The sequence below is a fragment of the Salmo salar genome, chromosome 03 (assembly GCF_965601325.2).
Source record: "Salmo salar chromosome 03, fSalSal1, whole genome shotgun sequence".
Lineage (NCBI taxonomy): Eukaryota > Metazoa > Chordata > Actinopteri > Salmoniformes > Salmonidae > Salmo > Salmo salar.
The window spans coordinates 36793003-36864956 of record NC_138293.1 but is presented as its reverse complement, the minus strand read 5'-3'; the positions used below and the strand labels follow the sequence as shown (position 1 = coordinate 36864956).

The 71954-nt window shown below is 42.2% G+C and overlaps 3 protein-coding genes and 3 pseudogenes across 6 annotated transcripts in view; 3 read left to right on the top strand and 3 right to left on the bottom strand.

Annotated features, from left to right (window-relative positions):
* The first annotated feature begins 13418 nt into the window (after positions 1–13418).
* Positions 13419–28964, top strand: LOC145850336 (uncharacterized; annotated as a pseudogene).
* Positions 28965–29022: 58 nt separating this feature from the next.
* On the top strand, positions 29023–31615 carry LOC106599947 (nuclear autoantigenic sperm protein-like; annotated as a pseudogene).
* A 1034-nt stretch (positions 31616–32649) lies between these two features.
* Positions 32650–52136, bottom strand: LOC106600403 (vasculin-like protein 1). Of its 3 annotated transcripts, none has more exons than XM_014191716.3 (11): positions 51891–52136; positions 48752–50256; positions 48554–48668; positions 47488–47617; positions 47002–47345; positions 42037–42112; positions 41554–41912; positions 36403–36564; positions 36091–36221; positions 35890–35992; positions 32650–33177 (listed from the first exon to the last, which is right to left on the bottom strand). In XM_014191716.3, the coding sequence occupies exons 3-11, from the start codon at positions 48611–48613 to the stop codon at positions 33004–33006; spliced, it is 1539 nt and encodes a 512-aa protein (XP_014047191.1). In that variant the 5' UTR covers positions 48614–48668; positions 48752–50256; positions 51891–52136; the 3' UTR covers positions 32650–33003. The 3 variants fall into 3 exon arrangements, with proteins under 3 accessions (XP_014047191.1, XP_014047193.1, XP_014047192.1); XM_014191718.3 differs by having other exon boundaries at positions 36403–36561; XM_014191717.3 differs by lacking the exon at positions 51891–52136 and adding an exon at positions 51784–51811.
* A 142-nt stretch (positions 52137–52278) lies between these two features.
* Positions 52279–53796, top strand: LOC106600404 (transmembrane protein 69). Its single transcript, XM_014191719.3, has 3 exons — positions 52279–52396; positions 52654–52702; positions 52873–53796. The coding sequence occupies exons 2-3, from the start codon at positions 52661–52663 to the stop codon at positions 53608–53610; spliced, it is 780 nt and encodes a 259-aa protein (XP_014047194.1). The 5' UTR covers positions 52279–52396; positions 52654–52660; the 3' UTR covers positions 53611–53796.
* Positions 53797–54319: 523 nt separating this feature from the next.
* Positions 54320–57558, bottom strand: LOC106599949 (actin-binding protein IPP-like; annotated as a pseudogene). Its single transcript, XR_014391799.1, has 5 exons — positions 57204–57558; positions 56876–57087; positions 56463–56703; positions 55704–56009; positions 54320–55488 (listed from the first exon to the last, which is right to left on the bottom strand). The product of XR_014391799.1 is annotated as an actin-binding protein IPP-like (transcript).
* Positions 57559–71139: 13581 nt separating this feature from the next.
* The window catches only part of LOC106600405 (phosphatidylinositol 3-kinase regulatory subunit gamma), a 5935-nt gene continuing 5120 nt past the window's right edge, over positions 71140–71954 (bottom strand). The window contains exon 7 of the mRNA XM_014191720.3: positions 71140–71954. This exon is cut by the window's right edge and continues 1023 nt beyond it. The gene's annotated coding sequence lies outside the window, so the exon portion shown is untranslated.

Below are 71954 nucleotides of genomic sequence, written 5' to 3'. Positions count from 1 at the left end.
CCAAAAGTATAATGAAATGAATTACATGAAATTGTTTCAATTTATTTCTATTGTAGGTAAAATATCCAAGCAGTACATCTCTCCACAATAGTGTAAAATCTTCATAAATGTGTTAAATTAAATCTACTGATGTCTTGCCACAGTTTCCTTACATGAATACAATGCCAAAAAAGATGTAACACCGTTTCTGGGTGGTCATTACAAAAGGTACAATTTGAGTTTTTGTTTTTCTTAAACTTCTTCATATAGTGGTTGGCAAGATAATATTTATGAATAATTTTAAAGGAAACTTACTTAATTTTGTGAACAAGTAGGTATGTGTGTGGCAACATCCAAACATTTTCCCAACAAATATTATCAATAAAACCGTTCCAATAAGGCATTGCATAAGGTATAGATACAACATTTTGCTGAAACAAGGTTCGTATCGCTCTGTTGTTGAATGGACCAAAAGAGAAACAAATCTTTCCTACTGTTGAGTCAACATTTACATTTTTTACATTTAGCAGATGCTCTTATCCAGAGCAACTTACAGTAGTGAATGCATACATTTCATGCATTTGTTTTGTACTGGCCCCCCGTGGGAATCGAACCCACAACCCTGGCGTTGCACACCATGCTGGCATTGCAAACACCATGCTCTTCCAACTGAGCCACAGGGAAGACTAATGGAAGGTAGCCTCTGAGGGTCAGGTCTTGACACGTTCCTGAGGGAATGGCATCTAAAACTATTGCAAACTCTTTAGGTGTTACAGGGACTTGTAAAGTGATAAGAATTCCTTATAACTAAGTAAAAAAAACTCTGCATTTACAGTTGAAGTCAGATGTTTACATACACCTTAGCCAAATAGATTTAAATTCAGTATTTCACAATTCCTGACATTTAATCCTAGTAAAAAATCCCTGTTTTAGGTCAGTTAGGATCACCACTTTATTTTAAGAATGTGAAATGTTAGAATAATAGTAGAGCGAATGATTTATTTCAGCTTTTGTTTCTTTCATCACATTCCCAGTGGGTCAGAAGTTTACATACACTCAATTAATATTTGGTAGCATTGCCTTTAAATTGTTTAATTTGGGTCAAATGTTTTGGGTAGCCTTCCACAAGCTTCCCACAATAAATTGGGTGAATTTTGGCCCTTTCCTCCTGACAGAGCTGGTGTAACTGAGTCAGGTTTGTAGGCCTCCTTGCTCGCACAAGCTTTTTCAGTTCTGCCCACAACTTTTCTATAGGATTGAGGTCAGGGCTTTGTGATGGCCACTACAATACCTTGACTTTGATGTCCTTAAGCCATTTTGCCACAACTTTGGAAGTATGCTTGGGGGTCATTTGCGACCAAGCTTTAACTTCCTGACTGATGTCTTGAGATGTTGCGTTAATATATCCACATAATTATCCTGCCTCATGATGCCATCTATTTTGTGAAGTACACCAGTCCCTCCTGCAGCAAAGCACCCCCACAACATGATGCTGCCACCCCCAAGCTTCACGGTTGGGATGGTGTTCTTCGGCTTGCAAGCATCCCCCTTTTTCCTCCAAACATAACGATGGTCATTATGGCCAAACAGTTTTATTTTTGTTTCATCAGACCAGAGGACATTTCTCCAAAAAGTACGATCTTTGTCCCCATGTGCAGTTGCAAACCGTAGTCTGGCTTTTTTTATGGCGGTTTTGGAGCAGTGGCTTCTTCCTTGCTGAGCGGCCTTTCAGGTTATGTCGATATAGGACTCGTTTTACTGTGGATATACAGTAGATACTTTTGTACCCGTTTCCTCCAGCATCTTCACAAGGTCCTTTGCGGTAGTTCTGGGATTGATTTGCATTTTTTTGCACCAAAGTACGTTCATCTCTAGGAGACAGAACGCATCTCCTTCCTGAGCGGTATGACGGCTGCGTCGTCCCATGGTGTTTATACTTGCGTACTATTGTTTGTACAGATGAATGTGGTACCTTCAGGCGTTTGGAAAATGCTCCCAAGGATGAACCAGACTTGTGGAGGTCTACAATTTTTTTCTGAGGTCTTGGCTGATTTCTTTTGATTTTCCCATGATGTCAAGCGAAGAGGCACTGAGTTTGAAGGTAGGCCTTGAAATACATCCACAGGTACACCTCCAATTGACTTAAATGATGTCAATTAGCCTATCAGAAGCTTCTAAAGCCATGACATCATTTTCTGGAATTTTCCAAGCTGTTTAAAGGCACAGTCAACTTAGTGTATGTAAACTTCTGACCCACTGGAATTGTGATACAGTGAACTATAAGGGAAATAATCTGTCTGTAAACAATTGTTGGAACAATTACTTGTGTCATGCACAAAGTAGATGTCCTAACCGACTTATCAAAACTATAGTTTGTTAACAAGAAATTTGTGGAGTGGTTGAAAAACTAGTTTTAATGGTTCCAACCTAAGTGTATGTAAACTTTCGACTTCAACTGTACAAGTTGTATTTTTATACAATATATCCCGATTATTCCATATATAATATCTGTGTGGAGAAAAATTATGCTTATAAATTAAATTCCATTACAAGAAAACCTGCCAATGAAAATCAGAGAGTTTCACTGGAACTTTGTCAATATTATAATTGCAAACCAACATGAAGTTAAGGCCACCAAAAGTAGAGAAGACATGATGAGGAATAAGATTTCACATGGAAATGGGGTCTTCTTAGGAATTGTTTTATCCAATTGATCTTAAAAGTATTATTTAAGGCCGCAAAGTCCAGAAAATTCAGCCTACCATACTCATAAGTGTTCATTACATCAGTTTTCCTAATGTTTCTCCACAGAAAGTTGAAAAGCGTCTCGTCTATCTCCTTTTACCATCAAGATATAAAGATAGAGCACCATATGTTAGCCTAGAGATACCTTCAGCCTTGGTTATTAGGATTCTTCCTTTTAAAGATAAGACCCTCTGTAGCCATTGATTTAGCTTGCCACAGCCCATTAATTTAATCGACATGAGTTCTTTGACTATAGTCTGTGCTATCCGGAATCCTATCCGTCCATACCGCTGAAGTTAACATTTAAAATGGTTAATAAGGTAAGGGTTAAGATTATGGTTTAGGGTAGGGACGTCCCAAAGATCCAGGATAGCATTGACCACATTTGACTGCCTCACAGCACCATGACTATGCATATTTCATCCTCATTCCATCTCAAATAACTTGTGGTGGAAAACTCATATGCGTAAAGATGAGTAAGGAAAAGACAGTAGTCATGTCCCCCACCCTTGTCTTCTCTTATCATCTAATCATTCTCTTCTCAACATGCAAAACTATAGATGTAAGCCTAGATAACATTTGTGACAGTTATTGCATAAAATATCGACATTCTTATAACCCTACAATCAAAACACTTAATTTTGTCATCTTTAAAGAGATGTTTCTCAGTGACTTTCAGGTAAAGCAGCAAAAGCCCACAGCAGCCCCCTCCTATGAGCCCCCCTCTTCTAATCCAAGTCAACAGCCATGCTGGGGTCACACAATCATGAAGCTCCCATCATGTAACACAGACACCATATAATCTACATTTTACAGCAGAGGATTTCCAACTATTACCCAACTTTATTACCCATTGTTGAAATTACATTTTACGATATCCACTTTATCCACTCCTTTCCCCATCTCTGATTGTTTAGTCTATTGACCTACTACTACTATTACTACTACTACTACTACTACTACTACTACTACTGCTACTCTTGTGGATCACACTAACAAAGCATTAAATGTAAGACCATTGACCACCTTAGCATACTTAATCTGAGAATGCCTGCAATATTTACTCTGAGAATTCCAGTGATAACTAGAATATAACTCTATTTGCTCTGGAGAATCTGGTTTATATAATATTATCAACTGGGTGGTTCGAGCCCTGAATGCTGATTGGCTGACAGCCATGGTATATCAGACTGTATACCACGGGTATGACAAAACATGTATTTTTACTGCTCTAATTACATTGGTAACCAGTTTATATAGTAATAAGGCACCTCGGGGGTTTGTGGTATATGGCCAAGATACCACAGCTAAGGGCTGTATCCAGGCACTCCGCATTGGGTCGCACATAAGAACAGCCCTTAGCCGTGGTATATTGGCCATATATCACACCCCCTGCTTAAATATACATTGCATTCGGAAAGTATTCAGAACCCTTAAGTTTTCCACATTTTGTTACGTAACAGTCTTATTCTAAAATTGATTAAATTGTTTTTTTCCCTGATCAATCTACACACAATAACCCATAATGTCAAAGCAAAAACCTTTAAAATATTTTTTTTGCAAATGTATAAAAGAAAAAAAAATCACATTTACATTAGTATTCAGACCCTTTACTCAGTACTTTCTTGAAGCACCTTTGGCAGTGATTACAGTCTTCTTGGGTATGAGGCTACACTCTTGACACACCTGTATTTGGGAAGTTTCTCCCATTCTTCTCTGCAGATCCTCTCAAGCTCTGTCAGGTTAGATGGGGAGCGTCGCTGCACAGCTATTTTCAGGTCTCTCCAGAGATGTTCGATCGGTTTCAAGTCCGGGATCTGGCTGGGCCACTCAAGGACATTCAGAGACTTGTCCCGAAGTCACTCCTCCGTTGTCTTGGCTGTTTGCTAAGGGTCATTGTCCTGTTGGTAGGTGAACCTTCGCCCCAGTCTGAGGTTCTGAGCGCTCTGGAGCAGGTTTTCATCAAGGATCTCTCTGTACTTAGCTCAGTTAATCTTTCCCTCGATTCTGACTAGTCTCCCAGTCCCTGCCGCTGAAAAACATCCCCACAGCATGATGATGCCACCACCATGCATCACCATATGGATGGTGCCAGGTTTCCTCCAGACGTGATGCTTGCCATTCAGGCCAAGGAGATCAATCTTGGTTTCATCAGACAAGATAATCTGGTTTTTCATGGTCTGAGAGTCTTTAGGTGCCTTTTGGCAAACTCCAAGCGGGCTGTCATGTGCCTTTTACTAAGCAGTGGTTTCCGTCTGGCCACTCTACCATAAAAGCCTGATTGGTGGAGTGCGGCAGAGATGGTTGTCCTTCTGGAAGGTTCTCCCATTTCCATAGAAGACCTCTAGAGCTCTGTCAGAGTGACCATCAGGTTCTTGGTCACCTCCCTGACCAAGACCCTTCTCCCCCGATTGCTCAGTTTGGCCACGCAGCCAGCTCTAGGAAGAGTCTTGGTGGTTTCAAACATCTTACATTTAAGAATGATGGAGGGCACTGTTCTTGGGGACCGCCAATGCTTCAGAAAGTTTTTGGCACCCTTCCCCAGATCTGTGCCTTGAAACAATCCTGTTTTGGAGCTCTACGGACAATTCCTTCGACCTCATGGCTTGGTTTTTGCTCTGACATGCACTGTCAACTGTGGGAAGTTGTATAGACAGGTGTGTGCCTTTCCAAATAATGTCCAATCAATTGAATTTACCACAGGTGGACTCCAAGTTGTAGAAAAATTTCAAGGATGATCAATGGAAACAGGATGCACCTGAGCTCAATGTTGAGTCTCATAGCAAAGGTCTGAAGACTTATGTAAATAAGGTATTTCTGTTTTTTATTTGTAATAAAAAAAAATTATATTCTAAAAACCAGTTTTTGCTTTGTCATTATAGGGTGTTATGTGTAGAATGCTAAGGATTTAAAAAAATTAAGTCCATCTTAGAATAAGGCTGTAACACAACAAAATGTGGAGAAAGGCAAGGGGTCTGAATACTTTCCGAAATACTGTATGTCATGTATTGTCATAAAGAATGTAATTATAATGATAACATTCACCTGGTGTCACGTCCTGACCAGCAGAGGGCGTTTTGCTTAGTCTTGGTCAGGATGTGGCAGGGGGTTTGTGTTTGTTAAATGTTGGGTTGATGATTGGGACTTCCAATTGAAGGCAGGTGTGTATAGTTGCCTTTGATTGGAAGTCCTACATAGGTGTGTGTGTTTGTCTTTGGGGTTGTGGGGAATTGGTTTTGCACTGCGTTTGAGATAGCCTGCAAAACTGTTGTAAATCGTGAGTACCGTTCATTGTTTTGTTTTCCCTGTGGATGCTTTTTTTCATTTACCAATTAAAAGAATGAATGTCCACACTTCCGCTGCGCCTTGGTCCTTCTCTCTCCTGTCTGACATTTTCGCCGAAGAGTACGACTTATTTTGTGACAGAATTCCCCACCAAACCAGGACCAAGCAGCGGAAGAAGGCTGGCGAGGACTGGGAGACACGACGGGTAAGGGAGACCGAGAGGCACCCCCAAGATTTTTTTAGGGGGGGGGGCACAAGGGCTGGTTGACGGGGCAAGACTGGAGTGTCAGTCAACAGTCACCAGAGCTGCCCGCCAGTCAACAGTCACCAGAGCTGCCCGCCAGTCAACAGTCACCAGAGCTGACCGCCAGTCAACAGTCACCAGAGCTGCCCGCCAGTCAAAAGTCACCAGAGCTGCCCGCCAGTCAACAGTCACCAGAGCTGCCCGCTAGTCAGGAGCCGCCAGAGCCGCCCGCTAGTCAGAAGCCGCCAGAGTGGCCAGACTGCCCGGAACTGCCAGAGTGGCCAGACTGCCCGGAACTGCCAGAGTGGCCAGACTGCCCGGAACAGCCAGAGTGGCCAGACTGCCCGGAACTGCCAGAGTGGCCAGACTGCCCGGGGCTGCCAGAGTGGCCAGACTGCCCGGGGCTGTCAGAGTGGCCAGACTGCCCGGGGCTGCCAGAGTGGCCAGACTGCCCGGGGCTGCCAGAGTGGCCAGACTGCCCGGGGCTGCCAGAGTGGCCAGACTGCCCGGGGCTTCCAGAGTGGCCAGACTGCCCAGATCAGCCAGAGAGGCCCGCCTGTTCGGGGCTGCCAGAGTGCCCTGCCTGTCAGGAGCTGCCAGAGTGGCCCGTCAGTCAGGATCAGCCCGAGGGGCCCTCCTGTCCTCCGGCCCAGCCCGAGGGGCCCTCCTGTCCTCCGGCCCAGCCCAAGTGGCCCTCCTGTCCTCCGGCCCAGCCCGAGTGGTCCGTCTGCCAGGGTCAGCCCGAGTGGCACGTCTGCCCGGCGCAGCTAGCGGCGCCACCAAAGTGGGCGACGCCAAAGGGGGAACGAGGTCCACGTCCTGCACCTGAGCCACCTCCAGGATAGGTGGGTTGGGGAGGGAGGGTGTAGCACAGTGCTGTCGGTGACGGCAGCCACCCTCCCTTCCCTCCCTTATGGTTTAAGGGTTATTGTTTGTTGGTTTTGTTGGGGTATTGGGGATTTTCTTGTGTTTTTCTTTTTTAAGGTGCATCCCGGAGTCTGCACCTTGAGGGGGGGGGGGTACTGTCACGTCCTGACCAGCAGAGGGCGTTTTGCTTAGTCTTGGTCAGGATGTGGCAGGGGGTTTGTGTTTGTTAAATGTTGGGTTGATGATTGGGACTTCCAATTGAAGGCAGGTGTGTATAGTTGCCTTTGATTGGAAGTCCTATATAGGTGTATGTGTTTGTCTTTGGGGTTGTGGGGAATTGGTTTTGCACTGCGTTTGAGATAGCCTGCAAAACTGTTGTAAATCGTGAGTACCGTTCATTGTTTTGTTTTCCCTGTGGATGCTTTTTTTCATTTACCAATTAAAAGAATGAGTGTCCACACTTCCGCTGCGCCTTGGTCCTTCTCTCTCCTGTCTGACATTTTCGCCGAAGAGTACGACTTATTTTGTGACACCTGGTGAAAGCCAATGTACTGGAAATTAACGAATTCGACAACCATGTTTCTGCCAATAACAAAAACAGTCATGTGTGGTAACTCTACAATTCACTCGAAAAGACAAGGCACATTGGGAAATTATATTGGAGGCATAGTGGAGAAGTCACTTAAAATGTTGAAGATGATACTAATCAAACAGGGTCACAGTGACTATCTGTTTGAGTAATGACTACGAAATCACTTTAAGTAACGGTGCTCAGACATCTGAAGTGCATCGGATTTCCTCAAAAGTTTTGAGTAATGACAGCACATTGGGGTTTACAGTGCACAGTGGTCATGAAGCCTGGTCTCAGATATGCTTATGCTGCCAGCTCCTAAGGCCATTGTCATGCCAATGGGACCAGGCTAGTCATTTTCTGCCCTCAGATGAAAAGATGCTACAGAGATTGTTGGGTGCACACTGAAGGGCCCAGTGCCTCTCCTCATCGCTCCTCCACCTCATCCTGCTGCTGCTGTAACTGGGGTGATGTCTTTGCATGTTGTTGCCATGGACACCACATGAAGGGCCAGATAAGAGGGGACCAACACAATAAACCCTTATTAAACTCGCAGGCAGCGTGCGGTGGGACACAGATCAAACAGAGGCCTACAGCCCAATGTTCAGCTTTCAAAACCACATTAATATGGACATAAATAATACCTAAATAATCACAAAAAAACTAATTACATAGTAATTTGCTGTTTGAAGAGCACTAGACCTTCCTCTCTGTTTTCATATACCGACTGGAAATGCAAATGTGTTCCTTCTCCTGTTTCTAAGGACCTACAGTGCATTCGGAAAGTATTCAGATCCCTTGACTTTTTCCACATTTTGTTACGTTACAGCATTATTCTAAAAATGATTAAATCATTTCCCCCCCCTCATCAATCTACACACAATACTCCATAATGACAAAGCAAAAACAGGTTCTTAGAAATGTTAGCAAATATTTCTATAAAAATAAATGAATGAAATATCACATTTACATACTATTGAAGTCGGAAGATTACATACACTTAGGTTGGAGTCATTAAAACTAGTTTTTCAACCACTCCACAAATGTCTTGTTAACAAACTAGTTTTGGCAAGTCGGTTAGGACATCTACTTTGTGCATGACACAAGTAATTTTTCCAACAATTGTTTACAGACAGATTATTTCACTTATAGTTCACTGTATCATAATTACAGTGGGTCAGAACTTACACAGAACTTACACTAAGTTGACTGTGCCTTTAAACAGCTTGGAAAATTCCAGAAAATGATGTCATGGCTTTAGAAGCTTCTTTTAGGCTAATTGACATCATTTGAGTGAATTGGAGGTGTTCCTGCAGATGTATTTCAAGGCCTACCTTCAAACTCAGTGCCTCTTTGCTTGACATCATGGGAAAATCAAAAGAAATCAGCCAAGACCTCAGAAAAAAATTGTAGACATCCGCAAGTCTGGTTCATCCTTGGGAGCAAATTCCAAACGCCTGAAGGTACCACATTCATCTGTACAAACAATAGTACACAAGTATAAACACCATGGGACCACACGGTCATCATACCGCTCAGGAAGGAGACGCGTTCTGTCTCCTAGAGATGAACGTACTTTGGTGCGAAAAGTGCAAATCAATCCCAGAACCACAGCAAAGGACCTTGTGAAGACGCTGGAGGAAACAGGTACAAAAGTATCTATATCCACAGTAAAACGAGTCCTATATCGACATAACCGGAAAGGCCACCCAGCATGAAGCCACTGCTCCAAAACCGCCATAAAAAAGCCAGACTACGGTTTGCAACTGCACATGGGGACAAAGGTCGTACGTTTTGGAGAAATGTCCTCTGGTCTGATGAAACAAAAAGAAACTGTTTGGCCATAATGACCATCGTTATGTTTGGAGGAAAAAGGGGGATGCTTGCAAGCCGTGAAGAACGGGGGTGGCAGCATCATGTTGTGGGGGTGCTTTGCTGCAGGAGGGACTGGTGCACTTCACAAAATAGATGGCATCATGAGAAAGGAAAATTATGTGGATATATTGAAGCAACATCTCAAGACATCAGTCAGGAAGTTAAAGCTTGGTCGCAAATGGGTCTTCCAAATGGACATTGACCCCAAGCATCCTTCCAAAGTTGTGGCAAAATGGCTTAAGGACAACAAAGTCAAGGTATTGGAGTGGCCATCACTAAGCCCTGACCTCAAACCTATAGAAAATGTGTGGGCAGAACTGAAAAAGCGTGTGCGAGCAAGGAGGCCTAAAAACCTGACTCAGTTACACCAGCTCTGTCAGGAGGAATGGGTCAAAATTCACCCAACTTATTGTGGGAAGCTTGTGGAAGGCTACCCGAAATGTTTGACCCAAGTTAAACAATTTAAAGGCAATGCTACCAAATACTAATTGAGTGGATGTAAACTTCTGACCCACTGGGAATGTGATGGAAGAAATAAAAGCTGACATAAATCATTCTCTCTAATATTATTCGGACATTTCACATTCTTAAAATAAAGTGGTGATCCTAACTGACAGGTAATTTTTACTAGGATTAAATGTTAGGAATTGTGAAAAACTGAGTTTAATGCATTTGGCTAAGGTGTATGTAAACTTCCGACTTCAACTGTAAGTATTCAGACCCTTTACTCTTCTTGGGTATGACGCTACAATCTTGACACACCTGTATTTGGGAAGTTTCTCCCATTCTTCTCTGCAGATCTTCTCAAGCTCTGTCAAGTTGGATGGGGAACGTCGCTGCACAGCTATTTTCAGGTCTCTCCAGAGATTTTCGATTGGGTCCAAGTCCGGGATCTGGCTGGGCCACTCAAGGACATTCAGAGACTTGTCCCGAAGCCACTCCTGCATTGTCTTGGTGGTGTGCTTAGGGTCGTTGTCCTGTTGGAAGGTGAACCTTCGCCCCAGTCTGAGGTCCTGAGTGCTCTGGAGCAGTTTTCATTAAGGATCTCTCTGTACTTTGCTCCATTCATCTTTCCCTCGATCCTGACTAGTCTCTCAGTCCCTGCCGCTGAAAAACAGCATGATGCTGCCACCACCATGCTTCACCATAGGAATGGTGCCAGGTTTCCTCCAGACGTGATGCTTGGCATTCAGGCCAAAGAGTTCAATCTTGGTTTCATCAGACAATATAATCTTATTTCTCATGGTCTGAGAGTCTTTGGGTGACTTTTGGCAAACTCCAAGCGGGCTGTCGTGTGCCTTTTACTGAGGAGTGGCTTCCGTCTGGCAACTCAACCATAAAGGCCTGATTGGTGGAGTGTGGCAGAGATGGTTGTCCTTCTGGAAGGTTCTCCCATCTCCACAGAGGACCTCTGTCAGAGTGACCATCAGGTTCTTGGTCACCTCTTTGACCAAGGCCCTACTCCAACGATTGCTCTGGTTGGCCCAGCCAGCTCTAGGAAGAGTCTTGGTGGTTCCAAACTTCTTCCCTTTAAGAATGATGGAGGCCTCTGTTTTTTTGGGGACCTTCAGTGCTGCAGAAATGTTTTGGTAACCTTCCCCAGATCTGTGCTTCACACAATCCTGTCTCGGACATCTACAGACAATTCCTTCGACTTCATGGCTTGGTTTTTGCTCTGACATGCACTGTCAACTGTGGGACCTTGTATAGACAAGTGTGTGCCTTTCCAAATCATGTCCAATCAATTGAATTTACCACAGGTGGACTACAATCAAGTTGTAGAAACATCTCAAGGATGATCAATGGAAACAGGAGACACCTGAGCTCAATTTCGAGTCTCATAGCAAAGGGACTGAATACTTATGTAAATAAGGTTTTTCAGGTTGTTTTTTTTTATATATACATTTGCGAACATTTTCTAAAAAACAGTTTTCGCTTTATCATTATGGGGTATTGTGTGTAGATTGACGAGGGAAAAATGATTTAATACATTTTAGAATAAGGCTGTAACATAACAAAATGTGGAAAAAGGGAAGGGGTCTGAATACTTTCTGAATGCACTGTATGTTATATTATGGAAAGTACAAAGCTCCTTATAAACTGACTGTGTACATGTATACAGGATATTACGCACTATGCCATCCAGACCTATATAATTGAGGCCATCAGCTTACCATTTTCCTCACGACAGCCCCTCTAGTGAATGAAGATGGTTATGATGCTTTTTTTACCATTCACCATAATAGAGCAAAATTGTCAGCATTCTAAGACCTATTTTACATATTACACACACAATTCACATTTAAATTACCTTTACAATTCACAATACACATTGACATTATACAATTCATAGGACACAGGGTGTTAGAATAGAAGTATTATGTTGGAGAAGACATATCGACCAAATTGGTATGAAGGTTCTCAGTGTGAGCCTGATTGGGTCTGTCATGTCCAGGCCTGCCATGTGATTGGTTGTCAGGTCCAGGCCTGCCCTGACAGGGCTGTAAACAGGGGAGCCAGCAGGGGTTCTTCAGGGGGGGGTTGGTGCTTAGAGCCCCCCTCACAGAAGGCACTGACAGCAGGGCTGCTCGCTCTCTCAGCTCCCTGGACAGAGCAAGAGCAACAGGTTCCTCCTTTGCACCTGTCTTTCTGTTCTCTCTGGATGGATCTTGGCTAGCAGCATACAGGCCCAACAGAGCTAATGTCTCTGATTTAATGTTATTGGTTCCCTTAGGGCTTAGGCAAATTAGTATTAACGGCAGGCCTGACAAAAATCCTCGAGAGAAATGTGTGGTGTGTGGTAACAGAACCCCTCTGAGTTGTTTTCAACTCTCATCCTCTCTGATGTCTCCTTCCCGATAGATAGCTTACCTGTAGACTAAAGGCTTGCATCTCATGCATACTGGAGTTCAATCAAATGAATGCATGGCAGGTGCCATAGTGAAGGGCTCAAAGAGCTCAGTCTCAATGAGTGTTCTTTTGATAGGGACTGATGTGAGCTGGATAGATTTCTAAAGCCCCACCTGTAGGCAAAGTAGTGCAGATTTCCTTATTACACTAATGTTATATTTATCTAGGCAAGTCAGTTAAGAACAAATTATTATTTACAATGACAGCCTACCGGGGAACAGTGGGTTAACTGCCTTGTTCAGAGCAACAGATTTTGACCATGTCAGCTCAGGGATTCAATCCAGCAACCTTTTGGTTAGTGGCTCAACACTCTAACCACTAGGCTACCTGCCACCCTAACTATTTTCCTGTGCTACTACTCTTGTTGCCACACTTTCTCCCAAGTAAGTTTTAAAATAAGTGCTATTTTACATGTTGCTAATCATCTGACCATCATCTTTTTTGAGCTATTTCTCCATTATTTGTTGTGATATTGTCAAGAAAATATGAATATGGCATCATTATTTGTCATCATTCGACAGATGTAAAAATGTGTCACAGCACCTTTCATTTTTCTCCTGCGGTTTCCCCAAGCTGAAGTTGACCGGAAATTATCTGCAAGATTGGCAGAGTGATGTGCCTGTCTCTGATCAACTATTACACGCGCATTCACTGTATGTAAATGTTTACCATTCATTTAGTTTAATTTGTGATGGTCAAGATCACTGAACAGCGCTCACGAAAATGCACTACTGAGATTGAGAAGCTAGCAGTGTTTCACCGCATAGTGAATAAACTATTGTCAATGGATTTCATGTTACCTTTGACAGCTGAATATTGTTTGCCAATGTTTAACGTAAACTAGCGAGCAAACGTTAGTTAGCTAACTAGACACCTTGTTAGTGGCAATAAACAGACAGCAAACATGGTTTGTTTATCAATGTTTTTTCTCAGTTCTACACAATGCTCATGGAGGAGGCAAATAAACTCATTGGCACAGAGAAAAGACATCTCATCATGGGGGATGTGGTGTCAGCAGTCAAGGTCCTCCAAGAAGCCTGCGGGATGCTGTGAGTAGGGCTGGAAGACACACACACACACACACACACACACACACACAGTTCAAGCAATCTGTCTGTAAAATCATTTCCAATTTGTAATTAATGTCCTAATCAATAACTTTGCCCTATTTATCTTTCCAAAGCCAAAAAGTATGGTGACAGCAGCAGATGAGTGAGGAGAGGCTTTCTTCATGTGTGGTAAACCTCTCCTGGAGCTGGCCAGGTAGGCTTTCATTGTGAAGCAGGATGGAGAACGGTGTCTTGGGGAATGCTCTGATGAGGGTTCCTGAAGAAGATGAGGAAGAGAAGCCCAATGACGGTAAGCATTCTGAATTGTTAAACCTCACAAGTAGTTAACGCTTGCCTAATTATACAATTTGGCCTAGTGGTTGTGCTGATCTCTCTGATAGTGAAGATAATGCTGTAGATCAGATAATGCCGTAGATCAGATTAATGCTATTTATAGGGCAGCAGGTCGCCTAGCGGTTAAAAGCTTTGTGCCAGTAACTGAAAGGTCGCTGGTTCAAATCCCTGAGCAGACTATGTGAAAAATCTGTTGATGTGCCCTTGATCAAGGCACTGAACCCTACTTGCTCTGGATAAGAGCATCTGCAAAATAACTTCAATGTATAATGTAGTAGTCACATTTTACCATCTTTTGATTCTTACACGCATCTCAATTTATCACAGAGAAGACCAGGGATGAGCTCAGAGTTCAGGTCTATAACGCCATGACAAAAGAGAAGAACGGTGAGAAAGGCAGATTCAGATAAGATCACAGTGGAGGAGACAATGAGGGACAGACTGAGAACGGCCATGTTAATGGTTCTGACACCACTAATGGCCATGTTAATGGTTCTGACACCACTAACGACCATGTTAATGGTTCTGACACCACTAACGGCCATGTTAATGGTTGTGACACCACTAACGGCCATGTTAATGGTTCTGACACCACTAACGACCATGTTAATGGATCTGACACCACTAACGGCCATGTTAATGGTTCTGACACTACTAACGGCCATGTTAATGGTTACGACACCACTAACGGCCATGTTAATGGTTCTGACACCACTAACGGCCATGTTAATGGTTCTGACACCACTAACGGCCATGTTAACTTCCTGACTGATGTCTTGAGATGTTGCTTCAATATATCCACATAATATTCCTTCCTCGTGATGCCATCTACTTTGTGAAGTGCACCAGTCCCTCCTGCAGCAAAGCACCCCCACAACATGATGCTGCCACCCCCGTGCTTCACGGTTGGGATGGTGTTCTTTGGCTTGCAAGCCTCCCCCTTTTTTATCCAAACATAACAATGGTCATTATGGCCAAACAGTTCTATTTTTGTTTCATCAGACCAGAGGACATTTCTCCAAAAAGTACGATCTTTGTCCCCATGTGCAGTTGCAAACCGTAGTCTGTCTTTTTTATGGCGGTTTTGGAGCAGTGGCTTCTTCATGCTGAGCAGCCTTTCAGGTTATATCAATATAGGACTCGTTTTACTGTGGATATAGATACTTTTGTACCTGTTTCCTCCAGCATCTTCACAAGGTCCTTTGCTGTTGTTCTGGGATTGATTTGCACTTTTCGCACCAAAGTACGTTCATCTCTAGGAGACAGAACGCGTCTCCTTCCAGAGTGGTATGACGGCTGTGTGGTCCCATGGTGTTTATACTTGTGTACTATTGTTGGTAGAGATGAACGTGGTACCTTCAGGGGGTTGGAATTTGTTCCCATGAATGAACCAGACTTGTGGAGGTCTACAATTTTTTTCTGAGGTCTTAGCTGATTTCTTTTGATTTTCCCATGATGTCAAGCAAAGAATGAAGTATGAGTATGAAGTTAGGCCTTGAAATACATCCACAGGTATACCTCCAATTGACTCAAATGATGTCAATTAGCCTATCAGAAGCTTCTAAAGTCATGACATAATTTTCTGGAATTTTCCAAGCTGTTTAAAGGCACAGTCAACTTAGTGTAGGTAAACTTCTGACCCACTGGAATTGTGACAGTGAATTATAAGTGAAATAATCTGTCTGTAAACAATTGTTGGAAAAAGTACTTGTGTCATGCACAAAGTAGATGTCCTAACCGACTTGCCAAAATGATAGTTTGTTAACAAGAAAGTTGTAGAGAGGTTGAAAGACGAGTTTTAATGACTCCAACTTAAGTGTAAGTAAATGTCTGACTTGATCTGTATGTGTTGCATAGTTTTTGGGGATGTCACTTCTTGCCACTGGGGCAGTAATGCATAAGGTGATAGGTCAAGTCATAGGTTAGGTTAGGTTTACAGGTAGACTCAGCGAGATGCACGAAGTAAACAGTAGTAGTGAGATATTTTCCGCAACAACCAGGGGCTTCATTTATCAATATTGCTTAGTAACTATTCTAAAATACTACTTACGGACAGAATTTAGAATGTTTGTACACATAGAATAAGTGTGATTTATTAAACAACCCTGTGAGTGTCATAAGCACACTGGTAGGAGATAACATTGATAAATACCAATTGTTATCAGTGCTTGTGCATGACCTTGGCTTTTTGCATTTCGAAACAACCCTAATTAACCATATTGTTAAAATCATTACTTTAAATCCTGTGAGGAATGTATAATGCTGTACTATGAAATCAGTGGAGGCTGCTGGAACAGCGCGGGATGGAGTGGCATCAAACCACTGATTCAGCCCCAGCCATTACCACGAGCCCGTCCTCCCCAATTAAGGTGTCGCCGACCTCCTGTGCATGAAATACAACAGCGCAACCCAAAAAAGGTAACAAAAAAAATCGCTTCAGAGGCGCTATTGTCAGATATTGATTTACAACCAAAATGTGTTATTTGGCTTGCTCAGTTGTGGCTTGACCAGTAAAAATAAAAGCATAGTTACAAAGAGAGGACCATTAGGACAATGCAAGTTTCTTAAGCAATGGAAAATATACTTCAAATAAGTAGGCAACACTCACCAATAAGCCATCCATCCTCATCAGCGCCCTTCTGTAGGAGTATAGGCCAACATTGCTGTTCTGCAGAAGGAACAAGTCGTGCGTTCCACTTGGCCAATACATTAAGTAGCGTCTTTGGAGCATTTACAACCTATTACCTGCGCATTAAGAGTGGAAGTCTTTTCTGTTCACATAGTTGAACTCGTTTTGGGATGGTGCTTTTATGGCAGTGTGGGAAACCCATTAATGGCAAAGAAACCCCTCTTGACTTCAACCTGCTGTGTGATGGTGTATGGAAATCGTATGTTACTGTTCCTTTTGCTGATTGCAACCAAAACACTTGCTCATCGAGGGCTGTGAGATGCCAATCCTCAAGCTCCCGCTGAAAAGCGCCGTTGCCAAAAACCTGACGGTGCATGGATAGCACTTGGATGTGCACCGGAATGGCATGTTTGCCTTTCCAAAGTAGGTTCTAAAACCTCGCAAAAATCCTACAAGATTGGCTCATCAGATATCGTTTCCCAAAACAAATCTGTACTTTCTGCAAAAAAAGTCCCACCTGTCTCTAAAAACGCGCCCTGCAAAATGCAGCGTGTGCCAAATCTTCCAACAGAGCAAGGTCAGCCATCTCTTATTCAATTTCCCACTATCTGTCTTTTATAGTGTTTCAGCAATGGTTTCCCTTTCACATGTGCCTCTAATTTAACAAATTACCATACGTTATATGGATTATTATCGTAATAAATGCACTGATGTGGTCAAATTACATGACATAGCCTGTCAAGATATGCTGCATGAATTCTCAATGGAAATGCAATGAAATCGAACAATTATTACACTATTACTCTCTCAATTTCACACATTTGAAACATTGTGTATATTTTCCACATTCTATGCTTGACAAGCAGTTTCCATATTCCACCCCTTGGCATTGTGCGTATGCAAAGCCAGTAGAGGTGTCCGTGGGCATTCTCTCTCAGCAAAAAAGTAAATAATTTTAACAGTTAAATGCATGAATTTGGTGCACTTTGAGATTAACATTGAGAGATTATAACATTGAGAGATTATATATTTTTCAGGTAATTTTTCACCTTCCCACCTGTCACAGCAGACACTGCCAGTACTGAATTACAGTTGCTACTGTGGGTCTCTCTACTCTGGAACACCCTATACTCTCTGGAACACTTGAGGGGCGGCGTTATGGACGCGCCCGGCCTGCTCGCCTTACCGTACTTCTTTACCCATCCAAATAAAATATTGAAATATGTATAATTTATTTGACCTAGACGCGCGCCGATAGAAATACACATCAACCTCAGTTAAAGCATCCGAGTGAGCGAAGCAGCGTCCCTCTGTCTCATTATGTGTAGACCATGTATGTGATGCTGTTCTGGACCAAAGCAGTATGGCATGTTATACTATTTCTGTCCAGAGAGCATCAGATACATGGGCTACATATAGAGGGGCGCTATTTCCCTCCCTCTGATGCTTTCTCCGGTGATATAGTTTCAGCAGAGAGGAAAAGGCGAAGCGAGAGGGGTTACTTTCGCCAAAATCTGTCCAGTATTCTATGGGAATAATATGTAGACCTAAACTTGTCGCCTACCTTTGGGACAAAGACTCCCTTTGTTAGGGCGGAGACATGAGCATCTCGTCATTATATATAGATTTCTGGTGTCTGCCTCTTGCGAATTGGAAAGAAAATTTGGCGGGTGTGACAGTGCGCTGTTAGGATGCTTTAATGCCCTAAAGTAAATTGATGTTTCGACAAAATGATATAATTACTCCTGTCTAAATACAATCATTCAAAATACTTCACCAGAGGTCATTACTTAGCCACAGAGAATCATTAGCTTCTTTAAAAAAAATAGCTGTGGATTGTTTGTGTGTTTGGGAAGCCCACAATTTGGGCAGTGCGCATGCATGCAATAGGTCTAACTGATTGAGTTGCGGCTTTCAGTGAAAAGCATCTACGCTGCTGCTACTCTCTGTTATTATCTATGCATAGTCACTTTAATAACTCTACCTACATGTACATATTACCATAGTTACCTCGACACTGGTGCCCACGCACATTGACTCTGTGCGTGGGCCATATGGTGCCATATGGCAATGTCTTATTTCTGATTGTCTTAACTTACTATGTGCACCACAACACCACGTACACACAAATCAACAAAGTATTTTTTAAATCCATTGCGAATGATAGATTTTTCAAATACAGTGCATTCGGAAAGTATTCAGACTGCTTGACTTTTTCCACATTTTGTTATGTTGCAGCCTTATTCTAAAATGGATGACATTTATTTTCCCCCTCATCAATCTACACACTACCCCATAATGACAAAGCGATTTATTTTTATTTTTAAATGTTACTAATTTATTATGAATTAAAAACTGAAAAATCATATTTACATACAGTACCAGTCAAAAGTTTGTACAAAGCTACTCATTCAAGAGTTTTTCTTTATTTTATTTTATTTTTTTAATATTAAAGACGTCAAAACTATGAAATAACACATATGGAATCATGTAGTAACCAAGAAAGTGTTAAACAAATCAAAATATATTTTAGATTGTTCAAAGTAGCCACCCTTTGCCTTGATGACAGCTTTGCATACTCTTGGCATTCTCTCAACCAGCTTCAACTGGAATGCTTTTCCAACAGTCTATTTTAATTTTTTAATTTTTTATTATTTATTGACTAATTGAAACATACAATATACTTGCAGTGAAACCGCTCAATAACTACATTATACCAGTCATCCAACAGATTCCCATTCAGAGCGACACACAGAAGCATCCAGGGTCAATGCCCTGCTCAAGGGCATGTTGACCGATCTACCACCAGGCCAAAAAACGTGAACCCAACCCTCCAAGATCCCCCCACCGTTCCCCAATAGCTGTCCCTCAACCATTCGAGACCGCTCCCACAGTCCCCCTGGAAGAAAAATAAATAAATAAATAATAATAATTCCATTCCCCACCCCCAAGAACCCCCCAATGCACCAACAACCAAGAGAATGAACTAAAGAGAAAAAGGGAAAAGACAGAAGAAAACAGCAAACAACAATGCAACATTTAAAACAAAGGACATAAAGGACAACTGAAATCATAACAGCAATGCCTACTTTATGTTTGTGTGCATGTCTGGCACTATTACATGTGTGTGTTCTTGTTTGTGTTTATTTGAATGAGAGTGTGTGTATATGCATGTGTACAAACACCTGCACGGCAAACCGGCATTAGTTGTAAAAACACTGCCACTTAGTGTCAGTCAAATGTACTTTTTATTATGATTTATTTTGACTTTCTTTTACATTTAAAAAAAACCTTTTATCTTTGGCCATCATTCTATCTCTCACACAGCAACTCCACTCCCACTTGTCTCCAATTCCACAATGCCAACCTTCAGCTTCCCTCAGCCCATCCCATCTATCTCTGCTGGCGACCCACTTCGGGTTTCTACGCAACTATACTGTGATGTTTAATGTACATTTTCAATCTATCTAATCAAATAGAATCCACAGATTGCGAGTTGAAGATAAATTATTTTACCAAGAGTATTAGTATATTAGTAATTGACTGACCCGGTCTCTCCAGATCTCCTAACAGTACTATTTCTAGGGTCAATTTTAGATCAATGCTATGCATTTTCAGCCATTCCTGAACCTGAGACCAGAAACAGGCTACCTGAGGGCAAGATCAAAATAAATGGTCTATTGATTCTGTATCCTCACAACAAAATCAGCAGAGCTTCGATGATTTTATGCCCCAAATATTCAACATTTTGTGGCAAGAATTCTATATAATAATTTTATCTGAAAAGCATGAAGTCTTGAATCTTGCGTTGTTTTATATATCAACTCATACACCCTGTACCATGGAATCAGTACATAAAAAATCTCTTCCCAACTATTTTGCAATCTGTATGGCACAGTTGTCAACATTCTGGTCCTCAAATGAAACTGGTATACTTTGCTATTTATGCTATTTTTATTCCTCCTGTCACGTCCTGACCAGTATAGAGGATATTTTGTTATTGTAGTTTGGTCAGAACATGGCAGAGGGTAGTTTATTTATGTATTACGGGGTTTTTGGTCACTGGTCTAGGTTTGTATTTCTATGTGTATATTCTAGGGTAGTTTTTCTATGTGTAGGTTGGGTGCTGGACTCTCAATTGGAGGCAGGTGTTTCTAGTTGCCTCTGATTGGGAGTCCTATAAATAGGTGTGTGTTTTTGTTTGTCACTTGTGGGTAGTTGTTTGTGAGCACTGCTTTTGTTGAGCCTGCTGCTCTGTTCCTGTCGTTAGTTTGTTTATTGTTTTTCCGTGGTGTTCGCATTTTTGTATAATAAATATGTTGAGCACGCAACCCGCTGCGCCTTGGTCCCATTCTCTCTTCCACGACAGCTGTGACACCTCCGCCAGTTTTTATCCTTTATATTGGGCAGACAGACCAGTTCCCTACCTCCTCCCGCTGCCACCCGCCTCCTCCATTTTTGGGGCAATGCTGTAATCAATTGGTTGTACTCTTGGATTGAGCAGACCTTTCCATACAATTCTGATAACTCCATGAAGGACATAACTCTACCATTCCAATTTACAATATAATTTAAGAACAAAATACCCTTTTCAAACATCTTTCCCATAAATACAGGTATTTTATCAACCAGCACATTTGAGTTCAGCCATAATATTTGTTGTAATATATTCTATCTTTTCAGGGGGATGAAATTGAAATTGTAGCCAGCTCTGCAATGCTTGTTTGAAAAAAGAGATATTTTGAAAAAAGTATCATTTTCATTTAATCGAAAATGAGACATGGCAATCTGCACAAAGGCAAAAAGGCAATTTTTAAACAATGGATGAGCTTTTCTTAGTCATCTACTTGAGAACCATTTAGGGTTCAAATAAAACTTTTGAATGAGTGAAGCTTTTAGAGAGGTTTAGTGCTTTTATATTTAATAATCTCAACCCACCCAATTCATATTTATTAAATAGCTAGGCATGTTTTATTTTGTCTGGTTTAGCGTCCCAGATAAAGCAAAATATTTTTTGCTCATATGATTTGAAAACGAATCCACAGGAGTAGGCAGCACCATAAGTAAGTTCGTAAACTGGAGATACGACTAAGGAGTTAATCAGGGCAATTTTTCCATAAATAGACAGGTATTTACCTCTCCATGGTTGCAAGATCTTGTCTATTTTTACAAGTTTTATATTGAAATTCATTGTGGAGAGCTTATTTATATATTTTGTGATATGAATACCGAGTATGTCTACTTCACCATCAGCCCATTTTATAGGTAAACTGCAGGGTAATGTAAAAGTTGTATTTTTTAAGGATCCAATACATAATATTGTACACTTATCATAATTAGGTTTTAGTCCAGAGAGTACAGAAAAGTTATCTAGATCTTTAATGAGACATTGCAGGGATCTAGCTTGCGGACTTAATATAAAACTTGAGTCATCGGCATACATGGACACCTTTGTTTTTAAGCCTTGGATTTCTAATCCTCTAATGTTGTTATTGGATCTGTGTAACGCCCTGGCCATAGAGAGGGTTTTTTGTTCTTAATTTTGGTTAGGCCAGGGTGTTACATTGGGTGGGCGTTCTATGTTCCTTTTTCTATGTTTTTGTATTTCTTTGTTTTGGGCCGAGTAGGGTTCCTAATCAGACGCAGCTGTCTATCGTTGTCTCTGATTAGGAATCATACTTAGGCAGCCTGTTTTCCTTTGGGGTTATGTGGGTAGTTGTTTTCTGTCTTGTGTGTGTTCACCTGGCAGAACTGTTGGCTTTCGTTTTCCTGTTTGTTTTTGAAGTGTCTCATTAAAAATCATTATGACCACTTACCACGCTGCATCTTGGTCCCCTCTTCCAGACGATCGTTACAATCTGATTTTAATAGCTAGCATTTCCATGGCCATAACGAATAGATAAGGTGACAGCGGACACCCTTGTTTAACTCCTCTTGACAATTCAAAACTCTCTGAGAAGTAGCTGTTATTTACTATTTTACACCTGGGGTTGCTATACATTATTTTTACCCATTTTATAAGAGAATTACCGAAATTGAAAAAATCCAGGCATTTATAAATAAATTCCAGTCTTACTTTATCAAATGCCTTCTCAAAATCGGCTATAAATACCATTCCTGGCTTCTTATATGTTTCATGATTTTCTATTATTTCTAGTAGTTGTCGTATATTATCTCCAATGTATCGTCCACGTAAAAAACCTGTCTGATCAGGATGAACAATACCTGGTAAAACCCTTTTAATTCTGAGTGCTATGCATTTTGCTAGTATTTTTGCATCACAACATTGAAGTGTAAGGGGCCTCCAGTTTTTTAGATAGACTGGGTCTTTTTATTTGCCATCTGGGTCTTGTTTTAATAATAGAGAAATCAGACCTTCCTCCTGAGTACCTGACAGGCTACCATTTCTATAGGAGTAGTTAAAACAATCTAACAATGGAGCTTTTAGTATATCAAAAACTTCTTCATATACCTCTACCGGTATGCCATCAAGCCCTGGGGTTTTTCCAGACTGAAAGGATTTAATAGCCTCAAAAAGTTCTTCCTCTGTAATTTGACCTTCGCACTGATCTTTCTGTACATTTGTTAATTTTTCATTTTTTATATTATTTGGAAAGAATTCCTTACCATAATCTTCATTCAGTGGGAAAGGATGAGACGGAAAAGAGAACATCTGCCCAAAATAATTAGCTTCCTCTTTTAAATATCATTCGGGGGAATCATAGATGACTCCGTCTTCAGTAACGAGTTTCTGCAAATTATTTTTGTTAGCGTTCCTGTATTGGAGATTCAGGAAGAATTTTGTGCATTTTTCTCCATATTCCATCCAGTTTGCTTTATTTTAAATGAATTCATGAACTTCTTTGAGGAACTTCTTTGAGGAAAAGATCATGATCATTAGAAAGCAAATTACGGACTCCTCTTTAAATCTGCGTATTCCTCCAAAGCTCAGTTGTCCTGAGTCTGCACAACCCTGCCAGGACCTAGGTTCAAGGGAGCCACTAAAGTGTTTTAGTACTATATCTCTTGACACAATGATGAAAATAATCATGGCCTCTAAACCTTCAAGCTGCATACTGGACCCTATTCCAACTAAACTACTGAAAGAGCTGCTTTCTGTGTTTGGCCCTCCTATGTTGAACATAATAAACGGCTCTCTATCCACCGGATGTGTACCAAACTCACTAAAAGTGGCAGTAATAAAGCCTCTCTTGAAAAAGCCAAATCTTGACCCAGAAATTATAAAAAACTATCGGCCTATATCGAATCTTCCATTCCTCTCAACATTTTTTGAAAAAGCTGTTGCGCAGCAATTCACTGCCTTCCTGAAGACAAACAATGTATACGAAACGCTTCAGTCTGGTTTTAGACCCCATCATAGCACTGAGACTGCACTTGTGAAGGTGGTAAATTACCTTTTAATGACGTCAGACCGAGGCTCTGCATCTGTCCTCGTGCACCTAGATCTTAGTGCTGCTTTTGATACCATCGGTCACCACATTCTTTTGGAGAGATTGGAAACTCAAATTGGTCTACATGGACAAGTTCTGGCCTGGTTTAGATCTTATCTGTCGGAAAGATATCAGTTTGTCTCTGTGAATGGTTTGTCCTCTGACAAATCAACTGTAAATTTCGGTGTTCCTCAAGGTTCCGTTTTAGGACCACTATTGTTTTCACTATATATTTTACCTCTTGGGGATGTCATTCGAAAACATAATGTTAAATTTCACTGCTATGCGGATGACACACAGCTGTACATTTCATTGAAACATGGTGAAGCCCCAAAATTGCCCTCGCTAGAAGCCTGTGTCTTAGACATAAGGAAGTGGATGGCTGCAAACTTTCTACTTTTAAACTCGGACAAAACAGAGATGCTTGTTCTAGGTCCCAAGAAACAAAGAGATCTTCTGTTGAATCTGACAATTAATCTGGATGGTTGTACAGTCGTCTCAAATAAAACTGTGAAGGACCTCGGCGTTACTTTGGACCCTGATCTCTCTTTTGAAGAACATATCAAGACTGTTTCAAGGACAGCTTTTTTTGTCCAAAAATGACGCAGAAAAATTAATCCATTCCTTTGTTACTTCTAGGTTGGACTACTGCAATGCTCTACTTTCCAGCTACCCGGATAAAGCACTAAATAAACTTCAGTTAGTGCTAAATACGGCTGCTAGAATCCTGACTAGAACCAAAAAATTTGATCATATTACTCCAGTGCTAGATAGGCCTTGAAATACCTCCACAGGTACACCTCCAATTGACTCAAATTATGTCAATTAGCCTATTAGAAACTTCTAAAGCCATGACATAATTTTCTGGAATTTTCCAAGCTTTTTATAGGCACTTTCAAATGAGTGTATGTAAACTTCTGACTCAGTGGAATTGTGATACAGTGAATTATAAGTGAAATAATCTGTCTGTAAACAATTGTTGGAAAAATGACTAGTAGATGTCCTAACCGATTTGCCAAAACTATAGTTTGTTAACAAGAAATTCGTGGAGTGGTTGAAATACGAGTTTTAACCTCTTAGTGATCCCTTCACACGCCAATCTCGTTAGCGGGATAGGTTTGACAACATTCAGTGAAATTGCAGAGCGCCAAATTCAAACTACAGAAATATCAATATTCAACATTCATGAAAATATAAGTGTAATACATCAAAATAAAGCTTAAATTCTTGTTAATCCAGCCGCTGTGTCAGATTTCAAAAAGGCTTTACGGCGAAAGCAGACCATGCGATTATCTGAGGACAGCGCCCCGCATACAAACACATGAAAATAATTTTTCAACCAGGCAGGTGCGACACAAAAGTCAGAAATAACGATATAATAAATGCCTTACCTTTGAAGATCTTCTTTTTGCAATCACAAATGTCTCAGTGACACAATGAATGGTTGTTTTGTTCGATAAATTCCTTTATATCCCCAAAATGTCAATTTATTTGGCGCGTTTGATTCAGAAATACACCGGTTCCAACTCGCCCAACATAACTACAAAGTATCTGATAAGTTACCTGTAAAGTTGGTCCAAACATTTCAAACAATGTTCCTAATCCAACCTCAGGTATCCTAAAATGTAAATAATCGATCAAATTTAAGACGGGATAACCTGTTTCCAATACCGAAGAAAAATATCACTGAGCGCGCTCCTGTTCACGCGCACCAAAATAGTAGGGACCTTCAGAGTGACACATGGAATGAATAGCACTACTTCTTCATTTCTCAAAATAAAAACATCGACCAATTTCTAAAGACTGTTGACATCTAGTGGAAGCCATAGGAACTGCAACCAGGTTCCTAATAAATAGGTTTTCCCGTAGAAAACTATTGGAAAATCCTATGACTTCAATTTTATTTTTCCCTGGATGGTTTGTCCTCGGGTTTTCACCTGCCAAAATCAGTTCTGTTATACTCACAGACATTATTTTAACAGTTTTAGAAATGTTAGAGTGTTTTTTATCCAAATGCATATCCTAGCTTCTGGGCCTGAGTAACAGGCAGTTTACTTTGGGCACGCTTTTCATCCGGACGTCAAAATACTGCCCCCTAGCCTTAAGAAGTTTTAATGACTCCAACCTAAGTGTATGTAAACTTCCGACTTCAACTGAATATAATGTATACTGTATCCTTCACTATCAATTGAATTTTAGTCGCTCTGTCACTGCTCATCCATATATTTTATACTTATATATTCTTATTCCATTCCTTTACTAGATTGTGTGTATTCGGTTTTGTTGTGGAATATGTCAGATATTAGGTTTTGTTGTGGAATTGTGAGATATTACCTGTTAGATACTGCTGCACTGTCGTATCTAGAAGCATACGCATTTCGCTACACTCACAGTAACATCTGCTAACCATGTGTATGTGACCAATAACATTTTATTTTATTTGATCTGGCAGAGTTACTCCACCTCAAGAATTCCATTTGGCAAATCGCTCGGCACACGCATACTCAGGCCGACTGACTCTTGTTCAGGCAAATTAGAAATAAGTGCACTCAGGCTATTCAGAAGGCCATAGTTAGTTACTTTAAGGAGAAGTTCTCTCTATGGGTATAACCCCAAGAAGTTCTGGAAAACAGTTAAAGACCTGGAGAATAAACCCTCCTCCTCACAGCTACCCATGTCCCTTAATGTTGATGATGTGGTTGTTACTGACAAGGAGCACATGGCTGAACTTTTTAATCACCACTTCATTAAGTCAGGATTCCTATTTGACTCTGCCTCCTTGCCCTTCCAACATTTCATCATCTCCCACCCCTTCTAATGCGTCTATCCCCAATGCTCCTCCCTCTTTTTCCCCTGCCACGCTACAAAGTTTCTCTCTGCAGGCGGTCACTGAGTCCAAGGTGCTAAAGGAGCTCCTTAAACTTGACCCCCAAAAAACATCTGGGTCAGATGGTTTAGACCCTTTCGTCTTTAAGGTTGCAGCCCCTATCATCGCCAATCCTATCTCTGACCTTTGTAACCTGTCTCTCTTCTCTGAGGCGGTTCCCATTGCTTGGAAGGCAGCCATGGTGCGTCCTTTATTTAAAGGGGGAGATCAAGCTGATCATAACTGTTATAGGCCAATTTATATTTTGCCCTGTTTATCAAAAGTGTTTGAAAAACTTGTCAATAATCAACTGACTGGCTTTCTTGATGTCTATAGTATACTCTCGGGTATGTAATCTGGTTTCCGCTCAGGTTATGGATGTGTCACTGCAACCTTAAAGGTCCTAAATGATGTCACTATTGCACTTGACTCTAAGCAATGTTATGCTGCTATTTTTAGTGACTTGGCCAAAGCTTTTGATACGGTAGACCATTCCTTCTTGTGGGCCGGCTAAGGAGTATTGGTGTCTCCGAGGAGTCTTTGGCCTGGTTTGCTAACTACCTCTCTCAAAGAGTGCAGTATATAAAGTCAGAACATCTGCTGTCGCAGCCACTGCCTGTCACCAAGGGAGTACCCCAAGGCTCCATCCTAGGCCCCACACACTTCTACATTTTCATTATCAACATGCTCAAGCAGTAGGAAGCTCTCTCATCCATTATATGCAGAAGATACAGTCTTATACTCATCTAGACCCTCCCCAGATTTTGTTTTAAACGCTCTACAACAAAGCTTTCTTGGTGTCCAACAAGCATTCTCTGCCCTTAACCTTGTTCTGAACACCTCCAAAACAAAGGTCATGTGGTTTGGTAGGAAGAATGCCCCTCTCCCCACAGGTGTGATTACTACCTCTGAGGGTTTAGAGCTTGAGGTAGTGACTTCATATAAGCACTTGGGAGTATGGCTAGACGATAAACTGTCCTTCTCTCAGCACATATCAAAGCTGCAGACTAGACTTGGTTTCCTCTATCGTAATCGCTCCTCTTTCATCCCAGCTGCCAAACTAACCCTGATTCAGATGACCATCCTACCCATGTTAGATTACAGAGATGTAATTTATAGATCGGCAGGAGAGGGTGCTCTCGAGCGGCTAGATGTTCTTTACCATTCGACCATCAGATTTGTCACCAATGCTCCTTATAGGACACATCATTGCACTCTATACTACTCTGTAAACTGGTCATCTCTGCTTGTTTATAAAACCCTCTTAGGCCTCACTCTCCCCTATCTGAGATACCTACTGCAGCCCTCATCCTCCATATACAACACCCATTCTGCCAGTCACATTCTGTTAAAGATCCCCAAAGCACACACATCCCTGGGTTACTTCTCTTTTCAGTTCGCTGCAGCTAGTCACTGGAACGAGCTGCAACAAACACTCAAACTGGACAGTTTTATCTCCATCTCTTCATTCAAAGACTCAATCATGGACATTCTTACTAACAGTTGTGGCTGCTTCACATGATGTATTGTTGTATCTACCTTCTTGCCCTTTGTGCTGTTGTCTCTGCCAAATAATGTTCGTACCATGTTTTGTGCTGCTACTATGTTGTGCTGCTTCCATGTTGTGTTGCTATCATGATGTGTTGCTACCATGCTATGTTGTTGTCTTAGGTCTCTCTTTATGTAGTGGTGTGGTGTCTCTCTTGTCGTGATGTGTGTTTTGTCCTATATTTTTATTTAATTTTTAATCCCTGCAGGTGGGCTTGTATTGTTAATTTTTTGCATAAAAATGTGTTAGTAAAACACTTTTTAAAATACTTTATAGTGCAAGTGATATGTGGTTATGGAAACTTATATCAGACTGAAATGTAAAAAAATAAAATTGGGACTGGATCAAAAACAAGCCCGGCCTAATGACAGCACTGCGTATGGTCATGGCTGTGTGTAAAATTATGCACACTCACAATTAAATGTACTTATTGACAAATTTCACACTTTGCGTGTAAATGATCCCATGCATGCTTTATGTAGCGATTTGTACCTAAGCATGATTGATAAATGAGGCCCCTGGAGCTTTGAAGCATGAGGCTAAACTTCTCCACTGTTTTGGTCCTGTAGGTACCAGTTGTAGCAGCTTGAAGCACACCCGTGTACATGTGTGTGAGAGCAAAGTCTCATCGTGCTCATCTCAATGGCCATGTTAGAGTGGATCACTTTTGTCAAGTCGGTGACCATCGTTGGTCAGTCTTTCAAAATGTGTTGCATTCTGGGAGAATAAAATTGTCTGACTTGTGCCCAAGTGAACTGCAAGTTTCTGCAGTTATGGTTAAACTTCATCCTGCTGCCATGGCCTGCATTGTGGGAGGCTCTATTGTCAACCAATCATTAGGGTGTTTTTGTTTGACCCAAACGAATGTGAGACATGACTGAAACCAATTTGCTACAATTTATGTATATAGTAGATAGATACAAATAAATATTTGAGTCTCTCTCACTAATTGATTGTACAATATACACAATTGTTTATTTCAGTTTGTGAGTGTGTGATTATGGGGGTTAGATACATGTTTATTTCAACATTATAAAGAAAACGTTTTATAAACAATGGCAACACTGCCATGTTGATCTAAGGCTTGGTATTGGAAAACCATATTAGTGTCCGACTTTTGGCTATTGCAGATGCAACTCCCTCGACTTCACTCCTCGGCTTTCTGTCTACAGTCGGTTACTTTAGCCTTACCATTTAAACGTGCCCAATATCTACGGTCCTGCTTGTTGAAAGTCAATCTCAATTTCTTTTAAATTTAACTCGGCAAGTCAGTTAAGAGCAAATTCTTATTGACAATGACGGCCTACCAAAAGGCAAAAGGCCTCCTGCGGGGACGGGGGCTGGGATTATTTTTTAATTTAAATTTTTTAAATACAGTATATATATAGTATATATATAGTAATATATATATAGGACAAAACACACATCCCGACAAGAGAGACAACAAAACACCACATAAAGAGAGACCTAAGACAACAACATAGCATGGCAGCAACACAACATAAAAACATGGAGCAACACAACATGGTAGCAGCACAAAACATGGTACAAACATTATTGGGCACAGACAACAGCACAAAGGGCAAGAAGGTAGACAACAATACTTCACACAGAGAAGCCACAACTGTCAGTACGAGTGTCCATGATATTCTTTGAATGAAGAGATTGAGAATGTGACCTGCCAGATTCAGAAGCTTGAATATCCTCTTTGAAAAAAAGCTTGAACCCCCCCCATTCGAATTTTGCTCCCCAAAAATATAAAACTGAAGATAATTCATGATGGTTTAATTTGATTTTACTTTGTTTTGGAGTAAAATATAATAGTTTCAGTATAGTTGTAGGTTTTCAAACAGGTTTCTTAATTTTATTTCAGTTGACTAAATTGTTTATTCATGATTAGATTCCGTTTGTTTCAGTTTTTAGTTTACTATAATAACCTTGACCCGTTGAATAGATGTATACGAGACCGACTTAACAGTTTGAGAGCCTGAGTTTCTGTTTTATTGAAGGAAAGAGTGTAAGGAGGACCAGCTGCTGGGAGCCCAGGCCGAGATGCACTACCAGCTGGGTCTCACCCCCCCTCTGACTGTCAGTACAGCCAGGCCATCAAACACCTCACCAACTCCGCCAGGGTCATCAAGAGCAGACTAGCAAAGGAGGTGAATGTGATGAGTGATTCTTATTTTGAATGAAAAGGAATTGTTTAGATGGTTTAATTCTTGGAAAATTGTAGTTTTCTACCTTGTAACAAACACTCTTTCATTGTTTGTCTCCCAACCAAGCATCAGGGGGTGTTAAAAGCAGAGGGGCCAGATGCAGCAGTTGAAGAGAGGAAGGAAACGGTGGAGCTGAAGGATCTACTGACAGAGATCCAGGAGAAGGTGGAAGACGCCACAGTGGGACAGAAGATGGCTGCCTCTGCTGCAGCAGAGGCTGTGATGCAGGAGACACTGGTGAGCAGGGGATTGAGATGGAGGGGGATCTAACCAGATTGATTAACCTAGTTCTAGCCCCCTTACCTTTTTAGGCTCTCTTAATTAGGTTTGAGCTTATGCAATACGGCTAGCATGAAGTTTGATTTCACCTTTCATTGGTTGTTTATTCAGGCAGGTGGTTCAGCGTTTCCAGCTCCGAGTGGAAGTTCTCAAAACGGTGGGACGTTTGCATCTATGGTAAGCCTAAAATTTGGGATTTTAGGCAGGTTTATTGGTTAGTTTGTGTTTTAAAACAACATATTCTATGACTATGCGTCCTACCCCTCACTCAGATTCAAATCAGGTCCATCTACAGAAAAGGCCCCTCAGTCTCCGACATCTCACACCTGGTCTGAAAAAAAGGTCAGTGACGTGAACATATCTGCTCCCAGAAAACACCTCTAGTCCTCCCCCTAGCATCTACACATACACACCTATTTGTACCATTTAACAGCGGAAACCAGAAGACAGCTTAGTAAAGGAGTGACTTCAAAAAGGTGAAACAGGAGACTCACGTTAACAAAATGGAGGTTGAAAGGTATATATTGATTGTGTTTTCCACTGCACAGGTAGTGACAGTAAATATCATGGAATACCTACATGTACTACTACTAGACCAATTTTAAATGCACTAAATGGATCACCACATTCAATAGCACGTGCCTCTTTGTGATTGCAATGACAAAGTCATCGTCAGTGAATTCAGTGTGGTGATTATTTTCTCATGCTTCCTCCCTGCAGCCAGTGAAGCCCTGGTGACTGCCTGATGCCATCACATCCTTCTAATGCAGATCAAGTTGTAAATATGTCGTTTCTTTGGTGCACCTGGTTCTGCTTTGTTTTTCATATTTGTAATTTTTTGTATTAATAAAGAGTACCTAATTGACCAATTAATCATCTTTGTTTGAATTGTAAAGAAACTTAAAATGGGAATTTGGTAGGAAGATATCTACCTCTTGAAACAGTTTAAACGAATGGCTCAGTTCGTCCTCGCAGTGATCAGTGGTGCACTGTAAACACATTGAATTTTGTATACCTATGGAATAGATGTATGGCTATGAATTACATGCATCTTCTCTTGGCACTCAGCATTAAGGAGATAGATTGTAGGTAAGGCCCCGCAATAAGACTAGGGTCCTGTCCAGGGGGTGTACTTGTACATCAAGCTGCCTCACGCTACAGAAACAGGAGAAAGGCTCCTGCTCATATGAGCCGTTCCGATTCGCACAAGCCAAGGTTGCTATAGAATAGATATCCTTGCTCAGTGGCCAGCCCAGTTGAATTAACTCATTATCAGATGACTGGGCTGGTGAGAAACACTTTGCTGAGAGGGAACAGAGGTGGATCATGTAGGAAAATTCAGTGTTACAGCGTGATTTGACATGTAAAAGGCAATGTTCTCTCGTTAGTAGACTGCATTCACGGTAAACGCTGAATGACAGCTCAATCAGAAACTACCTTTACATTTCTAGTGTGCAATCTATAACGCTCCTGCGATAGTGAATAGAGCACTACATCTGTTTTAGTGGTAATCGCAGTCTGCATGGTTTGTTCCATTTTTCACATTTGATTTATGGGACAGGTGAGAAACTGGGAAACATAGGAGTCTCACAGGCATTGGGTCAGATTTGACCCCTAGAAGGTTTGTGTACTCTAAGCAGCATGGTTAACACTGTACTGAAAAAAGGGTTAGTATATCTATGTGTGACTGAATCCATGTGATGCGATTGACCATTAACACAATCCAACAACTTGTTAATTGAAACAACAATCAGAACACATAACACCAAGCAAGGCCGGATTCGTATTGAAACATCTCACCATGTCAGGAACCAATTTTATTAATATCATTAATGTCGTCAGTGTCACTGAGATGAGTTAGTCTGTTTAAAGCAGAATCGGATGTGCATTGCCCTTTTCTTGACGAACACTCAGTTCCACAAAGCGAGGAGGAAGGGAAGAGTGGAGGAGGTGCAGTGAAGGAGGCAACGCAGGGAAAAAGACCTCCGCATGGGGAAGCTGAAACTTCCCCCTCCACTAGGATGTGATTGGTTTTAGCTTGTGCAAGATCAAGTCGAAACAGGTGTTCTGAAAACGAAGACAAGAGGGGTGTGTGTGTGTGTGTGTGTTGGGTTTGTTTCGTAAAGCCACTTCGTCAGGTTTTGATGCAGTCGCCGACGTCATCGTCGTCTGAGGTCTGGCTGCTGCTGCTGGTTTCAGACTCTGAGCCCTCGTCATCTTCTAGGTGGGCCTCAGCCACACACCTCCAGGGGGTGAAGTGGAGGGTGACGCCTCGTGCGCCCCGGTGGAGGACCCCGTTTCTCTTCAGCTGGGAAGAACAAGAACCACCTGAGTCAAAACAAGAACCTAGACACTAACCTGGTTCTCATGCTATGTGCTTTAGACAACTCTTCCATACGGCATGGGAGTGTTGGCTACAACACATACACAGGAGCCTTTTTTACACCTTGCGCTAACATGTGGTTTCACTATCTGATCAAGTTCTGTTACGTTTACACATGGTATTAAAATGTGTCTTATCCGTCCACTGTGGCCAGATTTCCTGGTCACTCCATGTATAAAAAGTATTTGAGAGATTGTTTCAAAATAATATTTTATATATCATAAAATTAGACAATTATTTATGCCTCGAGTCTGTCTTGTCAATCATTTAACTTACTTTTTTTTTTTTTTACCTTTATTTAACCAGGTAGGCTAGTTGAGAACAAGTTCTCATTTACAACTGCGACCTGGCCAAGATAAAGCAAAGTAGTGTGACACAGACAACAACACAGAGTTACACATGGAGTAAACAATAAACAAGTCAATGACACAGTAGAAAAAAAGAAAGTCTACATACAGTGTGTGCAAAAGGAGGTAGGCAATAAATAGGCAATAGGAGCAAATAATTACAATTTAGCAGATTAACACTGGAGTGATAAATTAGCATATGATGATGTGCAAGTAGAAATACTAGTGTGCAAAAGAGCAGAAAAGTAAATAAAATAAAAACAGTATGGGGATGAGGAAGGTAGATTGGGTGGGCAATTTACAGATGGACTATGTACAGCTGCAGCGATCGGTTAGCAGCTCAGGTAGCTGATGTTTTAAAGTTGGTGAGGGAAATAAAAGTCTCCAACTTCAGCGATTTTTGCAATTTGTTCCAGTCACTGGCAGCAGAGAACTGGAAGGAAAGGCAGCCAAATGAGGTGTTGGCTTTGGGGATGATCAGTGAGATATACCTGCTGGAATGTGTGCTACGGGTGGGTGTTGTTATTGTGGCCAGTGAACTGAGATAAGGCGGAGCTTTACCTAGCATAGACTTTTAGATGACCTGGAGCCAGTGGGTCTGTCGACGAATATGTAGCGAGGGCCAGCCGACTAGAGCATACAGGTCGCAGTGGTGGGTGGTATAAGGTGATTTGGTAACAAAACGGATAGCACTGTGATAGACTGCATCCAGTTTGCTGAGTAGAGTAATGGAAGCTATTTTGTAGATGACATCGCCGAAGTCGAGGATCGGTAGGATAGTCAGTTTTACTAGGGTAAGTTTGGCGGCGTGAGTGAAGGAGGCTTTGTTGCGAAATAGAAAGCCGATTCTAGATTTGATTTTGGAGATGTTTAATATGAGTCTGGAAGGAGAGTTTACAGTCTAACCAGACACCTAGGTATTTAAAGTTGTCCACATATTCTAGGTCGGAACCGTCCAGGGTAGTGATGCTAGTCGGGCGGGCAGCGAACGGTTGAAAAGCATGCATTTGGTTTTACTAGCGTTTAAGAGCAGTTGGAGGCCACGGAAGGAGTGTTGTATGGCGTTGAAGCTCGTTTGGAGGTTAGTTAGCACAGTGTCCAAGGAAGGGCCAGAAGTATACAGAATAGTGTCGTCTGCGTAGAGGTGGATCAGGGAATCACCCGCAGCAAGAGCGACATCATTGATGTTCAGAGAAGAGAGTCGACCTGAGAATTGAACCCTGTGGCACCCCCATAGAGACTGCTAGAGGTCCGGACAACATGCCCTCCGATTTGACACACTGAACTCTGTCTGCAAAGTAGTTGGTGAACCAGGTGAGGCAGTCATTAGAAAAACCAAGGCTAATGAGTCTGCTGATAAGAATACGCTGATTGACAGAGTCAAAAGCCTTGGCCAGGTCGATGAAGGCGGCTACACAGTACTGTCTTTTATCGATGGCGGTTATGATATCGTTTAGTACCTTGAGCGTGGCTGAGGTGCACCCGTGACCGGCTCGGAAACCGGATTGCACAGTGGAGAAGGTACGGTGGGATTCAAAATGGTCAGTGATCTTGGCTTTCGAAGACTTTAGATAGGCAGGGCAGGATGGAAATAGGTCTGTAACAGTTTGGGTCTAGGGTGTCACCCCCTTTGAAGAGGGGGATGACCGCGGCAGCTTTCTAATCTTTAGGGATCTCGGACGATACAAAAGAGGTTGAACCGGCTGGTAATAGGGGTTGCAACAATGGTGGCGGATAGTTTTAGAAAGAGAGGGTCCAGATTGTCTTGCCCAGCTGATTTGTACGGATCCAGGTTTTGCAGCTCTTTCAGAACATCTGCTATCTGGATTTGGGTGAAGGAGAAGCTGGGGAGGCCTGGGCGAGTAGCTGCGAGGGGGGGGGGGAGCTGTTGGCTGGGGTTGGAGTAGCCAGGAGGAAGGCAACTGGGCACTATAATGATGATTAAAATGGTTTCACCATCCAGATCTTTTTACACTTGTAAGATATCCAGATACATTCCGTGCCTGACTACCTCCGGAGGGAGTCAGAAAGATCTTATTACAATCAGTTCACAATGTCTTTTGATTGGGTATTCTACACCCATCTAAAAATGATGGCACAATCAGAATGTGGGCAAAATCAGGACAAAGGATGCATCTTAGCACCAGGTATAAACAGGGCTTGGGTTACCTAAACACCCCGTTTTCATTCTGTACAACCACATGCCACTTCCTATGAAGTTTATAACAGTCTGTCATTGAAGATGCACATAACATATTGATGATATTGCAAGACTGCCACAAACTCGTACCTGTTCAGTTTTAGTCTGGAACTCTCTGAGCTCATCCTCTGTCAGGGGCAGGAAGCTGTCATCATTTTCTGGGTATTCCTGCCAGCCCATGGCTTTCAGTAATCTACAAGAAAACAGCAAACACTGCTTAGTAGACTAATGGGGGGGGGTGTGTGTGTGTGTGTGTGTGTGTGTGTGTGTGTGTGTGTGTGTCAGTCCTACCTGTGTTCTGCCTCTAGGGAGCTAGACAGGTGATCGGTGTCTGAATTGCTGAGAGAGAGGGAGTGAGACAGGCCATTCTCATGGCAGACTCCCTGGCTGTAGGCTTTGGACTCTGGGGTGCTGCTCTCGCCCTGAGGAGTCATTCACACCAAAGAAAAGACATATGAACTGAACCATGTAACGTTCCGAGCCTCTAGTTCATTTTCCTCAGTCAGCCTGTGAATTTACCTTCACTTGGTTTAAATGTAAGATTTTTAAAGTTTTGGAGGGCCTTTCTGTCCCACTTGGACATTTTTTAGGGGTGTTATGTACCTGTCCAGGAGTTGCAGGGCTGCTGCTAGAGGTCAGGTCTCCGGTGCACTCGTCCTTCAGCGTCCGCAGGAAGTCACTCTTCCGGTCTGGTCCGCGCCGCATCAGCTTTAGCCGAGACGATGGGCCAATGTCCATGGGAGGAGTCGTACTGTAGGGATGCTGCTAGACAACACAGATGTAGAGAGAGAAGAGAATGCTTAGCCCTTGCTTCTAACAGTTATGTGAACTTTTTCTCCCTTTCAGTCTCCAGGACTGGATTTGTATAGCCTGCTACAGTGCATTCGGAAAGTATTCAGACCCTAGAACAATCCAAAGTGTATTTTTGATACTGTCGCAAAGCTAACTAAAAAGCAGCATTCCCCAAGAGAGGATGGCTTTCACTTCAGCAGTGATAAATTCTTTAACTTCTTTGACGAAAAGATCATGATCATTAGAAAGCAAATTACTCCTCTTTAAATCTGCATATTTCTCCAAAGCTCAGTTTTCCTGAATCTGCACAACACTGCCAGGACCTAGGATTAAGGGAGACACTCAAGTTTTTTTAATCCTATCGACACATTCATGAAAATAGTCATGGCCTCTAAATATTCAAGCTGCATACTGGACCCTATTCCAACTAAACTACTGAAAGAGCTGCTTCCTGTGCTTGGCCCTCCTATGTTGAACATAATAAACGGCTCTCTATCCACCGGATGTGTACCAAACTCACTAAAAGTGCCAGTAATAAAGACTCTTGATAAAGCCAAACCTTGACCTAGAAAACATAAAAAACTAATCGGCTTATATCGAATTTCCCATTCCTCTCAAAAAAAATTAAAAAGCTGTTGCGCAGCAACTCACTGCCTTCCTGAAGAAAAACAATGTATACAAAAATCTTCAGTCTGGTTTTAGACCCCATCATAGCACTGAGACTGCACTCGTGAAGGTGGTAAATTACCTTTTAATGGCGAAAGACCAAGGCTCTGCATCTGTCCTCGTGGTCCTAGACCTTAGTGCTGCTTTTGACACCATCAATCACCACATTCTTTTGGAGAGATTGAAAACCCAAATTGGTCTACACGGACAAGTTCTGGCCTGGTTTAGATCTTATCTGTCGGAAAGACATCAGTTTGTCTCTGTGGGTGGTTTGTCCTCTGACAAATCAACTGTAACTTCCGGTGTTCCTCAAGGTTCTGTTAAAGACCACTATTGTTTTCACTATATATTTTACCTTTTGGTGATGCCATTCGGAAACATAATGTTAACTTTCACTGCTATGCGGACGATACACAGCTGTACATTTCGATGAAATATGGTGAAGCCCCAAAATTGCCATTCCTGGAAGCCTGTGTTTCAGACATAAGGAAGTGGAGATGAAAACAGAGATGCTAGTTCTAGGTCCCAAGAAACAAAGATCTTATGTTTCATCTTACAATCTTGATGGTTGTACAGTCGTCTCAAATAAAACTGTGAAGGACCTCGGCGTTACTCTGGACCCTGATCTCTCTTTTGACGTACATATCAAGACTATTTCAAGGACAGCATTTTTCCATCTACGTAACATTGCAAAAATCAGAAACTTTCTGTCCGGAAATGATGCAGAAAAGTGAATCCATGCTTTTGTCACTACTACTTTTGTCACTATTAGACTACTGCAATGCTCTACTTTCCAGCTACCCGGATAAGGCACTAAATAAACTTCAGTTAGTGCTAAACACGGCTGCTAGAATCTTGACTAGAACCAAAAAATGTGATCATATTACTCCAATGCTAGCCTCTCTACACTGGCTTCCTGTTAAGGCTAGGGCTGATTTCAAGGTTTTACTGCTAACCTACAAAGCATTACATGGGCTTGCTCCTACCGGTCTCTCCGATTTGGTCCTGCCGTACATACCTACACGTACGCTACGGTCACAAGACGCAGGCCTCCTTACTGTCCCTAGAATTTCTAGGGACGCAGGGCTTTCTCCTATAGAGCTCCATTTTTATGGAATGGCCTGCCTATCCATGTGAGAGACACAGACTCGGTCTCAACCTTTAAGTATTTATTGAAGACTCATCTCTTCAGTAGGTCCAATGATTGAGTGTAGTCTGGCCCAGGGGTGTAAATGTGAACGGAAAGCCACTGGAGCGACGAACCGCCCTTGCCATCTCTGCCTGGCCGATTCCCCTCTCTCCATTGGGACTCTCTGCCTCTAACCCTATTACAGGGGCTGAGTCACTGGCTTACTGGTGCCCTTCCATGCCGTCCCTAGGAGGGGTGCATCCCTTGAGTGGGTTTAGTCACTGACGTGATCTTCCTATCTGGGTTGGCGCCCCCATCGGGTTCGTACCGTGATGGAGATCTTCGTGGGATATACTCAGCCTTGCAGTCAGGGTAGTAAGGTGGTGGTTTGAAGATATCCCTCTAGTGGTATGCTATGCTTTGGCAAAGTGGGTGGGGTTATATCCTGCCTGGTTGGCCCTGTCCAGGGGTATCGTTGGACGGGGCCACAGTGTCTCCCGACCCCTCCTGTCTCAGCCTCCAGTATTTATGCTGCAATAGTTTATGTGTCTGGGGGCTAGGGTCAGTCTGTTATATCTGGAGTATTTCTCCTGTCTTATCCAGTGTCCTTCTCTCTTTCCCTCTCCCTCCCGAAGGACCTGAGCACTGGGACCTTGCCTCATGACTACCTGGCCTGATGACTCCTTGCTGTCCCTAATCCACCTGGTCGTGCTGCTGCTCCAGTCTCAACTGTTCTGCCTGCGGCTATGGAACCCTGACCTGTTCACCGGACGTGCTACCTTGTCCCGGACCTGCTGTTTTCGACTACCTCTCTCCACCGCACAAACTGTCTCTAACTCTGAATGCTCGGCTATGAAAAGCCAACTGACATTTACTCCTGAGGTGCTGACCTGTTGCACTGTCTACAACCACTGTGATTATTATTATTTGACCCTGCTGGTCATCTATGAACGTTTGAACATCTTGGCCATGTACTGTTATAATCTCAAACCGGCACAGCCAGAAGAGGACTGGCCACCCCTCAGAGCCTGGTTCCTCTCTAGGTTTCTTTCCAGGTTACTGCCTTTCTAGCCACAGTGCATCTACATTACTTGCTGTTTGGGGTTTTAGGCTGGGCTTCTGTATAGCACTTTGTGACATCAGCTGATGTAATAAGGGATTTATAAATACATTTGTTTGATTCACTTTTTCCACATTTTGTTACGTTACAGCCTTATTCTAAAATGGATTAAATATAAAATGTCCCCTCACACAATACCCCTAGCAGGCATGTTTATAGAAATGTTTGCAAATTTCATAAAAATAAAAAAACAGAAATACCTTAAATAAATATTCAGACCCTTTGCTATGAGACCCGAAATTTAGCTAAGGTGCATCCTGTTTCCATTGATCATCGTTGAGATGTTTCCACAACTTGGAGTCCACCTGTGGTACATTCAATTCATTGGACATGATTTGTAAAAGGCACACACCTGTCTAGGTAAGATCCCACAGTTGACAGTGCATGTCAGAGCAAAAACCAAGCCATGAGATCGAAGGAATTGTCCGTAGAGCTCCGAGACAGGATTGTGTTGCCGCACAGATCTGGGGAAGGGTACCATAACATTTCTGCAGCATTGAAGGTCCCCAAGAACACAGTGGTCTCCATCATTCTTAAATGGAAGAAGTTTGGAAACACCAAGACTCTTCCTAGAGCTGGCCGCCTGGTCAAACTGAGCAATCAGAGGAAAAGGGCCTTGGTCAGGGAGGTGACCAAGAACCCGATGGTCACCCGATGGCAGAAACTTCCAGAAGGACAACAATCTCTGCAGCACTCCACCAATCAGGCCTTTATGGTAGAGTGGCCTGACGGACGCCACACCTCAGTAAAAGGCACATTACAGCGAGCTTGGTATTTGCCAAAAGGACTCTCAGAACACGTGAAACAAGATTCTCTAGTCTGATAAAACCAAGATTGAACTCTTTGGCTTGGGTGCCAGGTGTCACTTATGGAGGAAACCTGGCACTATACCTACGGTGAAGCATGGTGGCAGCATCATGCCTTGGGGGATGGTTTTCAGCGGCAGGGACTGGGAGACTGGTCAGGATCGAGGGAAAGATGAAAGGAGAAATCCTTGATGAAAACCTGCTCCAGAGCGCTCAGGACCTCATACTGGAGTGAAGGTTCACCTTCCAACAGGACAACGACCCTAAGCACACTGCCAAGACAACGCAGGAGTGGCTTCGGGACAAGTCTCTGAATGTCCTTAAGTGGCCCAGCCAGAGCCCGGACTTGAACCCGATCAAACATCTCTGGAGATACCTGAAAATAGCTGTGCAGCGACGCTCCCCATTCAACCTGACAGAGCTTGAGAGGAACTGCAGAGAGGAATGGGAGAAACTCCCCAACTACAGGTGTGCCAAGATTGTAGAATCATACCCAAGAAGACTCAAGGCTATAATCGCTGCCAAAGGTGCTTCAAGAAAGTACTGAGTAAAGGGTCTGAATATTTACATTTTTACATTTACATTTTTAGTCATTTAGCAGACGCTCTTATCCAGAGCGACTTACAGTAGTGAATGCATACATTTTTTTCTTTTTTTCATACTGGCCCCCCGTGGGAATCGAACCCACAACCCTGGCATTGCAAACACCATGCTGGTGTTGCAAACAACATGCTCTACCAACTGAGCCACAGGGAAGACCAACTATACACTGGTGGAGCACCTCAAAAGTTTAGAGAAGGAAATAGAGTAAGATAGAGGAACGAAAAGAAGAGCGAAGTAGTGACGGATTTTTTTTCTGGGTGGGCTACTTATGTAAATTAATATTTACTTTCTTTATTTTTAATACATTTACAAAAAAATCTTAAAACCTGTTTTTGCTTTGTCATTATGGGGTATTGTGTGTAGATTGATGAGGGGAAAAAACAATTTAATACATTTTAGAATAAGGCTGTAACGTAACAAAATGTCTACTTTTTGAATGCACTGTACATATAAAGTGGGTGATCAATTAGCTTAATTTCTCAGATCAAATAAAATGTCAACAAAATAATGTTACAGGAATGCTAATTTAATCAATTTCAGAATAAGGCTGTAACATAAAACAAAATGTGGAAATAGTACTTTCCAAATGCACTCTGAACCCTTTCACGCATGTTAGGTGTCTGCAGAGCTGCCCTCACCTCTTTGGGGGTGTTGTGGCTTTGTAGCTGGGTGGCAGAGGCATAGGGTTTGGCTGCAGACACAGGACTGGTGAAGACAGAGTCTCGTCCTGACAAGTGGAGGCCAGGCTTGATGGAGTCTCTCCCACTCGGCTTCCACTGGTGGGGCTTGGTGGTCACCAGGGCAGGCTTGGGCACCAGGTTCTTGTAGACAGAGTGGGTGGAACCGGCAATGGTAGGCAGGGCTTTGCTGCTGTTGATGGGTGGGGCTCCGGAGCTGGCAAAGCTGGCAGAGAACGCAGTGCATCCTGGGTCCTCTTTGGAAACCTTCTTGATCACCAGCATCTTAGACACCATCTGCTTGCCACTAGGAGGGTTCTCTGGAGATAAGGGAACCAACAACTTGTTAGAGGGTAATGACATGGAGACAAAGGAGTGGTCTGAACTTTGAAGATGTTACTGATGTGAGCTTTCTAATGTCGAAATCAATAAATTAGTGATTACCCCATACTCCAGCATGAGGAGCCACAGGCCTCGTCTGGTTCCCAGACTTTCCAGTTGTTTCAGGGTTAAGGGAGGGCTGGGAGAAAAAACATTAGCATTATTTGTTATTATTCATTATATTGAAGTTTGTATATACTGTATATTTGCCATGTTTTATGTTTACCTGTACCAATCCAGACATTTTCCCCCCTAGGTCTCAATGTCACTATGCCTATTGACCCCTTTTTTAACTAACTCTTTTTCACCGACTCTATGCACACACTGGACTCCACCCACCCACCCCCACCCACACCCACACCCACACACACACACACACACCACATATACAGTGCCTTCAGAAAGTATTCATACCCCTTGACTTATTCTAAAATGCTTTGTTTTACAGCCAGAATTAAAAAAGGATTCATAATCTTTGCACACCTGTATTGTACAATATTTGCACATTATTATTTTTTAATCATTCAAGCTCTGTCAAGTTGGTTGTTGATCATTGCTAGGCAGACATTTTCAAGTCTTGCCATAGATTTTCAAGCCAATTTAATTACAAACTGTAACTAGGCAACTCAAGAACATTTAATGTCGTCTTGCGAAGCAACTCTAGAGTATATTGGCCTTGTGTTTTAGGTTATTGTACTGCTGAAATGTGGATTTGTCTCCCAGTGTCTGTTGGAAAGCAGACTGAACCAGGTTTTCCTCTAGGATTTTGCCTGTGCTTAGCTCTATTCCGTGTATTTTTATCCTAAAAAGCTCCCTAGCCCTTGCCGATGACAAACATACCCATAACATGATGCAGCCACCACCATGCTTGAAAATATGAAGTGATGTGTTGGATTTGCCCCAAACATAAACACTTTATATTCAGGACATGAAATTAATTTCTTTGCCACATTTTTACTTTACTGCCTTGTTGCAAACAGGATGCATGTTTTGGAATATTTGTATTCTGTACAAGCTTCCTTCTTTTCCCGAGTGGCGCAGCGGTCTAAGGCACTGCATCTCAGTGCAAGAGGCGTCACTACAGTCCCTGGTTCGTATCCAGGCTGTATCACATCCGGCCGTGATTGGGAGTCCCATAGGGCGGCGCACAACTGGCCCAGTGTCGTCTGGGTTTGGCTGTCATTGTAAATAAGAATTTGTTCTTAACTGACTTGCCTAGTTAAATGAAGGTTACACACATTCACTCTGTCATTTAGGTTAGTATTGTGGAGTAAGTACAATGTTGTTGATCCATCCTCAGTTTTCTTCTATTACAGCCATTAAATTCTTAACTGTTTTAAAGTCACCATTGACCTTTTCTGAGTTAGGACACCTGTATCTTTGTAGTGATTGGGTGTATTGATACATTTACATTTACGTCATTTAGCAGACGCTCTTATCCAGAGCGACTTAAAAATTGGTGCATTCACCTTATGATATCCAGTGGAACAACCACTTTACAATAGTATGGTTATAAAACAGAGCCTGGCTCACATCACCTTTAGTAGCATAGAATGAGATTATTTCAGTATTTATCCATCTGTATGTATCATGTCTTCTCTGCACTGTATCATCCACACATGATACATAGGGTGGGTATCATATGATTCACATAGCGTATATTTGGTCTAATAATGGGTTCATTCAATCTTTATGCTCTCAATGTTTACAAATCATGTAATACTTATGTATAACCGGTTTATTCATGTATTATTTATGAAAGTTATCATAAAGAATATAACCCTCTATTTCCTCAAACCTGTTTCACGTGAGCCATATCAGGGTTAGAAGTACAACAGGCTTTAAAATGTTTAGCATGTCTCCACCATGTTGTTTGTGTACAGTAGCAGGATAGTGCCAAGCAGGTTAAGTTGTGCTCACTTCCAGATAACTTATCATTTCGACTAATCCAATGTGTAATTAATAACTTTACCATGCTCAAAGGGATATACAATGTCTTCTTTTTTTTTTTACCCATCTACCAATAGGTGCCCATCTTTGCGAAACATTGGAAAACCTCCCTGGTCTTTGTGGTTGAATCTGTGTTTGAAATTCACTGCTCGATTGAGGGACCTTACAGATAATTGTATGTGTGGGGTACAGAGATGAGGTAGTAATTCAAAAAATCATGTTAAACACTATTATTGTACACAGAGTGAGTCCAGGCAACTTATTATGTGACTTGTTAAGCACATATTTACTCCCGAACTTTTTTAGGCTTGCCATGACAAATGGGTTGAATACTTATTGACTGAAGAAATTTCAGATTTTAATTTTTTATTAATTTCTGAAAATGTCTAAAAACAGAATTTCACTTTGACATTATAGAGTTAGTGTGTAGGCCAGTGACACAAAATCTCAATTGAATATATTTTAAAATCAGGCTGTAACATAACAAAATGTGGGAAAAGTTAAGGGGTGTGAATACTTTCTGAAGACACTGTATGCTGCAGCTACAGTGCATTTGGAAACTATTCAGACCCCTTGACTTTTTCCACATTTTGTTACGTTACAGCTTTATAAAATTTGATTAAATTTAAAAAAAATCCTCATCAATCTACACACAATAACCCATAACGACTAAGTGAAAACAGGTTTGTAGAAATGTTTGCAAATGTATTAAAAATAGAAAATAAATGCAAAAGGTCAAGGGGTCTGAATACACTGTACTGCTCCACATACACTTCTGCTACAGCTCAGTCTATGATCTATCCTATTGCCTAGTCACTTTACCCCTACCTATATGTACATAGCTACCTCGTACCCCTGCATATCTACTTGCCGCACTGGTAGCCTATTTGCGAGTGCTTTTCAAAGCAAGATTCTCCTGTGAGTGTAATTGACTCCAGTGAGTTAAATTTGCTGCAATGAGTGTAATTTGCTCAATATTAGGAGTTGAGAAATAAAGTTGACATCATTAGAAAGATATTCTTCTCTTTCATACTGTAGGTATGCAATTCCAAATTCATTTATTCTGTTGTTTCTAGCGATATTCATAAAAACATTGAAATAAAATAAATATATAAAAATGTATATATACAGTACTAGTCAAAGGTTTTGACACGCCTACTCATTCCAGGGTTTTTCTTTATTTTTACTATTTTCTACATTGAAAAATAATAGTGAAGACATCTAAACTATGAAATAATACATATGGAATCATGTAGTAACCAAAAAAGTGTTCAACAAATCAAAATATATTTTATATTTCAGATTCTTCAAAGTAGCCACCCTTTTGCCCCGATGACAGCTTTGCACACTCTTTGCATTCTCTCAACCAGCTTCATGAGGTAGTCACCTGGAATGCATTTCAATTAACAGGTGTGCCTTGTTAAAAGTTAATTTGTGGAATATATTCCTTCTTAATGCATTTGAGCCAATCACTTGTGTTGTGACAAGGTAGGGGTGGTTTACAGAAGATAGCCATATTAGGTAAAATACCAAGTCCATATTATGGCAAGAACAGCTCAAATAAGCAAAGAGAAACGACAGTCCATCATTACTTTAAGAAATGGATGTCAGTCAATCCGGAAAATGTCAAGAACTTTGAAAGTTTCTTTAAGTCCAGTCGCAAAAACCATCAAGCGCTATGATGAAACTGTCTCTCATGAGGACCGCCACAGGAAAGGAAGAACCATAGTTACCTCTGCTGCAGAGGATAAGTTCATTAGAATTACCAGCCTGAGAAATCAGCAAATCTGCACCTCAGATTGCAGCCCAAATAAATACTTCAAGTAACAGACATTTCACATATCAACTGTTCAGAGCAGACTGCGTGAATCAGCCCTTCATGGACGAATTGCTGCAAAGAAACCACTACTAAAGGACACCAATAAGAAGAGACTTGCTTGGGCCAAGAAACATAAGCAATGGACAGAAGACCGGTGGAAATCTGTCCTTTGGTCTGAGTCCAAATTTGAGATTTTTGGTTCCAACCACCGTGTATTTGTGAGACAGAGTAGGTGAACGGATTATCTCTGCATGTGTGGTTCACACCGTGAAGCATGGAGGATGAGGTGTGATGGTGTCGGGGTGCTTTGCTGGTGACACGGTGATTTATTTAGAATTCAAGGCACAGTTAACCAGCATGGCTACCACAGCATTCTGCAGTGATACGCCATCCCATCTGGTTTAACAATGACCCAACACACCTCCAGGCTGTGTAAGGGCTATTTGACCAAGAAGGAGAGTGATGGAGTGTTGCATCAGATGAGCTGGCCTCTACAATTACCCAACCTCAACCCAAATGAAATGGTTTGGGATGAGTTAGACCGCAGAGTGAAAGGAAAAGTAGCCAAGAAGTGCTCAGCATATGTGGGAACTCCTTCAAGACTGTTGGAAAAGCATTCCAGGTGAAGCTGGTTGAGAGAATGCCAAGAGTGCGCAAAGCTGTCATCAAAGCAAAGTGTGGCCACTTTGAAGAATCTCAAATACATTTTGAATGGTTTAACACTTTTTTGGTTACTACATGATTTCATATGTTTCATAGTTTTGATGTCTTCACTATTATTCTACAATGTAGAAAATAGTTTTTATTTTTTAATTGAATGAGTAGGTTTGTCCCAACTTCTGATTGGTACTATATATATATTTTCGCAGTTGAACACCTCTGCCCTACACATTGCTTGTTTTGCACAACAAAAATATTTTTGAAACCACATAATGCAGAGCTATTTCTACTGTCCAAGTCTGCCATTGCTGATTCTGCTTGTGAAAAGATGACCATGCCTCTGAGTGACACTGATGTAAGAGAGGGAGGGTGCAGCTTTCCCATTTGACAACATGGGAAGGCTCCATTATCGTAATATGATTTTAGTGTGAAAATATTGTGAAACACCATCATTCAACTATTACTGCAGATATATTATGGACATTTTCTGAAATTACAAAGCAAAAAATTCTACATGTAGCTCCTGTAATGCCTTTGCTAACTTTGCTTAAAATGATACAAGGTGTTCAGAGGGGTTCGAGAATGAGATTACTACTCACAAAGTCCTCTTCCACAAATTTCAGCTTGTCCTCCCCGCTGTGTTCCTCGTTGGGGAACTTGTCCTGGTAGGGGGCCCCGGGGGTGCCCTTGCGGGGATGGAAGTTGCCGTTGCGCTGCCGGTGCCCCCCCTGCCTGTCCCTGTCCCCTCCTCCGGGCCCGGTGCGTTTGGTGTGGCGCCCCTGGTGGTGGTGCCCGTCCTGCACCCCCCTTGGTGCCCCATGCCATGTGGGAGGAGCCTCCTTCCAGCAGGGCACTCCCGCCAGGCCACCATGCCCCCCCTTTGCCACCCCAGAGTCCACAGAGTCATGCCTTAGGAGGAGAGAAGGCTGCTGCCACCCATCACCTACAGACACAGACAGGAACATAGACAGGTTAATACTATGGAACACAAAACCAACACCGTTCTTATAAGCGAGCTGTCAACATACTAGAGGTGAAAATGCGTTTTTGGGGGGCGCACAGGGAGTTAGGATCATCAGGGTTACCTGCGGGGGCGTGCAGGGGCCCGTTGTTGAAGAAGCCATCGGAGGAGTTGTGTCTGCGGCGGCTCACAGCAGCACGGCTGTCCCGGTGGTGATGGGGGTTGCCATGCTTCTCAAGGCTGGCTGCAGGGGACTGGACACAAAAAAAAGTCAGTGAAGTAAAATCCATCTGCTCCCAGATAACTCTAGTCCTCTAGTATCTCCACACACACACACACACACACACACACACACACACACACACACACACACACACACACACACACACACACACACACACACACACACACACACACACACACACACACACACACACACACACACACACACACACACACACACACACACACACACACACACACTTTCAGGGGTGGGAAACAGGAAGCCTTCTCCCACACCAAACTCTACACATCTTATCTGATTTCATTAGCAGAAGAATATCACACAGAAACATAATACACATATCTATGTAATATACAGTAACATAGACCTTAAGCAGCTTAGGTTTGGTGTTTATGTAATAACTTGGTGTAGTCCATTAGTCACCACTATCAGATTGATCTTACTGGACTGCCACTGACCAAGGTTAAGGTCTGTGTCCACACCACAGACAAGTAATTCGGCTGGTACACCCTGAAAGTCATCTGGTATAGGCTACACCCTGTCTACGCCAAGCTCTTGCTTAGAGTACAAAAACACTGATATCACTTAGCTAGAGCTGAATCTCAACCCTGTGTCTAGTAGCTCCAAGAGCAAGACAACACCACACCGAGCTCTCCTGCCTTTCACACTTATGCACATTTATCTTTCCTTTTCTAGTGCTTTCACTTACCACACTAAGAAAACACATTTCTATCACAGAGCCTGGAAGATAGCCACTCGTTGAGGAACAAATATCTCTTGTGCACAGTATTCCCTGATTCAATGCCACTTACTTGCGTTTCTCCTGTCTGTTTCCCCTGAGTACACACAGTATCTTTCCTGAACCCTGTGCTGATGGCAGTCAGTCTGCCCCCGATCGGCCTGCCCCTGGCTACACGCCCGCACGTACACACACACAGGAGCTCACCTTGGCAGGCTGGGGCGTGGAGAAGTTAAGCCAGGCAGGGACAAAGTCATGCTGCGCCATTTAGGTCCAGTGTCTCCAGTCAGTGGATCGAGGCATCAAACCTCATGGCAAAGATCTGACAGAGAAAAATGAATGAGAAATCTTGGACTTTGGGACAAAAGAAACAACACATTGTTGCATAAAACGTATCATTATTACCCCAGAGTCTTTGGCTCTGAAGTCCTCTCCTCCGCCTGGTCTCTCTCTCCTCTGCGGGCTTGTTCTCTCTGGCCCGCTCACAGACACACCACTGGTCTTAGACTCAGAGTGTGTGATGGAGAGCAGCACCCCACTGCCAAGCCCTCCTCCTCCAGGACAGAACAGCCCCTTTCCCCAGACGCAGACCCTGTCGTCCAGGGTGAAGTGTTGGGAGACGGGTCACAGGGTTCTGAGATGATCTGGAATGGTGATCCAGAGGCCTGGGGTTGATTCAAGGGTTCGGTACCCTGGAGGGGATTGGATGGCTGTGAAATTCTCAAACGATTTTAACACGTGGTTTGAGCTGGGGAAGTTGTGTGTGAGTTTTTCGGGGAGCACCGTTACCCCCACCCCCCCAATTCTTCCTGATCACTCTACTGAAGCAGGTAGAATTCTTTGTCAGGCGCAGAGACACAGAGTCAGCTTGACCTGTGTTGTGAAACTGAAGGTTCTGATTGGCGGGCTCAGTAGATTGGAAGGTGAATTGTCCAATGGGAGAGGCAGCTGCAGGTTGTCTGTTGAGATTTGACGCTCTGGGGTATTGATCCCGGTCAGTGTGAACAGGACAGTTCCACAATGACATCAGAAGATGGGTGGAAGGAGGTTATAGCTCTTCTCCTGCCACTATGAGTGCCAGCTCTTAGACCAAGACTCACCTTTTACAGAGTCATTTTAATCTCTACCCAAACACATGCAGAAAATAAATCGATTCAGAGAAAGTATTTTTATTCCAATGGTCACTGAAAACCACAGCTCACCTCATTAAACTGGTGAAAAGGCTGTCCAGGGTTGAAGGAAAAAAAGGTGTCTAGTATTAAAGTCACATGACAGTAAAGGCAGTAGAATCCACTGTTACATTTCTGACATCTTCAATCGAGGTCAGCGAAATTTTGATACTGCAGAACAATGCATTATAATGCTGTTTTTCAGTGCATGCTAAAGACAATGGTGCCTAAATGGCTGGTTAGACCTGTTGCTTTCTTCATCCGTCTTATATCTGTATCTGTTAACTGCCGGTAGAATTATCCGTGGTTGTGCGGTTGCAGGAGGAGAGTGCAATAGCTCAGATTTCATAGATGAGTGAGCTTTTAGACAATATAACAGCAATCTCTTACAAGCACAGTGCCCTGTGTCACAACACACCTGGGGACTCCTTTGTTGAAATATAAAAATACACTTTCCCATAAACGAGGGAACCTCAAATGCAAACACAAATGTCTTCCTTCAAAGCAAAAGAAAGCGTAGGAACATATGGAGAATGTCACAGATAATGTCAACGTAATAATTTTGTTGAAGATTCGGAGCTTTTCACAACACAAAAGACAGGTGCTATGCAGTTAATCCAAGTAGTTTCAGTCCTCTTGTAGTGTTGCTTCCACATGCACTTCTGCGAACCCAACCTGCAACTTCTGCAGACCCAACCTGCAACTTCTGCAGACCCAACCTGCAACTTCTGCAGACCCAACCTGCAAAAAGAAAACAGAAATAGCATTAGTTCAGAAACCGACAACAAATACTTTTGAATCTCAGGCACACCGGTAAGGTTGTAATGCACATGGCCATCGCCTAAGCCTATAGGTTTCTGTAGTCATGTTTCCGGCGCAGTGTTCTAGCCCTAGATCATGACTCTCAGTTCGGGGGGGGGGGGGGGGGGGGTTGTTTAGAGCCTTAACATACATCACTTGCGTTATGGTTTCGGAAGCATAAGGACCTTATCTTTCATATCAGTTAGAAATTAATTTTCTAAAAACAAAAAGGTTCAATTGATACACACCTTGATAGGGTTAGTGTTCCCACACTACCATATCTCCATGTTACAGCGCCGAACACCTGTGTGTCTAAGCATAACTCGGAAAAGTGTAGCTTCGTTGGATGGAGACACCCATAGCTGTATGGATCTGTGCAAACCTCCTACAGTAGGTGTATCTTTTTTTTAATGAAGGATTCTTTCTCGCTGATGAAAGAGAAGAGCCATATGTTTTGAAAGCCATATCGCAAGTGTTGATTATTTACATTTCTAAATGTTAAAATAGTTTAGGGATTGTAGTTCACGAGGCAGTTGTGGGTGAAGCTAATGGCTGAGAACTGTTGGGAGAAGGCAGAATTCTGCCTGGATAGTTAAATTGGTATTGCATGTCAAATTTGATGACATGTACTCCCAGAACATCTTTGATGAACCCACAAATAGAAAGCAAGCATGTTGCAATGGTGCTAAAAAATAAAACACAATCAAAGCCATGTTACACTCAAGATTTCTCCCTTATAGAACTGCAAGCTTTGATCAAATATTTATACCAGTCTAAAAATACTCTAGACCTGAACACTCTCACTCAGCTCCTAATCTAAATAAGGCACAGCGAGTGACTGTGTTCTAAACGGTTAGCTAAGTCCTGCGAACCACAGCATGTCATCATGAGTGACCGAGGCTGCAGTACTTCCTAAAGACAAATCAATAAACATCCTGTATAGCACTGTGACATGCTGCCCAATGGCTTCCACGGTGTATTGAGTGGACCAAGTTATTACTCTAATTGTAAAGTAAAATTGCTTGAGAGCCATTGATGAAGAACTGCCAGCTGAGAAGGACACATTCAGTGATGCACCAATTCACAAACACTGTAGTGACTTTTGACTTGAAACAATGGAGTGTCTTAACATGTGTCTACAATATCTAAAGTCTTGACAGCAAGTTGACAAAGGATTTGATCCGATTCAGAAAACAAAAACGTTGATCACTGCTAAATAATTAGCTAGTTAGTTCCCTTGAAACTTTTTGTAACGTTCACCGAGTTGTTAGCGAGCTACAGCAACGTTAGAAGCTAGCAAGTCAACTAGCTAGCTAAATATCTAATGTTAGCTAGCTACATTAGCTTGCACAACTACTACTCAGTCCCAAACTACTGTTAAAAGACATAACATATAGTTATGCAACAGAGCAACTTCAATTGCTTATAATATTGCTGTCACATTTCTGCAAATAGAGGTAAACAGACCTTCGTTGGAACAAGATGGTTTCAAAATGGCTACCTTTAGCCCACACGGGGATTCGCATGTTAGCTAGTTAGCTTGCTATATTTGATATGATGATGCCAAAACCTACCTGCTATGTTAAGCAAGATGTTCTTCAATAAATATTATAAAAAATATATTTAGACATAATATTCCATCGATGATTAGCATTGAAATACTTTCTTCCTGCTATGTGCCTCTAGATGAAGAGGCGTTCTGGTGTTTGTTTGGGTTTTTGGAGCGGGTTCGCGCAGCTTACTGGGGGGTACGTTCAAGTTCTTGAAAATAATATTGCAACCTGGCGCGTTGCAGGGTGTGTTTCAAACTGAACAGGAGTGTGGAAAAAAGTAAAACAAATAAAAAGATGATGCAGCTTAGAAACAAACTAGAGTTACATCAAAATTGTCCGTTTACACTAACTAGTACAAAAACAAAATACTAGGTACATATTTGTGATATTGAACGCTACTCACTAGCTCTATTAATCAAACCTTGTGGACATCGAACTTTCGCCAGACACTGTGAATCGAGAAAACGACCTTACAGACCTTTCCTATGGCTAACTTTTAAGTGGACGGTACCGCGTGAAGATCAAGGGTAAAACGGATCATATATATTTCTAAACGTTATATAATTACATTTGCAAAGGCTTTTGTTAGAACACATCTATTATTTTGGGTAGCTAACGCGTTAGCTAACGCTGAAGAGGTCAAAGCTAACCAACAGCTAACTAACCAACTTGATTTTGTAAAATATGGCATTACGAAATGCGTATTAACGTATGCCAATCACATGTGGAACTGGCTTTACATTCCTTATGTTCTAAAATGTGCATGCGCCTCTTTTCCTTTTAGGTTGAAAATGTTCTCATTTGCATTGAAAAGGCACTTCAATCCCTGTGTGGTAAGAATACACATTACATCAGTTCTGTGACGCCATAATATTGGTCTATCTTTTGTCCATTTGATCTGGAACAAATAGCCAAGAACATCTGGGATCTCTGTACCAGGATAGAGGCACAGATCATGTAAAACCCTACTGAGAAATGCATTTGCAACTGTCTTTATTCTCAGGGTCCATCATGGCGATCTCTGCAGTGGGTACTCTGTGGGTCCAGCTGCATGGTGAAGAGGGAATGTTTTTACACCAGTTCCAACCCATTGTTGGCTCCTCAAGTTTACATGGCAACGTCACTACTGTTCCCGAGACTAGCCTCCTCCAGGCTTCTGAGGCTCAGGCCCCTAAGCTTCTCTGCCTCTTTGCTCTGCCAGGGTCACCCTGTGCCCACGGCCCCTGGGAGAAGACAGGAGAACAAACAGCGCCTCAGCATGAAAGCCCTGGCCTATGCGCCCAAGCCTGCTTTGTACCTCGGTTTCTCCGGCCTCCTTCCATTCCTGGGTGCCCCCCTCCTGATGGCTGTGACCCAGTCCTACCTCCCTGAGGTGGCCTACGCCCAGGTGGTCTACGGGGCTTCAATCGTGTCCTTCCTGGGTGGGGCCCGCTGGGGCTTTGCCCTGCCTGAGGGGAGCCCTGCCCAGCCCGACTGGATGAACCTTGGCAACAGTGTGGTGCCCTCCCTGCTTGCCTGGCTGGCTCTGCTCTGCAGAGACAACATCACAGAGGGAGCCCTTGTGGTCATCATGGGGCTGGGCCTGGCCCTGCACTATGACCTCACCCTGCTGCCTGGTTACCCCGGCTGGTTCAAAGCCATGAGAACCATACTCACTCTGGTGGCTACCTTTTCCCTTGTGGCCACACTGACATTGCAGAAGATGTGCCCGGAGAAGAAGATCAAGGCACAAGAGAATTGACTAGGTACTTACTAAGGGATATTAAAGTTAGCACTTGAAAGCTAAATTCTCTCAAAGTGAACAGTGGAACTGACCATTGTGGGATTTGTTCAGTAGGAGCAAACAGGGAGAAAACAACATAAAAAAAAAAAATATGGAAAAGGTGCGACGCAACAAACTTTTCCAATAAAATACATTTTCACTAGATTTCCTTTTAATCAATGTGCTCCTTGGACACTTCCGTACCTCAACAGGTGAGTGGTGAAATACAATTTCACTTTGTAATCTAGTGCTGCTGCTGAATGAAGGTGATGCAAGCTCATTCCAACCAAGGGGACATTTCTCAGTGTTTTAAAATGGTGACTACTGTGTACTGACTAAAAAGGCACCGATATTTAGTGGTGTTATATGGCTGCATTTCGGTCAATGAGCCATATTAAACAAATACTGAGTGCAACAGTTGTACTAGAGTAATTGCAACTTAAAACATCAACCTTAGTGATCGTTTAACAGATGCTGTAAGCACAGCAGAATGATACTGTAAGCTTAGCATTTCTAACCATAACAGTTTGACATGAGGACCATAAGTAACATTTTGCTCATAGTAGCTTCTTGCTTCAGTCATCAAGTGCAGTACAAGGTTTAATACACCTCCGTGTAAACACATGAAGCCCATCGCTCTAGCAGTCAGTCTACCTTCAGTCAACATGGATAATGGACGACTCCCATGTAAGTTAATAGTTTTGGTGTTTATTTTAAATGTTACACTGAAGTTGGGCAAAAAAATTATTATTCAAATATACAATCAAAGTGCACAGGTTGAAACAATTGATAGGATATCAGTGACAGACAGCTATCCCATTCTCAGAAACAAACAAGCATCCTTTACACTTATGTATAATGTAATGGTCCTGAAAGCACCAATGTTTAAGTCCACACAAATTAGCAGAGAAAATACAGTAAACAATGAAAGCTATTTACCCTCCAGAAACACTGGCACACCTCTGAAACAGAGCAGGAAGTATATGACTGAGTGATGGAGACAGACAGGTCTGCCATGTAACTAATGGAGTAGGTACTGCAGTCTTGCTAGCTCATTTGAATCAACAGTCTCCCGGTTGGCAGTCTCCCAGTCATCTGTTTGTCTGTGTACAATGAACTTCTAGTTCAGTTACATAAAAGCAATAAACTATCCAAAATAACAGAACAATTCAAACATTCTGAAATCCATCAATTCCCCAGCAAGACCACAGAAAGTGATTTGCCTTGTATTTTGCAAAGACCAAACTGTTCGAGATAGAAAAAGGCTCTGTGTTCATGCTCTGTGAGGTGATGAAAAAAGTATTCTAAGAGTCGCACCCTCTATTGGCTATATGAGTACAATATGGGAAATAACAGAATTCGATTCACCTGCAGCATTCTGTCACTGCTGTTCAAAAGTTAAAACACATTGCTGGTGAAGGCCATGTTGACAATGAACTCGAGGACTCGTCTTTGATGTGGCTAAGATGTGTTGTCTAGTGTGTCCACCCAGGTACCAAACCAGGTCTCAGGCAAGGTTGCTCATCATGTAACCAACAGTCTTCTTGTCTGAGAATCAGGTTTGTTCCAGAGAAACCTAAAACCGCAAAGTCGAGGCTACTCATAAGGTGACCGAACCACCTACGCTTGTTCCACTAGGGCTCCTCTCAGAGCACGGCCACGCCCCCATCACAGCGGCTGGTGATCAAGTTGCCGATCTCCGTCCAGGTTGGGGTCGTAGATCTCCACAGTGTCCACTGTCACGAGGGCCGAGAAGTCTCTGCTGGAGCCCCCCTCCCCGTACAGCAGCCAGTTAACAGCTGACACAGACACCCCGGCCCTAGCTACCGCCATTGGGGCCACCTCCACCCACTTCTCCTGTAGAGGGAAACAGAGACATGTTCGAGGGACACCGTCTGAGATCAATATCTACATAAAGCTATGATGAGGTATTGTGACAACGTGTTGTTTTTCAAACAAAGCAGTATTTATATACGTCCGAATTGGGACGGACATGTGAAGACTGCCCGAGTGCCAACCCCTCTGAGTTTTGACCTGACTAGCATTATATAAATCTACCCTAACTCCCTCACCTCCTTGGGGGAGTACTTTTCCACCATCTTCAGGGAGCCCAGTGCCTCGTTCCAGCCCCCCACGGCATAGATGCAGTTGTTGAGGCAGGCCACGCCCACATAGGCCTGCCGGGTCACCATGACGGGCAGGGAGCTCCAGCGCCGGGAGATGGAGTCGTACACCTCCGCTGAGTGCAGCTCCATCCCCTCATCACTGATTTCCCCCCCGATCACATAGATGAAGCCTAGACAGAGGGGAGAGGGGAATGAGCAGAGGCCATTCAGAGAAATGATGTAATAAACATTGAGACAGCGGAAGCAATTATATGGTATATTTCATTAGAAATGTCTTGTTATGCATTGTCAGCCTGTAACTTTCATGCCCAGAAATAATTGCCCATTCTGGGATAAAGAAAATGAATTGAATTAGCAGCCAAAGTAGTATCGAGGCACTGCCATGCTTCCAATGATCTCCCACTTATTCTCTGTCGGGTCGTACCGCTCCATCGTCTTCCCAATCTCTGATCCAACCTAACCACCTGCAGAAACACAGTAGTGAGGAGACATCATGGTGACCTATTCATACAGGACCTTATCCCATAGACTCTTACATTTTTTTTCCCAAAAGTAAGACTTGGACACTGTTATAATTTCAATAATTAGCAGCGCAACAATGAAAATTGGGGGGGGGGGGGTATTTTAATGGTGTAAGAAATAAGAGGATTTCTTGATAAATAAGTAAAAATAAGAAAGATCCTGCTTGACAAATCAGGAGTGTCATTCCATCTCATCACCTATGTACTTGAAGAGTCTCTGTGGGGAGAGCAGGGGGAACCTGACTGGGTCCAGCACCTCCACCACGTTTCTTCCTCTTGGCCACGTCCTGAAGGACCCAGTCCATGGCTGCCGTGAATACCTGGTACTCATCTTCGATCCGCAACTCCTCGCTCCGCAGCAGCTTCACCAGCTGGTCCTTGGACAGGCCCCAGAACTCATCCGACACACATACACACACGCACACCTAAAGGTCAGATGTTCCGATTGTGATTTTTGTTCGTTGGTGTAAGTGTTATAACAGGTTGGTAACAGGCTATTCACTTTTTGTTACACACACTCAGAAGATTGGAATGAGATGGAAGGGGAAAGAGAGAATCTGAAGACAGCAATGGAGGAAGAAAAATACTGTGTAGCACCTCCAGAAAGTCTACATGGACGTAGATCTCAGTGAACTCCAGCATGTCCATGCAGGCAATCTGCTCCAGGAACTGGTATAACCCCACACAGTTGGACAGGTCCATGTGGCTCTTGAGGAACTCTCCACAGATAGACACCACCTCACTCAGTTTCAGCATGTCTGCTGCCACCATCAGCTCCTGTATGTTCTCCACCGTCACATAAATCATGCCTGGACGGATTCAGTTCAAAGGAACACAAAGAAATCTGTATTATATACTGTTTTGTGTATGAACACTACTGTACACTACACATTCAGTAAATGGTACATTTCATGATAGGACAAACCTGTGTATATGAACTCCAGCAGGACCTCAAACACCTGTGCCTTCACCCCCAGGGTCTGGACCTCCTCATCTGCCTCGCTCATCCACCCAGAGAACAGAGCAGAAAAGTAGGGGCTGCTGGCAGCCAGGAACAGCTTATGGACACTGAACACCCGGCCTCCCAGCCGCAGCCGGAGACGCATCTTATTCATCTGGGCCAGGATGAGCCGGGCATAGCGGTCCGACACAAACAGAGCCTGCTCAGGGGACTGGGTCGTCACGCCAGCTGCAGATATGTCACTGCCACTGCAGACCCTGCTCCCAGGGATGAAGGTGGGGAGCAGGGTGGAAACATTACTGAGGACATGGTGGCTATGTCACCAGGACAGAGACAGGGGTGGTGTCACAGAGACTGTATACACATACTACTGCTTCATGGTGCAGGACTCTCCAAGCAGACACGTCTGACTCTAGGGAGAAGAGCACAAGCGAAAGGGCACGCTGAAAGATGACACAATCTCAAACATAACATATACATATTGTAACATGCTGGTATATAACAAATACCATCATAATGATTCAAGTGACAAATATTTTCTCCTGTTCTGCGTGTTGCTTTTGTCTTCAACTGTGTTTTTTGATTCTTATCTCCTTTAAAGTTAAAGTCAATGCATATAACTGTGCATGTATCAGTCACCAAAAAGTCCCTTGTCTTTATATCATCACCACCATCTGATCTGGTTCAAACTGTAAACCGGCTCATGACAACATCTTTCCTATAAAGCAAACTGAACTTAGCAGGCGCGCTACATTTTTCTGCAGGTATGTAAGAGATGGGGTCAGATCATTTTATTATTTGAATGGAAAATCATGACTATCGAAATTGCTGAAATGGAACCTTTTCTTCACAAAGAAAATATAATACACCAACCTGCACAGTTTCTTGCTAGTCGTCCTCAATTTCTCTAGTTAGCTAGCTAGTTACTTGCTGCAGGCAACTTCCTCATACTTTTCTGGATCGACGGTCTTGAGTTTAATGACTAGGCCTAACTAAGCAAATACCAAACATCTAATCATATCAACACCACTAGACGGCAGCATTGCCTTTAGTGCGCAAGTGAAACATCACAATCGGCAGCAATAAGGGCCTGGGCCGAAGACGCTGGAACCAAAAGCCTGCATTGCTGCCTGCTTGCCTACCAACATGCAGGTCACAACCGTAGTTAAAACCACATGATTATCCTCATGATAATCCTGCATGTAGTAGCACTTGGTCATAAGAGAAGCAAGAAATGCCTAGTTTGCAATATCCCTCCCTATCTGCATTCTGTTTGTTATTGCCCAAGACTGAAAGTGCTGTTGATAGTTAAATAGCAGGACGAAGAGTGAGTGTTTTTAATTGAGCTGGGCAGGTCATGGCCTCTTCATGCACATAGGGCCAAATTCAGACTTCAAATCAAAGTTTACTTGTCACTTACACAGATGAGCAGATGTTAAAGCAAGTGCAGTGAAATGCATGTGTTTTTATCTCAAGCAGTGCAGTCAATGTCTAACTGTACAATACTAATACACAAATATACCCTCCCAAGGAAGAATAAACAAGAAATTAAGAAACATCAGAACAAGCAATAACAAAACAAGAAATGCCAGAGTCCAGAATATAAATATGTGGTGTGTGTATAGACAATTTGGACAATATGTAAGTAGAAAAAAGGTATGTACAGCAGTAGTTATATAGGATGAGCTATGTCGAGAATGCAGTATGTACAGTGCATTTAGAAAGGATTCAGAACCCTTGACTTTTCAAGGGTTCTGAATCCCTTGAAAAGGGATTCAGAAGGGGGAAGGGTACCAAAACATTTCTGCAGAATTTAAGGTCCCCAAGAACACAGTGGCCTCCATCATTCTTAAATGGTAGAAGTTTGGAACCACCAAGACTCTTCCTAGAGCTGGCCGCCCAGCCAAACCCGATGGTGAACAAGAACCTGATGGTCACTATGACATAGCTCCAGAGTTCCTCTGTGGAGATGGGAGAACTTCCCAGAAGGACAGCCATCTCTGCAGCACTCCTCCAATCAGGCCTTTATGGTAGAGTGGCCAGACAGAAGCCACTCCTCAGTAAAAGGCAGATGACAGCCCACTTGGAGTTTGCCAAAAGGCACCTAAATGACTCATACCGTGAGAAACAAGATTCTCTAGTCTGATGAAACCAAGAATGAACTCTTTGGCCTGGATACCAAGCGTCACGTCTGGAGGAAACCTGGCACCATCCCTACAGTGAAGCATGGTGTTGGGGTAGGTTCCTTGTTCCTTGTCAGTCATTACCTAATTTGCACTCACTGTATATAGACTTTTGTTTTATTTTTTCTACCGTATTATTGACTGTATGTTTTGTTCATTCCATGTGTAACTCTGTGTTGTATGTGTCAAACTGCTATGCTTTATCTTGGCCAAGTCGCAGTTGCAAATGAGAACTTGTTCTCGACTAGCCTACCTGGTTAAATAAAGGTTAAATAAAAAATAAATAAAATTGAAAATTGGCTTATTGGTGAAATCAGCAGTCAGACAATATCTTCTTTAAGTAAATCAATCAAACCTTTATTTATGCAATTGCAGACAGAAGTTGACGAAAACACAGCATGCATGTTTCAGAGTAAGTTCTGCAAAATAAAGGTCAAAGTTGCTTTAATATACTTGCAGTCGACCCCTAGTGGTGTAACTGCCTACCATTACACCTTCTACTCATGAGACCAAGCCCATGCATATACAGTTATACAAACTTGCAGGAGAAAACAATAGTCCAGTGTTTTCTAAGGGCTCAGCAGTAATTTTCCATTCATGTGTGGCTTACAGTGTGTCTGACTTGTCTCTTATCTATTTACTCCCCTGCAGGGGTCTGTGTCTATGTATCTCTTTAAGCCATAAGACGCTTTTCAACAGACATCCTATTTTGACTGCAATATGCTCAGACCGTTTCTATAAGAGGCCAAGACTAGAAAAGAACTGTGGAACAGTATTAAACCTCATAATGCATATATTGCTAATATGTGGTCCAAGACCCTATAAATGTAGTGGGGGAGGGTCTTATAGCCCTTCCCCTTCTATTAATACAACATAAGAATAATCAATTATTATAATACATTAATAATTTGGTGCAGCCCCTATCATGACCCCAAGGTGACCCCCATCAGCAGCATCATGCTGTGGGGATGGTTTTTCAGCGGCAGGGACTGGGAGACTAGTCAGGATCGAGGGAAAGATGAACGGCGCAAAGTACAGAGAGATCCTTGATGAAAACCTGCTCCAGAGCGCTCAGGACCTCAGACTGGGGCGAAGGTTCACCTTCCAACAGGACAATGACCCTAAGCACACAGCCAAGACAATGCAGGAGTGGCTTTGGGACAAGTCTCTGAATGTCCTTGAGTGGCCCAGTCAGAGCCCAGACTTGAACCTTGATTGAACATCTCTGGAGAGATCTGAAAATAGCTGTGCAGCAACGCTCCCCATTCAACCTGACAGAGCTTGAGAGGATCTGCAGAGAAGAATGGGAGAAACTCCCCAAATACAGGTGTGCAAAGCTTGTAGTGTCATACCCAAGAAGACTTGAATCTGTAATTGCTGCCAAAGGTGCTTCAACAAAGTACTGAGTAAAGAGTCTGAATACTTATGTAAATGTGATATTTCAGTTTTTAATTTTAATACATTTGCAATAAAATCTAAAACCCTTTGTCATTATGGGGTATTGTGTGTAGATTGATGAGGGGGGAAAAACTATTGAATACATTTTAGAATAAGGTTGTAACAATATGTGGAAAATGTCAAGGGGTCTGAATACTTTCTGAATGCACTGTACATATATACTGAGTGATCAATTAGCTTAATTTCTCAGATCAAATAAAATGTCAACAAAATAATGTTGCAGGAATGCTAATTGTATCTTTTTCTAACTACAATAAACATTATGTGAACATTATTAATGTGAGCAGTGTTCAGTGACTCTATGTACATGGGGCAGCAGTCTCTAAGGTGCAAGGCAGGGTACCGGACGGAGGCCTGCTAGTGATGACTGTTCAACGGTCTGATGGCCTGGAGATAGGTGTTTTTCAGTCTGTCAGTCCCAGCTTTTATCAAATCAAAATAAAATGGTATTTGTCACATGCGCCGAATACAACAGGTGCAGACCTTACGGTGAAATGCTTACTTACAAGCCCTTAACCAACAATGCAGTTTTAAGAAAATACCTACAAAATGTAAGAGATAGATGGTAGCAGGGTGAACAGGCCGTGGATTGTGTGGCTGAGGTCCTTGATGATCTTCTTGGCCTTCCTGTGACATCGGGTGCTGTGGATGTCCTGGAGGGCAGTCAGTGTGCCCCTGGTGATGTGTTGGGCTGACTGCACCACTGGAGACCACTGCGGTTGCGGGTGGTGCCGTTTCTGTACCAGGCGGTGATACAGCCCGACAGAATGCTCTCTGGTGCATCTGTAGAAGTTTGTGACGGTCTTAGGGGCCAAGCAGAATTTCTTGACCCTCCTGAGGTTGAAGAGGCGCTGTTGCTGCTTCTTCACTGCGGTGTCAGTGTGGAGGGACCATTTCAGGTCCTCAGTTATATGCACGCAGAGGAACATCAAGCTTTTGACCCTCTCCACTGTGGCCCCATCTCTGCTGTCTCCTATGGTCCATGATCAGCTCCTTCATTTTGTTGACGTTGAGGGAAAGGTTATTTTCCTGGAACCACTCCGCCAGGGCTCTCACTTCCTCCCTGTAGGCTGTCTCATCGTTGTTGGTAATCAGGCCTCCCACTGTTGTTTCATCAGCAAACTTGATGACTGAGTTGGAGACGTGTGTAGCCACACAGTTATGGGGACAGGGAGTACAGGAGGGGGCTGAGCATTCACCCATGTGGGGTCTCCGTGTTGAGGATCAGCATGGTGGAGGTTTTATTGCTTACCTTCACAACCTGGGTTTGGCCGTCAAGACGTCTAGGACCCAGTTGCACAGGGAGGGGTTCAGACCCAGGGCCCTGAGCTTAGTAATGAGCTTGGAGGCACTATGGTGTTGAAAGCTGAGCTGTAGTCGATGAACATCTTTCTCCCATACGTATTCCTCTTGTCCAGGTGGGATAGGGCAGTGTGCTGTGCAATGGCGATTGTGTTGTCTGTGGATCTGTTGGGGCAGATAAGTAGATCTTGAGATAAGTAGATTCAACATCGACTTAAGTTAATACAATTTATTGGTACTTAAGCTATTCATATTATGAACGTTATCTGTGTGGAACAATTGGCTAATCAGATACGTCAATTAGCGCAGAATCGGGACAGTAAGCCTGTAGCCTGTAAGCTTGTTTATACTATTTGTAGGCTACAGTACGAAGAGTGAATTTGAACTGTAAGAGGCTCTGGATAAGAGCGTCTGCTAAATCAGTGGTTCCCAAACTGTGGGTCGGGACCCACTTGTGGGTCTTGGCAGGGGTCCAGGTGGGCCGCGGGATTACATTTTCTGTATAAAAAAAAATGCAATACTTTTTGGGATGGAAAAACACTTTTAGTGTCAACTTCAATGACTAAAACCAAATAAAAAGTATTTTGAAAAGATAAAAGAACGTATATATATTTTTTAATAATAGCATCTAATCCCGCTGTCTCCTTGACGATTATGAAAAGTCAGATCCTCAGCGCCACCCAGCAGTTTCTCAACCCCTTTCACTTTGATTATCAGTCCAGCAGAGGAGTTGAAGATGCCTTTATTACTCTCCTCAACATAGTCTATCGACTTCTAGAGGGCGCCAAATTCCTTTTCAAGGTTCTGTTTGTTGACCTTTTTTCTGCCTTCAATACAATTCAGCCTTACATTCAGGCACAGAGACTCATAAGGGACTTCTCCTTAGATGGGGGGCTGGTTTTCACAGCGGGTCAAGGTGGGTCCCCACGTGTCAGACAAACGCACCACCAACACAGGCTCCCCACAGGGATGTGTTTTGTCCCCACTCCTGTATATCTGTACACCAACAGTTGTAAGTTCCCATCCTGACAGACACCTCGCCATGTTCACTGAAGACATTGCCTTGATCAGCCTGCTGCATGATAACGAGGAACACCATGGCCTAGTCCTAAATGACTTTGTAGAGTGGTGTGATGAATCACACTTGGTCTTCAATACCAACAATACCAAAGATATGTGCATAGACTTCAGGAAGTGAACAATATAGATTGTAGAGGAATTCAAATATCTGGGTGTCCTCTTGCACAATAAGCTTCAGTGGAGTAAATGTGCAGACCTGATCTACAAAAAGGGCCAGAAGAGAGTGTATTTTCTCTAAAAGCTGGGATATTTTAATGTTGACTGTACTATACTGACTCTGTTTTACAAATCTTTCACTGAGAGCATTTTAACTTTTTGAATTTTTTTGTTGGTTTGGCAATGCCAGAAAAATATGCTGAGAAGGATTATCACCATAGTAAGCAAGGTACTTGGAGTCAAACAGACAGGCTTGGATGAGATCTTTAAGGTCAGGGCCTTCAGCAAGGCTCACAAAATAATTTTAGAGTCAGTAAGGTAATCTTTGAGAATTTACAATCCCCAAAGTAAAAGCTAGATAATCAGGCTCTCATTGATTTTGTTATAATATTTGAGCCTAAAGAACACAGCATTAGCTATGTAAAAATACGTAGAATTGCAGGAAATGAGATTAAAACTGCAACATTGTCTCTCAGCTCCATGGCAACTTTGTAGAATTGCAGAATATTAGCTTTAAAACTGAGCTGCCAAGATGAGGGCCTTAAATGTTCCAGCCCATGGCCCAGATAGAGTTCAGCCCATGGCCTTGCCCATCACTTACATCTCTTTTTTATCCAGAAAAAAACCCTGCTTTGTTACTAATAATTTCATAATTATACAGTCAATTTCTTAACATTGGTCACAAGAGCCCATACTCAAATCTGCATTCAGTTAGGCCTATATGTTTTGAAGAAGTGGATATTATTCATATATTTTTCTTGGTTTGTGTATGTTTTTTTTCCACTGCTCAACCCTCATTGTGGGTCGCGATTCAAAACCACCTCAATTGGTGGGTCACGAAGCAAGAAATGTGGGAACTCCTGTATAAATGACAAAAAAATGTAATGTTAATATTAAACCTAAACCTGAGGACCGTCGTTAAATAGATATGTTTTTTTGGGGCCTGACGACACATAGACTTCAATGAACATTTCTCGTCCAACAGGCCATTACTTCTTTCATTTTTTGGATGATTTGATTGTTTGGAACTTTGTCCGGAACCATGTTCAGAGTCTGAAAACCGTTCTGATTTAAATTTAAGCCCCAAAGGTTAAAAGGGTCAATTAATCAAGACAATCAAGAAATTGGTTCAATTACCTCAGAAGAAAATCCATCTTGGCGTCATCTTTTCTTCTCCACATCATCTAGAGAAGCCCTTTATAAACTAAATGTGTATGATTTGCACCTGATATCCATTCAGTGAGTTATTACATCTCATGTAACCTATTTCCTTAATATTAAATGCAGTCCATTTTGTGACCTTGTGGGGATACCATCAGTAGCAGTGGTGACCCGTCATTCAGGACCGGTGGGGCATTGCCACCTGTTTTGAGCCCCACCTGTTTAGCTAAAAAATACACACATACAAACATGGTCCTTTTTTTTGCTTTCTTGAGTAAAGCAGCTCCAAAATGCAAGTGTTTCAGCCTAGCTCAGTGTTTTCTGTGGTGGTGGGGCAGCCAGCAGAGGTTGGTAATTTTTTCTAGTTGCGTTGTGATTGGCTCAGTGGTCTGTCACTTATTGGGACACTACGGAGAGAGCTCGAAAATTCCAGCCCCTTGGGTGCTGCCATAGATTTACATTAAAAGTGCCCATCCAAGAAGGCTCAAGGTCATTGGCCACAGATAAAATAATGTCAAATCACGATATATCTACCGTAGCTTTGATTGGACTGATCATGTCAACATCATACTTTCAAAATCTTAGCTAGCAAGCTAGACAAGCAATCATCATCATGAATCAAGTCGACAATCTACTAGCAAATCCTTTTCAATCCTTGTCTGGACTTGGAGACTTTGAAGAGACCCCTGGTGGCATGTCTTGTGGGGTATGTATGGGTGTCTGAGCAGTGTGTTCGTTTTTTGAACAGACAGTTCTGTGTTTTCAACACGTCAATACTTCACACAAAGACAAGTAGTGATGTAGTCAATCTCTCTTCTACTTTGAGCCAGGAGAGATTGACATGCATGTTATTGATTTTAGCCTTCTGTGTACATTTAAGGGCCAGACGTGGCCACATTTTGAGGTTACTGTAACAATAAATATCTTCTTATGTAATCATAGAAAGCGTGCATGTTCAGGGTCGCAGGTCAGTGAAATCTTCACAATTTCTATAATAATCTGCACAGAATCTCAAATGACAGTGATCACTTGCGCCATGTACTTTAATGTAATCTCAACTAAATGCAATCCAGGTCAGTTGGCTGTGCTATTTGATCAAGCACAGTGATAACATATTAAGTTGTTGTTTGAATAAACAAAATATCTGACATCCCCATTTGAACTTTGGTGTGCTTTTAAATGGTTGAAAGTGCAGAGATAACACATTTAGTTGCCAACCAAACCAAAAATGGGACATTGATTTTCCATTGGAATTTGGTTGTGCTTCTAGATGGTTGAAAGCATAGTGATTGACAACACATTGGGAATTCAACAAACTTTTGGCTGTCTTTTTGAGTTAAGTGAAAATAGTTTGGAATCTCATTGATCAACGTATCCACCAAATATGACCCAATTCTCCACGTTGAAATGACATGGTGTGCCCAGTGGGAATCTCAATGTAAAAGGTTTGAAATGACATAGTTTTTGTCAAATATACTATTTCTGTTTGGGCTTCTTGCGGTCAATTTGTAGTGTGAAAATTATTTAGAATTATGTTCCCGCCCCCCCGACCATCTGCTTAAGAAAAAGTCAGCATGCGGCTGAATCGGGGCTACTTGGGCTTCCGCAGGTTAAATCAGAGGTCAGACAAGGTGCATGTGTACAAAAAACGAAATAGGTAAGCGTAAGTGGGATCGAAATGAGGACTCCGTGCTTGGGAAACAGTGGCAATTGTTAGCCTACTAAGAGAGGGCTATCCTGGATAAATAAATACATGAATGAATAAAATGATATGTTGAGGGTGAGTGAAGAAGCCTGGTTAGGTGGTGTAGTTAAGAGGAGGACAGTATGTGAAGGATGGATACCCTAGCTGCCAAACTGGCTCCCACAGATCTTATTTGCTAGATTAAAATCCCCCTGGATTGTTTGTTAGCAAGCATAGGGCAGTTAGTCAGGTGCTGCTAACTCCGCTGAGCCAGCTGGACGTCAGGCTGAATGTTCGGCCTCATTACTTTACCTGACCAGAGGTGCCAGAGGTAGTTGATGCCAAAAAGCCAGGCCAAAAACAACCATGTAAGGTTACATAAACATGGGAAAATACAAAACTTCATTGCATTTATAAAGGGATTCTAAGTAGTTTAGAAATGGATAATTATTCATTATAGATTTAGTTTATGTGATGGCCCTGAGGAAGGAATGGGATTGACAGTCAAATTGCTAATATAATACCAAATAAATAGGATCAATTATTGTCAACACTGGCGGTTCAGCAATGGAACGATGTGTGCACAGATGTGATAAAATACACAGTAGGCCTGGCTAAAATTAAGAAGGTAAGTAAAAATCAAAGCACGCATGGATATAATAAAATTACAGGTAATTAAATACGATTTTTACTGCGTTGAAATTACACTAAAACAATTTGTATAGAGAAGATAGGCCTATTCTTATTTGTGATTGTGTTAAAATTGCCTGAATGTTATGAGTAGTTAAGGACATTTTTGGTTAAATGTTTGGGGATCTTCAAGATTCTGCAGTATTACAAAATGACAATGTATGCATACCTAACCTAATTTCTTTCATGCTTTCCACAGCAGCCTGTGCTGGTGAAAGAAAAATAATCACCATGTCAATGTCACTGGGCTACAGAGTCTGCCTCCAACATAGCAACTAGCTGCTGGTTGGCTGCCAGTTAGTGAGCTATCGCCATTTCATTGGTGGACCAGGCTGATGTGGAACGGGAGAGGCAGACGGAGACAGAGGGAAGAGGGCCGTCATTGGCTGTGGAAACCTGAAGGAGAATAGCTCAATTGCCAATGCCTGAGAGCAGGTTTGATGGTGTATTTTAGGTGTGACTATAAAGGTAATTCATTCTCCAGCCCTCCTTGCTCAGAAGTTTTTTCAAAGGACGGATGATGATAGTAAGACAGCAATGGATGGCATAGACGAAATGGTGGCAGGTAGCCTAGCTGTTAAGAGCGTTGGGCCAGTAACCAACTCCCTGAGTTGACTTGGTGAAAGATCAAGCAATGTCCCCTTGAGCAAGGCACTTAAACCTAATTGCTCTGGATAAGAGTGTCTGCTAAATTACAACATTTTTAATATATACTGAACAAAATATTAGGGCGACATGTAAAGTACTGGTGCCATGTTTTATGTGGTGAAATAAAATATCCTAGAAATTTTCCACATGCAAAAAAAGCTTATTTCTATCAAATTTTGTGCACAAATTTGTTTACATCCTTGTTATTATTTATCCTTTGCCATGATAATCCATCCACCTGACAGGTGTGGCATATCAAGAATCTTATTAAACAGCATGATCATTACAAAGGTGCACCTTATGCTGGGAACAATAAAAGGCCACTCTAAAATGTGCAGTTTTGTCACACAACACAATGCCACAGATGTCTCAAGTTTTGAGGGAGCATGCAGTTGGCATGCTGACTGCAGGAATGTCCACCAGAGCTGTTGCCAGAGAATGTAATGTTCCTTTCTCTACCATAAACTGCCTTTGGCAGCACGTCTAACCGGCCTCACAGACCACGTGTAACCACGCCAGCCTAAGACCTCCACATCCTGCTTCTTCACCTGCGGGATTGTCTGAGACCAGTCACCCGGACAGCTGATGAAACTGAGGAGTATTTCTGTCTGTAATAAAGCCCTTTTGTGGGGAAAACTCATTCTGATTGGCTGGACCTGGCTCCCCGGTGGGTGGGCCTGGATCCCAAGTGGGTGGGCCCTTCCAGGCCCTTCCAGGCCCACCCATGGCTGCGTCCCTGCCCAGTCATGTGAAATCCATAGATTAGGGCCTAATTTATTTATTTCAATTGAATGATTTTCTTATATGAACTGTAACTCAGTAAAATTATTGAAATTGTTGCATGTTGCATTTATATTTTTGTTCAGTATATAAAACAGTATGAATATCAATGGAAGAATGTACATCTGCAAATATTACCATGAGAGAAAGTGATGAGGGTTATGGTGGAGACAGTTTCAGGTCAAGTCAGTCAGAGAGTTCAAACCAGCTAATAGGACAAAGGTTAAGTTGGAGGTGTAATCAGAGCTGCTATTCTGTCACTTTCAGTGTTGCAGTGCAAAGTAAACCTGTGCAATCTGTCTCTGTGAATTGCCTACTGTCCATTTTCTAATCAGGAACAGACACTGACACACACACACCCTGGTAGTGAGTCAGCAGCTCACAGACGCCACTGCATCTGGTCCATCCATCCAGCCAAGAAGGCTGTCCTCTCCTCTCTATGCTGCTGACTGACACAGTTTTCAGTGTATAATCCTTGGTCTGGACCTGAGAGGATCCCCCCAGAATATCTGTTTCTGTCCTCAGGGGCATCATGCTCCCATTATGTTAGAGGGGGCACGAAGTATGTGAGGATGGGGGGGGCGGTGGTCCGGAGGGGAGCTGTTCCGCTTCCATAAGTCTCAGAATTTAGCATTTTTCAAACACCTGAAACCACTTTTCCTTGCAATCTAGAGCCATAATCATTATACTTAATTGTATGTAAAAGAAATTACAAATAATAATATATATATATATATATATATATATATATATATATTATATATATATATATATATATATATATATATATATATATATATATATATATATATATATATATCAGTACAAGTCAAAAGTTTGGACACAACTACTCATTCAAAGGTTTTTCTTTATTTTTGACTATTTTCTACATTGTAGTAACCAAAAAAGTGTTAAACAAATGTGAGATTCTTCATTTGACAGCTTTGCACACTCTTGGCATTCTCTCAACCAGCTTCATGAGGTAGTCTCCTGGAATGCATTTCAATTAAAAGGTGTGCCTTGTTAAAAGTTAATTTGTGGAATTTCTTTCCTTCTTAATGAGTTTGAGTCAATCAGTTGTATTGTGACAAGGTAGGAGTGGTATACAGCCCTATTTGGTAAAAGACCAAGTCCATATTATGGCAAGAACAGGTCAAATAAGCAAAGAGAAAGGACATGCCAAATATTTTCAGTCTCCTGAGGGGAAAAGGTGTTGTTGTGCCCTCTTCACGACTGTCTTGGTGTGTTTGGATCATGATATTTTGTTGGTGATGTGGACACATAGACTGACCAGATTAATCCAGGTGAAAGCGTTGATCCCTTATTGATGTCACTTGTTAAATCCACTTCAATCAGTGTAGATGAAGGGGAGGAGACAGGTTAAATAAGGATTTTTAAGCCTTGAGACATGAATTGTGTATGTGTGCCATTCAAAGGGTGAATGGGCAAGACAAAATATTTAAGTTTCTTTGAACGGGGTATGGTAGTAGGTACAAGGCCCATCAGTTTGAGTGTGTCAAGAACTGCAACGTGGCTGGGTTTTTCATGCTCAACAGTTTCCTGTGTGAATCAAGAATGGTCCACCACCCAAAGGACATCCAGCCAACTTGACACAACTATGGGAAGCATTGGAGTCAACATGGGCCAGCATCCCTGTGGAACGCTTTCGACACCTTGTAGAGTCCATACCCCAATGAATTTAGGCTGTTATGAAGGAAATAGGGGTGCAACTCAATATTTGGAAGGTGTTCCTAATGAGTGAAGAAGAAAAGTAAGACCAGGTGGGACCATTCTAGCCAATGAGAGGGCAGATACGCGTGTGAATGACGGCACAACAAAGTCCAGAGTGCCACGTGCATCTACTTATTTCAGTACATTTGTAACAGCCTAAACCTTCCGAAACTTCTATTCGATGAAATAAGCCTTAAGTAATTCGACACTCTCTCATAGAACGCCATATAAAAAGGGGTTTATCTCACGCGGACAGATTTTGGGAGTAAATCCTCTCGCTTCGCGTCTTCCACTGATATAAAAAATATAAACCCTGGATTGCTGATGCTATGTATCGGCCAATGAAAGGCTTTGAAGCCACTGGTTGGTCATATTGGCACTCCCCAGAAGAAGCAGTCCTCCATAGGAATGAATGGAATTCTACAGTATTTCCATGAAATGTTTCAAGGACATAATGACATGTATTTAAGTATTTTTTTGTTGTAATTATACTGTAAGGAAAATGCTGACAATGTAATTCAAAAGTATGCATTAAGGTGTCTGTCGTAGAATAAACAGCAAAAACAAATGTAGACATTAATACATTCCAAAATATTTTTTACAAAGGTGGGGGAGTTCCAAGATGGAGGCGTGGTGGCTTCAAAACAGCGGCCCTTGTTCAGTCATCTAGTATATACTGCATATCAATTATTGGGTCCTACACTAACAGACCTGAGGTCCTGGGAATAGAGATTGCCAATTGGCTAATAAGATAACGATTGTCCCTATGTCCCTTCTCACTCTCATCACACCAGGATTTTATAGAGGGGTGAAAGGATGTCCTGAGGCTGGGGTGATGATCTGTCCCTAAGCAGCTGCTCAGGTGAGAGATTTCACTGGTTTCAGGTGTTGCATGCATAGAAGGATTGGCAGCACCATTTAAAGGCATAGTGAAGTCTTCATAAATCCTTCATAAATAGAAAATGTATTGTCATTGGTTGGTTGCATAAATAAACACTTGGAAGAAGTGGAACAAGGACAACACAAGTTCAAAAAACCCTCATCAGTTTATTGTCTTTCAGCAAGAAAAGGTTTTAATAATCTCATATTGCTTAACGTCGCCCAAGGAGTTTCCTCAATCCTCCCGTCAAGTTTTTAAGAGAGACTAAAACACCTTCCATCGAACCAACCACAAAAACAAGTTTTACAGTATCTCAATAGAGTGTCTATTGTCCTCAAACTTGACAAATGTGCCAAGAACAACATGGATTCCTTTCCTCTTAAGCTATGTAGGCCTATATGTCATGAGGAAACATTCAATGCCTGTATTGAGCAATGCCACAGTTCAAGTAATAGAGACAGAATTAACACTTCCGCACCTCTGGCAGTTCACACAAAAACGTTCTTAAAAGGTCTCATCATCAGATGAATAACGCCACCAATCAAGAGTTAGTGCATTTCTATGGCAAATGCTGATGACCCCCGATAATCGTAATCATTCAATTCTAACATTACAAATACTGTTGGATTGCACTTTCCTCAAGCTTTCATCTTCTGTGGCATATTTCAGAAAAAATATATATCTAAAAATACAAAAAGCTTATACTTTGAGTAACAGAATATAACGTACAGTCCATTTATGTTTTGATCAAGCACATGTGTGGTGTGTTTTTCCCCCCATCACCATAAACTGAATTTTCTGGTCGGGACACATATTTTCTCACTAATAACAAGTGCTTTGGTTATTGGGTACAATATGTAGAATGTTGTTCTAAGAATATATTGAAAATTGTTTATGCTACATTCAGTACAGTAGATATCAACTGGTAACTGGGTTATAATTTCACAACAGAAAAAAATCAG

Bases quoted from the DNA above. Each gene is read 5' to 3' on its own strand.
- LOC106600403 (XM_014191716.3), bottom strand. From the start codon at position 48,613: ATGGCGCAGCATGACTTTGTCCCTGCCTGGCTTAACTTCTCCACGCCC. The intron at 47,346-47,487 runs GTAACCCTGATG...CTGTGTCTGTAG, and splicing joins GCCCCTGCACGCCCCCGCAG to GTGATGGGTGGCAGCAGCCT. The intron at 35,993-36,090 runs GTAGGACTGACA...GTTTTCTTGTAG, and splicing joins TCCCTAGAGGCAGAACACAG to ATTACTGAAAGCCATGGGCT.
- LOC106600404 (XM_014191719.3), top strand. From the start codon at position 52,661: ATGTTCTCATTTGCATTGAAAAGGCACTTCAATCCCTGTGTG. The intron at 52,703-52,872 runs GTAAGAATACAC...CTTTATTCTCAG, and splicing joins GGCACTTCAATCCCTGTGTG to GGTCCATCATGGCGATCTCT.